At 45.5% G+C, this 72,089-nt stretch overlaps 1 long non-coding RNA gene and 1 pseudogene across 1 annotated transcript; one reads left to right on the top strand and one right to left on the bottom strand.

The window, feature by feature from the left end:
- Positions 1-17,863: 17,863 nt before the first annotated feature.
- Positions 17,864-35,408, top strand: LOC118596502. The gene is made up of 4 exons (XR_004946698.1): positions 17,864-18,135; positions 21,149-21,213; positions 32,641-32,749; positions 34,960-35,408. It is a non-coding gene; the product is annotated as an uncharacterized LOC118596502 (long non-coding RNA).
- Positions 35,409-35,485: 77 nt separating this feature from the next.
- Positions 35,486-64,589, bottom strand: LOC118596571 (annotated as a pseudogene).
- Between the last annotated feature and the right edge of the window lie 7,500 nt (positions 64,590-72,089).

Raw genomic sequence — 72,089 nt, 5'->3', positions numbered from 1 at the left:
AACAAGCCGGAAGAAAAGCCTCCAGTATGGAAGTCAGTTCAGAATATCTGACTTTTTTTTTTTTTTTTTTAATACTTTTCCAGTGAGTCAAGAACTCAGATGTGGAGTTTGGACTGGAAACTGGAACTCAGTGGGAGGTCTGGGAGGGGGAGGATGGGGGAGCTTCAGCCTTCTACAACACGAAACAGGTGGTTCTCAGCAGTGGGGGCCGGAGGGAAGAGGGGAGAATAGAGTGACAAGGGTGTAGCTACGCCGGACAGCAGGGGACTGCCCAGATGCCCAGGAAAGAACCCAAAAGGCCAAACGGCAAAGCCTCTCTGCACTGGAGAGCCACTGTATTGCCCAGAGGCCAGGGAAAGAGAGACACACAGAAATGAAGTCTCGCTAAGCGGGAACCTCCTCAATGAAGACTAGAGAGTCCATTGGTAAATCCTCTCCTCCTTCCAGGCTGTGATGTGGAGCAGGCATCCAAGTCACAAGGCCAGCCAGAGGCAGGACTAACCCAACCTGTTTCAGGCTTTAATTATTTTAGGGTAAGAAATGTGCGCTTTGTAAACACACCAGATGTCTTTCTTTTGTTTATTTTAATTTTTTGTTTGTTTTACTTTCTGTTTTTGTGGACGTTGTTGTTTTAGTAAAACTTTAAATAAGGAAAGGGTAACAGAGTCCTTATCCTTGTTTGGGAAGGCCCAGCTGGAAAGCCAAAGAATCTTTTTACAGCTCAAGACCCTGGGGAGGTAAATTGTGAAACTGTAATAAATCAGGATCCCAGAAGTGACTGCTGGGGGCTCCCTGGGGGGATCTTAATAACTTCTTCAACACATTGTGTGGATGGGGGAAATGACCATTTTAGGGGACAGAAAGGGAAACACCCTCCTGCTAGGCATCCAAATGGACAATGGATCCAAGTGCCACCTTCTCTCACAGGCCCAATGATAATCCTATTTAGCTTGCTGGGTAACATGAAGTCCCTCCTGGCTCTCCTTGGCTGACCATTTCTGCTTTATAGGAGGAGCACAGCACACACACAAGCTTGCAGTCACCACTGCAGAACTAACTGCCTGACATCAATTAGTGCCAACCTCCGGCGAGGGTCAAGATGTCTCAGCGTAAGTATTTAACTTGAACACCAGTGACTGCCGGACAGTACAACCAGACTCGGGATGCAAACAGTGGCCCTGTGACCCTGGGATAAACCTGGGACCAGAATCAAGTCTAAGGGTCCAACTCCCCTTAGCTCACTCAAGTTTTTCAGCCAACCGCATAGAAAATAGATATCCCAGGACTGGCAAGTGACAGATAAATCCAGCTACTCTCGTTCTAAGATGTCCTCAAAACAAACAAACAAACAAACAAACAAAAAACCCTGACTTCTCCTGTTCACAATGGGGGCAGAAGGTGAGGGAGCAGCAGAGGGGCGGGGAGGGATTTATTCAGGAACTGGAAACTGAGAAACACATTTGAAGACTAATACTCCACAGCCCTCTGGAGAGCTTCCATAAAACAGACCCTGCTGGACCCTGCTCGTCAACCAGCGAATGATTTCTAGCGAGGAGAGTTAAGTTTATTATGCCTGCTTTGAGCACCACCAATAATTTTTCACCTGACACGGGATCCTGAGCCAGCAGAAACCTGGATGGCCGTCGGGAAATGGGTCCTCCATCTGATCTTTGTTCCCCAAGCATTATTTTTCAGGGGGGGAGCAGAGACAGGAAGCCGGCCCTCTTCAAACACACTGAGTTTGTCTTTGTATGACGAACGGAGGGTACTCAACATAGTTTTTGGCAGCTGCAACCCAGAAGGTTGACGTGGCCACAGGAAAGGCCACGCACTCACATACACCCGGAAGTGGGAGCAAGCAGTAACCTGAAACACCCTCCTGCGCCTGGCTCTGCCAATGGGTGGCCAGGCTGGTTCACTGGGTCGAAGCTATGAACCCTGGAGGACACTTCCATCTCCTACCTCTACTGTCCTCTGCTCTGTCCATGTGACTGTCCACGAAGCAGAGCCAGGTCCTTGGTCAACAACCTTAGATGATGGCCAGTTTTAGAGGAGGACCATCCTCCTGTCAGAGCCTCGGGGTCTCGGTCCCTCAGGATCAGCGACGCTCCCCTCGACAGCTTTTTTTCCTGCGCGGTGCCCATCCCCGCGGCCGCCGCACTGACCTAGGTGGCCACAGTTGGATGGGCAGCAGCGGTCCTGGGTGACTGGCGAGAGCCACGCGGCTTTCCCTGGATGGCCACGCGGGGGCAGGAGAGAGGCTCCGAGGCTGCTGGTCAACCCGGTTGTGTTGGCGCGCCCGGAGCGCAGCAGAGACAGAGCTGGCCGGGAGGCGGAGGGGGTCCCCGGGAGTTCCGGAGGATATCGAGGGTCCGCACTCGCCAGCGGACCCGCGATTGGTCTGGGCACCCCAGCTGTGCTGGCGCGGCGACTCTGCACCGGGGTCCTGTAAGTGGCTGCCAGGGAGCTTGTGGCTCTGAGCCGGGAGGAAGGTCCCTCCAACTCTCAGACCGACATTTCATCTTGGGGAGAAAGGCGCCCAGCTCCTGCCCGCCTTGCCTTCTGCCTCTGTCTTGGGGGTCGCTGGTACCCTCCCCACCACCCACACTACAACTTTGCACATACAGAGGTGCAGAGTCGCTGAAATTAGCCGCCGATCGTGACTTCTGTGGCTCAGAAGCCAAGCTCAGCAGGCAGCTTTGGATAAAGCATTTGATGGATCCCTTCCTTCGCCTCTCCCCACTCCCGCCCCTGGCTCCTTCAGCTCTTGGTACCAGTTTCCACGCATTTCTGTCACCCCAGCTCAAGAAGATACCGTTCATCCGGTTCTCCTCTCTTTGCCAAGCTGTGTCATTTTTCTTCCATCGGATTCGAATGCGTTCTGAAGCTTTGGAACCTGAGCTAACCAAAGATTCTGGGCCGGCAGGCTCAACTTAAATAAAACAAACAAACAAGCAAGCAAACAAAAACATACAATAAAAAAATTCAGCGGGAATCTTTGTGTATCGTATGCTTTTGAGTGGATATTTAATTCTTTAATAAAAATATTTCCAGGATTTTTTTCTTTTAAGGGAAAAAATGTCTCAGATATTTGCAAAGCTTTGTTTCTCTCATGGAAATTATTTTGAAATTTCTAATAAGATTACTGATAATATGAAAATGTTAATGTCTCTTCGAAATAGACCTGGCTCAAAGGGATTCGTGAAACTGGTCTGATGCTAATAAACAATCAAGTAAGAAAAATGTTTGAAAAGCGTTAAGAGGAGACACAAAAGCAAGAGCTGCGGGGTAGCTGAGCAAAACCCAAGCCTCTGTTTCCGTCCTCTGGGCCCAGCTATTTATTAGATGTCGTGTCTCAGTGAGAGCGAGCAGGTGAGCTCCTCCCAGGGCTGGGCTGGGCTAGAGCTAGGAACCTGGAGTGGAGGCTCCAGGTTCCACTCTCTCCCGCCCCTGCCAGGAGGAAGCTAGCCCGAGTGGAGAGTAATGATCTCAGTGTACTAACATCCAAACCAGGGCCACTGTCGCCCCGGGCTCCTAAGGTCTGTATATGTGTTTTGTTCCTTTTATGCCAGGACTCTGGCCTTCTTGTGACTCAGTGTCTTCTTCTGCAGCAGGACAGGGGCCCAGGCAGGCTTTCAGATTTTCCACTCTTTCTTAATTAATGCTGGCTTTCTCCCACCACCCTTCACCCCTTGGGAATCCTGTGATTCGATTCCTTTGCATCTCTAGCAGAGGGTAGGCAAGAGAAAGAAAAGCTGAGAACCAAGTCAGCCTTGCGGTTCTTAGTTGATTTTTCTGGGGTTGGGGTTGGTGGGAAAAGAGCTGCACTGTTGGCTAAAATGAGATTTGGGGATTATCTGTGGCTTTAATCTGGTCTCACATCTACCATCTCCGCAAATAATTAGAGATTACTAGTCACATTCAGAAGTTGCATTAACCTCAAAGAATTCACAGAAAATCTAAATAGGCTTAAACTCCATCCTGGGATCCAGAATGTTAAGCACTGTGCTCCAGATAATTAACGTTTTAGGATATCATCCTCCCCACCCCCAATACCCTAGGAGGCGGAGCTACAAAAACACCTAGGTGAATGAAGAGACTTGAAATACAATGTCTTGCAGGAGAGAATGACCCAAGTAGGAAGACGGTTGGCTGTGCAACACTGAAGATCTGTGGCTTCTCTGGTCTCCAAGGGAATATTCTAATTCTGGAGATACCGAGAAGAGCCTTGCTCATGGCATATGTTGGAAGCCAACAGGCAGAAGTTGATTATTAGCACAACACCTACATTGTCTTGTGGAGAACATTCTGGACACAGAGGTTCCTGTGAGGACAGACAGGGGAAAATAGAGAGCTTGAGTACAGAGCCCGGGTGGGAGTCCTACATTGACGGCCCAGTGGAAATGGTGTTGGTCCTTCACAGTGCTTAAGAGCTGGTGGTGGTGACGCACACCTTTAATCCCAGCACTCCAGAGGCAGAGGCAGGCAGATCTCTGTGAGTTCGAGGCCAGCCTGGTCTACAGAGCAAGATCCAGGACAGGCACCAAAACTACACAGAGAAACCCTGTCTGGAAGAAAACACAAACACAAACAAACAAACAAACAAAAAGAATGCTGGTCACTGGCTTCGGTGATGCTATGATGGGTAACAGTTTCCAGAACCATTTTCTACTGTTCTTTGCTTGATGTTCACAGTGACTATGAGGTAGGAGGGAGGTTCTGATGGAGAGCTCTGAAAGCCAAGCAGAGAGCAGAACTGGAATGCAGGCCTAATGTCCCGTTCCTTCATGTACCATCGGATTTTATAGCACACTGTAGCTTCTTTTTTTGGCTACATTTTCACCCTTGCTCTGTGTTCCCTAAGTGGCCCACCACACTAAAATGAGCTCATGTTGCCTGGTGCACGTCTTTAATCCCAGCACTCAGGAGGCAGAGGCAGGCGGATCTCTGTGATTTTGAGGACAGCCTGGGCTACCAAGTGAGTTCCAGGAAAGGTGCAAAGCTACACAGAGAAAGTCTGTGTCGAAAAAACAACAACAACAAAAAAGCTCATGTATACTTCTTTAATTATTATGCAAATTCTACTCATGAAAAAAAGAATGAGTGCCCCATAAACATTGTCTTTCCTGTGGAATCCAATTCCAATCCTGCCTTCCTACCCATTTCCCCTCCTTAGTCAGCAAGGCTTAGTCTGAGCATGGAGGGCCGTGTCCCCAAGTTATTTATGAAATACCATCTAGAATCCACTTTAGTCCACGGGGCTTCCTCTCTATGCCTGGAATCTGGGTGGGCATTAGGATTCTCCAAAGAAATGAGTAAGCTCACCAAAGAATCCTCAAGCACAAATAAAATGTTTAGTGTGTAATAACTTCAATATTGTTATTGATATTTTTTAGAAAGATGGATTTAAAAAATACCCTGCATACCCCATATGCTGATAAATACATTCTCAAAAAAAAGTCAGAACCAATTAGCACCATTCATGTTTTGGAACACAGTTATGGGTAGAGACCTCCCCACAGCGTTTCCTTCAACCTCTGCCAGCCTGGAGGTGGGGGTGAGCAATGGCAATATTATATAAATATCTGCATCGAGTTCTTGGATAGAATTGCACGATGGCCATATATGGAGAAAGGTACACACCTCCCACCCCCCAAGACTGTTGTTGGAATATGTTAAAATGTACATGTGTCTATTCTGCTCCCAAGAAGCTGGTGTGCAGATGTGAAGGGCCGGGGTGGTGGAAACACCGCTGTCTACAGTTTACGTGATGTCTAATAGGCCTCCAGAATGTGTTTAAAAGGCGCTGTGCAGGATGAGGCCCCCGAACCTTCTTTGACGCAATTGTCTTTCTTTGGAGACACATCTTGAAGGAAAAGATGAAGATTTGAGAAGAGAATTAATTTTCTCACACAGGTTTTATAACTTCCCCTGCCCTTCATAGGGATTCTTTAAACACAACAATAACCGTGGCAAATTCAGTGCACTGCGGATCCCCACCTGAGCAAAGTCACTGCTTACAGGGCTGTACCTCCCCTCTCTGGTTTTTGACTCTGTTGGCTGATTCTTCCTAATTCGCTCACATGGGGCTGCTTTTTAGATGGTGAACGGAGAAAATAAGAAACCCAAATTGAGAAGTTGTTTTGTAGTTTTTATTATAAAAGCAGAGCGTGGGTAGCCTGTCATAATTCAACTCTGATTTCTTCGCTGCTTTCTGTGCCCAATGGACTGTAATTAGTGCAATGCAGTTTTGAAATGTGGTACAACGAGGTGAGGTGCGGTGGGGTGGGGTGGAAAAGACGATGGGGGGGGTTTGAAAGATCCAGTTTCCTGATAAGTAGAACAGACAGTGGACGGATGTCACTGTGGTTAATAAGTTTGTTCCTATTTTCTAAATGCAATAATCTCTAACCACCACTTGCTCGGCAGAGATTTACAGTCACTATAATTTATGTTAACTTATATCTGGGACCTCTTTCCCCTCCAACTGCTTGCAGACTGGCATGTTTCACATTAGTCAGCAGTCCTCTTAAATTATTCCTGTGAAATTATTTATGGTAGGTTACAAATTCTTATATGGCATTTAAAGTTAATGATTAGGCAGAGAGATATATAAAAAAATATGATTACTCACATATGTACATGGCTTGTGCTATTCAAACTCTATGTGTGCCTTATAAAAATTGCCTTAAAGAGATATTCTAGGGCTTAATGTATTTTTTCAATGAAAGACAAAATATTTTTAAAGGAAAGGGGGAAGAAAGACATACACACTCATCCGAGCTGTCTCATCTAGCAAACACTCACAAAATTGTTTTCTATTTCATGATAGCCGTTTCCGTAATGGTTGAGCTGCGTCACATCTCAAGTGATGATGACAACGATCTATTGTTTCCTGTTTAAAGGTCGATGTATAAAGAGACTCTTCACAACATGAGATTTTTATTGAAGATGTTAGTGTCTCTCACAGAAAAGGAATTAGTCATGAGATGACAGAGTCTGAACCCAAGGAGAAACAAAATGGAATGCCAGCTCCCTCATCCACATCTCCTGTCCCTGTCTCTGTGTGGTGGTCTGAGGTCTCTCTCGCAGCCGACTTCGTTTATTACCCAGGAAAGACAGACATGGAAGGGCGGCCCTGAGGGCTCCCTCACTGCTTTATTTACGTGAAAGCCACACCAGGAGGACCTCTTTGCATCTGAAACAGACGCTTCTTTTGCTCTTCCCTTTTTCTTTCTCTGGCCGGGGCCGTGTAACTGTGGCTTTAACACAACTATTTATGATTCATTTCATGAAAGGCTGTTTTCTTTGGGGGTACTAAAAACTCTTAGAGTTGTTTTAGAGACTGGCAGCAGCAAGGGCATCTTCCTCCATGCCGTAAACAAAGTCATTGTCAATAGTCTACAACCTGCAATAAACTATTAAGAAAGGAATTTATGACGGCTTGTCATTGTCCTCCTGAAGCAATGTTGTTCCAAGTCCCCCTTGTCAGTCATCCACAGGAGACCTGTAGAACAGTAAACAAAGAGAGGGGGTCAGCACCCACACTGGGACTCAGGCAAACTGCCCAAGGGAGGCCTTGTCTGATAGTCCCTTATGGCCTTCATCACCAGCTCAAAGCCACAAAACCACAGGCACAGGCATACTTTGCGCAGGCTTGAAAAGACACCGTTTTGTGAGGAAGGAATTGGGTTGAGAACTGAAAAATGATTTGCACAGCTGGAGTTAGTGGACATGTCTGGAGTGAGGGGTGGCAGATTTTGATTCTGATGTAAGTCCCGAGAATATCTCCCCTTCCCTCCCCTTGCTCACAAGCACCTTTCTTTGCTGAGGCTGTACACACTTGGCAAGCTATTGGGGAGGCCCTAGGGTCAGCAGGGAACTGAGCAGGAAAGGGTGGGGCTCACGGCAGAGGACAGAATCCTGTGGCTTTCAGGTGGAGCAATCAGAAGTGTCTGCTGATCTTAGAGACTCTTGAAGCTGGAGGGGTCACCTACAAGCAAGAGCTGTGGACAGTGACTTCCGGGGAAGAAAAATTAAAGTGTGTAGGGTGGGGTCAATACTAACTGGACACCCAATGAGAAGGGCAGGTAGAAATCCGTGGGATGTTTGGAGGAGGCGAAGATCTGGTTTGCTTGGAGTCCAACCGCTGAAGATGTGAAGTCCCTTCAAAAATCACATCTTCAGTCCCCAAGGGTTTGCTAAGTGTCCTGTCTACGGAAAACCCCAAGTCCACTGAGAGAGTAGCAACAGTTTGAAGTGAAAAGCAGCACAAAGTATAACGAGGGGCTGGAGAGATGGCTCAGAGGTTAACTCAGAGCACTGGCTGTTCTTCCAGAGGTCCTGAGTTCAATTCCCAGCACCCACATGGTGGCTCACAACCATCTGTAATGAGATCTGGTGCCCTCTTCTGTATACATAATAAATAAATAAATCCTTAAAAAAAAAAAAGAAAGAAAGAAAGAAGTATATCGAAACAACAAACACCCAGACAATGCTAATTTCCATGACTGTGCTCAGCTTTCTGTGACATTTCAGAGCAGTTCCTCTGCATTAACCTTTAGAAAGCAAATCCTCATTTTCCAAAGAACGTTAGCAGAATTTCATTGGCAAACTGATGGCTTTGTTTATTAAAAGAAAAATACACGATGTGTTTGCCAATGTGTGGTACAGCGGAAGGGAGAGGCTCCCCAAGATTAAAGCAACTATTGCTTAACATTGAATTGTGAAAGCCATGAAACCTGGTTTTAAAATGAGACTGAAAATTGGAAGTTCTACTTTTTTTACTCCTTAGGTATTAATTTAAACAAGCATGTTCTACACCGAGCCGTGTGGCATCAGTGGGGTGTGGCTTTGAAAGCCAGATTGTAATGTGTGGTGGTGGCATCCACGTGAAACAGAAGAAAGTGCCCACTCCTTTAACCCCATTGTTTTAGAGTCGTAGAAAAGACTTGATGTCACCTGGAATATTTGTTTGAGGGTTTGAAACTAAAGACAATAGGAATATGCCCGGTGTGGTGGTGCACACCTTTGATCCCGGCACCTGGAAGGCAGAGGCAGGGGGATCTCTATGAGTTCCAGGCCAGCCTGGTTTACAAAGCAAGTTCTGGGGCAGCCAGGACTGTTACACAGAGAAACCCTGTCTTGGAAAAAAAAATACATGTAATAAAATAATAAATATGGCCTTCCAAAATAATTGATTATTAATTAATAACAGATGAGCTGTTTTATTGTTGTTGTTGAGACAAGCTCTCACTGTGCAGCTCGGGCTGGCCTGGAATTCATGAAGTAGATGAAGCTAGGACTCACAGAGACCAGAGGCCTACCTACCTTTGCCTCCCAAGCACTGGGATTAAAGGTCTGCATCAAGGACCAGCTAGTTAGCTGTTTGATACAAAATGTCAGAGCATCTTCTATGCACTAGCACTTAGGGAGGGAGAGTTAGCCAGTGTTCCCATCCCTGTCCCCGGCTAAATCACATTCCTTGTCCATGCTGGCATGCTTTCCACAGCTTTATCAAGAGTCATTTTCAGCAGAAGATTGAAGCTATCAATGGGAGCCTTTTAGTGAACGATCTACTCTTGACCAAATGTTGCCACAGAAGTCACCCCACTTTGAAGTGGATTAGATCTGCAATTACGTTGTCAAATGAAATGCATTTAAGATATGCAAAGAAGAGAACTTTTGAATTAAATTTCAGGGGGGAAAATGCAAGACAGTGTTTGATTTCGTGAAACAGCCTGTTCATGGTACTCTGTAAATAACCAGAGCAAAGGAGGCCTGGGCCAACAATTCTCTTGTCAAATGATGGCGATCTGATCTGTTTCACCATTGAACACTCACCAGAACTTGTCACTGCACTAGAAAAATAAAAATCCAATAGAATATGGTTTTCTAAAATATTTTTCTAATTATCACCTTGGTTCTCCGTGGTTCTGCAAATACAAATAAATAGAAAGCAAAGTCCTTCATTTCTTCCCAGCTTCAAATGAAGCCCAAACACCACTAAATGAAAACACAGCTCTCTGGAGTTCTGAGATGTCAGCCTGTGGAAGAACAGCCACACCAGTGCTTCCAGGGAGCACCGTGAGGGCAGCAGGGCAGGCAGGGAAGGATTTGGGGTATACTGGAGAATGCCTGTGTTTCAGGTTGTACCCTGTTCACTCAGATGCACGTGTCCCTGTTTGAAAGGGGTCGGGTTTTTTTGTGATGGGGCTTAACATCTTATCGAAAGAAACACCATAAGCCTCTGATGGTGATCCAGTACTGAATCAATCAGAAAATGCTGGAGGACTGGGAGAAACGTTGAAAGTGGCCTCTGGGACCAAGGGTTAGTTTTGTGGTGTGGTGTCTGTCTAGCTTGTGCAAGGTCCTGCACTCCATTTCCAGCACTGGAAAAAAGAAAAGAGAGAAAGAGATCTTTCCATGCACAATTTCCACCTAACTGGGGGTTACTTGTGAAATACAGTATCTCCTGACTATCAATCCATAGCTGTATACTATGTCACCCATAGATGACACATTTTAACATACCTTGTTAGATTTCTAGCTAAATATTTTATTTATTTATTTATGGATCCTAAAACTGAGACCAGCTCCACAGAATCCCAAATTAAGCCTGGGTTACTTTGTTCCCATCTAAACCATGGACACTAGTGCTGTCCAATGGAAATACACCCTGTGGGCCAGCCATGGACTTTAAAAGTTCCTTATAGTCACATTTTTAAAAACTAAAAAGAAATAGGCACCCCCGGTTTTACAATCGACCTTTGCCAAAAGGCTGAGATGTGATTCAAAGTCAACTTTAGAAACAGAGCATCCCTGACTTATTGCTTTAACAATTTATTTCAAAACTTCCCCATCAAACCTTCATCGTCTCCCTGTGGATTAGCAGCAAACACATGGCTCCAGGTTCTCCTGAGTCGGCAGTCACACTGTGGGCTTGGTGACGGCCTTTTGCAGTGGCGACAGGGGCAAGACAGCCCCTTTTCGAAAACCCCCCTCACTCCTATGAAGTCTCACTCCCGTGACATCCCGCTAGGCTGCTCGTTCTTTTCATTGCTGGGGGTTTGAAGCCAGCCTGAGCTACACAGTGAGTCTGAGACTCCATCTCAAAACTGTAAAAATGAGTAATAGGCAAACTGAAAAATAAATAAGCAAATTCTGGGAGAGAGGTTTCCATGTGGTACAAATGCCAAGAGATTGCAATCAGTGGGACATCTTAGATAAGATATACCACAGATATATTTGATCTAACCCAGTACATGAAGAAATTAATAGAAAATCATTGACATATTTTATAATTTTTCATACTGTCTTTGTTTGGGACCATGTTTGCCTTCATGCACTAAAGTTCACACGCTGAAGCTCTAATCCCAAATACAATGGTATTTGGAAGTGAGTGATTTGGAGGCAGTTAATTTTAGACAAAGGCGGAGTGGCGGTGCTCCCCCGAGACTAGTGTCCTTGTATTACAGCATGCGAATCTTGGACTTGTGAACTTCAGGTCTGTGAGAACAAATATTTGTGGCTAAGCCCTCCAGCCTGCGGCAATACATTAGAGAGTCCACTGACGAAAACAGAGTACAAGTTCCATCTTACACCTACGACACAGAGGAACTTAGGCTGGCCAGGCGTCCAGTGCCGTGGATGGCATGCGGTTAATGTAGAACAGCACAGCTCTAGCTGGCTCTCACAGCCATCTGAAGACCCCGAGGAAATCTCCACTGTGAGTTTAAGCCTGTTGCACAGGGGGAGTGCTGGTCACACATAGACACAGTACCGAAGGTGGATAGCTCAAAATCGGTAAAGCGGGATGTAGTGAAGATGCCTTCAGTGTGGCCCTGTTCCCAGATGGAGGATCCAGTCCCTGTCCTGACCCACTGTAGTCTGTCCCTCTGGCCTGTTCTCTCAGTAGGTCCTTCCTGGCTTCCCTTAAATTCCAGGAAGAGTGAGCCCTGCAGGCTTACCCACTCTGATAGGAGCCGGTTTCTTTGGCACCGGTGAGGCCCACAGAACCAGACCTGAGTTGATGACCAACCAGATTACACTTGACCAAAATCTCTTGACTCTAGATCTGTATCCATTCCCTCAGCTTTTGTGTTTTCTTTGTATAACCCCAAAGATCTTAGTAGCTCCTTGAAGACGGGCCTCAGGACACAGGCACCCCATTTCTTTCCAGTATAGCCATACTGAATAACTTTCTAGGTTCACCCCCCTCAACTCATCTTTCTGATTGGATGGACTCTTGGCAAGTGAACATGTGTGGTCTGTTGAGACCTGGAGAGTCGGGCCTTTGACCTGAGACCCAGTAATAGTATTTGTCAGCTTCATGTTCAAAAGGAACTCAGACCAAAAAGTTATCTTCTGATTCTATCTTGGCAATCCAGGGCCACTCCCGAGAGCTCTAATCTGGAATGCATACTAGAATAAAACAAAGCTCAGCCCCCCCCACTCTCCTTGACCCCAAAATCTGCTTGGCCCATCTGGAGCCATTGACTGTGACTGTGCACATCATTCACTCCCAGACCTGACCTGAGCCATGTGCTCTAGCCCTGAACTGGAGCCCATATGTTGCCCTGGAAGCTGATTTGCCTTGGATGAGGAACAAGTTAAATATTTGTTTAACTGAGTACATTGTATGCTACACTCTTTTTCCACCAGCAAGGCAGTTATCAGGGTTCCCTCCACTCTTGCAGGCTTTTCCAATGCTTTGGAGGCAAGTGCAGAAGTACTGGGACATGTCAAGTTGCACCAAGCTTCAAACACATGATGAAATTAATGGGGGGAAATGTCATTAATTATTTTACTAGCTGTGAATGGTTTCAGCCAGAAACCTGATTGTCGAATTGATGGCCATGGCTTTGACAGAATGTGACTATGTATTTGACTTGCATCTTTTCTCACAGCCTGTGTTCTGAGTTGCATTTAGGTGGAAGTATAATCACTATGGAAGTCTAGCTGTGTAGCCAGCCTGCCCAGGACCCAGAGGAGAAAATGCTTCCTCTCCAAAAGCATTTAGATGCCACTCATACTCCGAGCAGTTCTGTTAAAGCGTTCTCAAGTTTCATTTGAGGAAAACACAGTCTACTTTATACATGAAACAGAGTAGAGACTCTTTCCGACTGATCTTCCTACCACCAGTGAAAGTGGCGGTCATTTACTTAAAGTTAGAGAAAGCATCATGCCTGACAATTGGGAAGACATTTGTTTCATTCTTATGGTGTCTGGAAAAATGATCTCAGAACCTTCTTTATGAACTTTTGTCCCTATGAAAACATTGTTTATAAAAAGGTAAAACAAATGTGAAGACAGATTCAAGTAGAGGACCACAAAGAAAACAATCTGTCTTCCTGACATGTAGAACCCATTTCAGGATTTTTATTTTATCACGCAGACACACACTGTTTCATCAATGTCATAGCAGCTACATCTTTAAGAGACAATGCCTGTGCCCCCACGATGTGGACACAGCTTAAAAAAACACTCGATGACATAGATCTCTTTTCTATGCTGTATAAGTTAGTCTGCTCTGTCCTGGGCTTAGCCACACAACCTGGAAAAACACTCAGGAGGGGCTGGAGCACAGGAAAGTCCCCAAAGCTGCTTGGCTGGAATGCAGAGGATGAAAGGAACACTTCTGTTCCATGTAAATCTGTCTAGATTTAGTGTTTTACAGAACCAGGAGATGCTATTGGTGGCAAGCCCAGTCCCCGCCTAGAGGCCCCTCCAAGAGACAGAAACTCCTGTGCCCCAAAGTCAGGTTCCCTAAAGGCAGAAATGAATTTCCAACATTCCACTGCAGGTACAATTTATGCCTGTCATCTTCACACACGTAGAGCAGCTTCACTCTGCAGTGAAGTTTGCCCTTGCTGTAGAGGTCCTAAAAGTGTGAAAAGCAAGTAGCATTTTTAGTTAGCATTTTAAGGATACCAGACATGGTCAATTTAGGCATGTGCAGTCATAATACCAAACTTTTTGCAGTGTTTGAGAATGTAAATTTAAAACTACAGTACATATTTCACATATACACCTGCATCTATCTCTATATGCATAGATATTTGTTTCATTTATAAATACATATGACCACCTCTCTATATATACATCTATCATCTATCTATCTATCTATCTATCTATCTATCTATCTATCTATCTATCTATCTATCTACCTATCTGTTTGTCTGTCTGTCTATCTATCTATCTATCTATCTATCTATCTATCTATCTATCCACCTACTTATCTATCTATGTATCTATCTACTTATCTATCTATCTATCTACTTATCTATCTATCTATCTATCCATCTACTTATCTATCTATGTATCTATCTACTTATCTATCTATCTGCATTCACACACATACAGACCCTAGCAAAACCTATGTCTCTCTCTCTTTTTTTTTTTTTTTTTTGTTTTGGAGCTGAGGATCAAACCCAGGGCCTTGCGCTTGCTAGGCAAGCTCTCTACCACTGAGCTAAATCCCCAACCTGTGTCTCTCTTTTGTAATACAATTTTTCGTCATTTGTTATCCCATGCCAGACATCCCACTGCCTTAATAGTGAAGGTGGCCTCTAGGTGGTATGTGGGAGAGTGTGTGCAAATCTTTGCAAGAAGAAAGAGACCCCAGAGCTGAAGCAGGTGTGTTTTGCATTGCTTCTTAAAAGGCCAAGGTGCTTGAAGTGATTGCACTTTTACTGGCTGAAGCTAGAGAAAGTTGATGATTAGTTCAAGGCCAACTTGGCCTAAAGTATGGACTCTGTCTCAGAACACAAAAACAACAACTTCCCCATCCCCAAAGGTGAAAGCTGAGCTCCTCTGGAAACAACTGAGCTGGTAATTAGCTCTAGAATTTAGTGCCATCCATTTGTAGGGGCAGGTGGCTGCCAGCAACCACTCAAGGCTTCTAGCTCCTAGGGGATGTTAACCAGTTCAGATGACCTGGTTCTAAGCCATGAGGTTTACCCAGTCCCAAGATCTTGTTTAGACCTTCTGTCTAAATCTAGTGCCCTGTTTACCTTTTGAAGTGGGAGATGCATGCTGGGCAGCGGGCAGCAGGCCTGTGCTGTTTGCTCTCAGGAGGGTGATCTTGGAGTTGTTGGCACTCAAGGGAGAGGGAGGGCAGACTCTTGCTAAGCAGGCTGCACAGTCCACTCCCCCCCACCCCCCGTCCCCAGGCCACGTTGTCTACAATTCCGGACCTGCAAAACAGCAGGTCTTGGTTGGGGTGTTGAGGTGGAGGAAGTGGGGGGCAGGCCTCTGTCTTTCCCTCAGGCCTAGAAAGGGGAGAGTCTTTAAAATTCCTTAACTCCCTAGGAGAGTTGTAATTAAGCTTAGGGTATTTGATTCTAATGCTAAGAGGTCTCCACCCCCAGAACCAGCAGGCTTCCATTGCCAGAAGGGGCAGTTTAGTGAGGTCCTAGTGTTACTTGCCACCAAACTGACACTTTCTAAGCAGAGAGAGGTGGCCCAGTACTGTAATCAGCACTTGGGAGGCAGAGGCAGAAGATTCACAAGTTCCAGGACAACCTAGGAGCTACCTCCACCCTAGCTATAAAAACAAACAAACAAAAACAAAAAACAAAACAAAACAAAAAAACCAGAAACAGACAAACCAACAGTTTAAAATTCCAGATGAAATTCACGAAGCTTAACTTCACCATCCCTCACTGACCATTAACCCGAGCAATTTTGGAATGATTGCTGTTTTGGAATGACTGCATTTAGAAGGTACCCACCTCCTCTGACACATTCTAAGATCTAGCCTGGAAACTGCTCTCCTACCCAGAATTCCTTGGCTACAGGTCTGTTTGGGGTGCAGCCTAAAGGCGTATCTATGGAATAACCCTGGCACACCAAGCTAGGTTTTTGCAGGGCATGGATTCAGACATCTTACATCATTTTCACACCTCCCTGTTCGGATGGGCTCACAGGAACTGGACCACACAGCAGTTTAAGCAAAAAGATGTTATAATTCTGATTTGGTATAAATTCTATGGGCATTCTCACTGTTAATTAATTCACTGTTAATGTGCTCTCTCTCTCTCTCTCTCTCTCTCTCTCTCTCTCTCTCTCTCTCTCACACACACACACACACACACACACACACACACCACCACCACCACCACCACCACCACCACCACCACCACCACCGTGGCACAATACATAAATCCAACTCTTAGCCCAAGTTCTGGAAATGAATATTACATTTTCATCAGCTGGCCAACACTCTGAAATTGAATGGTAAATTCCATGACTTTTAAAAGTTGTTGAAGCCAGTGTGGCGTGATGAAATATATGTAGTATTAAACCTCAGAAACAAAACAAACCCCAAACCAAAGCCCTCTCTTTAGGGCAGCCTGATTAAAGCAGTTGGAGAAGGGGAGGGGGTGGAGTCAGGAGAAGAGAGAGAGAAGGTCATCAGAATATTCTTCTGCCTACCCCTGCCTCCCAGAACAAATAAATAGAGCATTGATTGTCTCTAAACATGAGCTAACCCGAGAAGTGTGTCCCTGGGAGCAGCTTCAGATAGTGCCACCCATTTCTCTCCAAGGAAACGGCTCATGACTTTGAAAATAAGCAATGTATAATTTCCTGAATTTCATTCTGCCTCGAGGGAGGCGGCTCACACCCCCTTATGCGGTAGACACGCTACATGTTTTCTCATTTAGAAACAGGCCTTTTCTTCTCTCAGGTCTTCCCAAATAGTCTAAAGGAAGCAGGAACCTACAATTTAAAAAGTAGGACCCATGCACAAAAAGGAGAAAACTTAAAAATCCATCTACTATGGACTGTGTTTTAATTTCCAACAGGCTGTGTATTTTAATAAATGCAGGCAATTAGGACCATGAAAAGAGATATTCAGAAAATACTATTTTCTTTCTATTTTTGGTGACCACATTGCCTTCATTGGTTTTTTTCCCCCCCTTAAACCACGTGGGTGGGACTAAAGAAAAAAAACCAAAGTAAGACAAGAAAGCATTTGCCTGGGTTTTTAAACCTTTCAATCTCGCATCTTTGTCTTGACCACGGGGGTCTCATCTGGGGGAATGCAAGCTACCTTTTCTGGCTGCGTTGAGCTGGCCCCCAATACTGCCAGTGTCAGTGGAACAGTATACGGGGATCTGGTATTCGGAGGTAGCCAGTGGCAGGCTCAGGGATCACCCCAGTCACCTCTCTGCCCAGTCCCAGGCCTTACTGGAAAAATTGGGAACCTTGAGTTTATTGCAAGCCAGAAAGCTTGCAGGGCAGGAGGCCCGAGGGTGAGCCCTGAGTGGAGCGGGCCCGGCGTCAGCTGGCTGATCTGTCTGGGCCACAGCTGCAGCTGCGGGGAGCGGAGCCCTTCTCGGACTCAGCTCCTTTCAGAAAACTTTTTTTTTTTCCTTTTCGGATGTGGTTTTCTTGTAATTAATCACTCATGGCCGCGCGTTCGCGGAACTGCTTCCCTATTCATCTTCCAGCCTCACTACGATCCACCGGAGTTTGGAAGGGGAAACTGGCTCATTTCTTAGGGGTGTCGTGGCTGTGGACCCTGCCGACGAGCCTCCCGGCTACTGCCCCCATCTTGCCCAAGGACCTTCTGGAAGGTCCGCTCCCGGTTCCAGATCTTCGGACCTGTGTGCCACGCTGGCCTTGAGCCATTTCAGGTCCAGGCTGCGGCCTGGGTGGTCCAGGTGCTCAGGGTGGTCTTTGCACACCACTGTTCCTTCGGGTTCCTTCTGCATCCCTCTGGTGCGAGCCTCTTTTCGCCCCACCCTTGGTCCTCTTTTGAGGACCTCCCAGGGCCTGTCTTGGCCTGGGGCACTAGAACATTCTGAAGTAGGAAAGGCAAACTAGCCAGGCTGCTGGACTGTTGGGTACTCCGAGGCTGGCTTCCCCTGGCTTTGGCTGTGCAGTGCCCTCTCGGGAAAGCCTGATCCCAGGCCCAAGCACCCTGCGGGCGGTGTTGGAGAGTCCCCACGTAGTGAGTGAACGCTAACTCAGTTCCCTATCTGTGTTTAATGCTCTCGCCGCTTCCGAGCCACGAACAGAAGCCTCCTACGCCGGCCTCAGCGTTAAGAACGCATCCAGATGTGGCCGGGACCACCCTGTGCCTCGGGTGTCTCCAACAGCGGCGCCGGCCGCCCCATGCCGAGCGAGGTGGGATCGGATATTCCCGTGTGTGGGTGTTGGTGGAGATTCCATGCTGCTGGGCGTGTGAACTTGAGTAGTGTCATAGCCCGATCTGCGGGACCCGGGAAACTTCTCAAGTCCGGGGGTCCCTGCGTCACCATGGGCTGCGATGCACAGGGCACTGGCCGGGTCGCGCTGTTGCTAGCTGGGGGTCCCCCGCGCTGCAGCGGGTTTCCCAGGCCGCAGCCCCTGGGCGACAAGGACACCCGCGCGTTCGCGGTCGCAGGGCGGGCGGAGCGCACACGCGGATGCTGTGCGTGGACTCGTCCCCGCGCCCATCCCGGAGGAGGGTCCTCTGCCCACCCGCGGCCCGGCTCGGCGCGGTTCCCACCAACTAGCGCTTCCTCCCTCGGTCAGCGATCCAGGCCTCTGGTCCAGCTGTCAAAACAGGGGGTGTCTCTTTCATTCTGGCTTCACAAAGTCCCAAAGGGGAACAGGGGGCCTTAATGCTTGTGTTTGGACACAAGCAATTATCCCTAATTATTCTTTTTCTTTTGAGCCTGCCCGTCCTGCGGGCGAGCCCGCCGCGGAACAGGCCCCGTAATCCTCCCCGGCCGGCGGATCTCAGTGGGTTCTGTGCGGCCGGAGGCCCGGGCGCTTTCATGTCACTGCGGGTTTAGAGCTGATTCAAACTCATTGCGATGGGGGAATTAACCCCGAGGCCCTGGCTTTCAGGGGCCTCTGATAAGAGATTATACGTGTTGATGGCAAGCTTTTCCTGGCAAAATGTTTTCAAAGAGCTTGGAGTTGTTAAATCAAAGCGCCATTGAATTGCTCGGGGCCGCCCCTTCCCCCTCCTCCCGCCCTTCCCCCAACTCCATCCTTTTTTCCCCTCTTCATCAGTCCGCCCCGCATCAGGACCCAGGACTGCCCACCGTGAGCGGCCCAGCCTCCCCAGAGCGGCACACCACCTTCTTGAGACAGTTTTCCTCCGTGCCTCACCCGGGGAGGACTGTTTTTGTAGGTGCCCGAGGCTCCCCTCTCCATGCAGGTCCCCCACACAGGCGCAAGCTCTGGCTAAGGAAAGCACGCCTCAAAGGAAGAACGTTTCTCTCCAAACATGTGTTTTGTAGAAAACGGAGGTGACAGAGTGGGATGACAGGAGAGAGGAAGGGGGGGGGATCTACCCCCAAGCCCTACCAGAGGTCAGAGGAGTCAGAGGGGAACCGCAGGGTTAAAATGTGCTGTGAGCCGAGTTCACACGTCCCAGTGAATCTCCTGGTCTTTTTAGGAGCGTCTGGCAACTGATGATGGAGGGTTGGAGGACTGTGTGGATGTGGATTCTGCACTGGTGAAGGTCTTCATCCAGAGAACCTCTTCCGATTGTAATTTACAAAGGGTTAATTTGTACTTTTCAGCTCCAAGCTCGAGTGCAGTGTTCCGAGAAGCAAAATTTGAACAAGAGATTAAAAAAAAAATTCCTCCAGGGGCTCAAGACGTTCTACATAGACTAGACAAATAATCTACCCTTGAGAAAAAGGAAGTACTTTTAAATGTGTGTGTGTGTGTGTGTGTGTGTGTGTGTGTGTATGTATGTGTGTGTGTGTGTGTGTGTGTGTGTGTGTGTGTGTGCATGCCAGGTGCACACAGAGCTCAGAAGGATGCTTTGGATACCCCTGGAATTAGAGTTACAGATGGTTTTGAGCCACCATGTGGGGTGTCAGGAATCAAATCTGGGTCCTCTGCAAAGGCGACAAGTATTCTTAACTGCAGAGCCCCAACACAGTATTTGTTTGTTTGTTTGTTTTTGCTTTTCGAGACAGCGTTTCTCTGTGTAGCTTTGCGCCTTTCCTGGTATTCACTTGGTAGACCAGGCTGGCCTGGAACCCACAGAGATCCACCTGGCTCTGCCTCCTGAGTGCTGGGATTAAAGGTGTGGCCCACCATCGACCGGCCCAACACAGTATTTTTAATGTGGAATCTATAAAACTGAAGACATTGTCTCTGTCACTTTATGCTCCCCCTTGCACACTTACCATACTGTGTTGTTTGTTTTCTGTAGCTAGACATCTTGATACCTAACACTCATCATTGGAACCCAGCCTTTTGCTGGTGTGCCTGCTCTGACACCTGGCTTGTTTTCCCTTGGATGCTTCCCTTGGGAGAGGGACAGCGGTGGAATGGTGTGTCCTGCTGGAAATGGCGTGGCTTGGGGAAGAGCTGACCTCCTGACTCTACAGTCCCATCTCTCAGGACTTGGCCTTGGCCACCATCTGCTGCCTATGTTCACTAGAGTATTACGGGGCCTTGGGTCTTTAGGTCGTTGGTGCTCCACCCATTCCTTCCTGTTTATTTTCTCTTGGGACTCTATCCACTCGAGTTCAATATGCCTGCCATGAGATGGTCCAAGTTATAACCAAACTTGGTGTTGAAAAGGCACCCATTTTGCCTGGCAGCTCCCAGAAGGATAAACTGGTTCCTTGATAGAGGTTTGTTTGCTTTGAGTTGATAACCTTTGATGTAGGAAGCAAAATTCAGTTATGGCTTTTTGTTTTATATTGCTATAGAGTTTTGGGCCCTGTGTCTCCTAGCCATTGGCTAACATGCACCTCCTCCTCCCCTGGTGCCTCCCAATCATCCTTCTTCTCCCTCCCACTTGTGTTATCTCTAAGAAACAAATATTCTGTTGGTGAAATTATTAAGGCCACTCCATGTAGTTAAAAGGAAAGTTTATTTTGTGGGGTAACTTACAAGTGAATGGATAGTTTACAGAGTCTGGGAAAGGTGTGGCACAGTCCGGCAGTGTTCTCTGGAGAACTCTGCTTTGTCTACCTCCAGTGTCCAGGGTCCAGGAAGCCTCTCCTCTTGATCCTGGGTCTTCAGCGTCCTCTCTCAGCCCCGCCTTGTAGACGTGACCGTTACCGAAGCCTCAATGGGGGTTGGAGCTTCCAGGTCAAAGCTGGAATGGTTACCCACTACAATATTCTTTTGTAATTTTAATCTATTTAAGTAATAATGTTTAAAATTTTGCAACTCACAGGCAACGGACCCAAAACCAGACTGAAGAGATTCTGTATAGCAAAGAAAATCTGCAACAATGAAGAGGTAAGCCATCATGTGAGGAGAAATATTTGCAAATCATTCATCAGATAAGGAAATGATATCCAAAATGTACAAGGAATGCAAAGTACCAATAGTAAGAAAAGAAATAACACAGCCTAAAAGATGGTCAAAGGACCTGGATTTTCCAAAGAAGATACGCAAATGAATGGGCAACAGATATATGAAAAATGCTCATTCTCTGTAAGTTACTATCAGATCCAACCAACCTGTTTCTGGAGATACACCTAAAGGCATTGAAATCACTGTGTCAAAGAGATGGCTGTGTCCCATCCAGTGTTTGTAGCTGCCAAATATCGGAACAGTTGAACTGTGTGCTCAGGGCTGGGGGGAACAGAACCAAAAAGAAACGGGAGTGACTGGTTACAATGGGGTTTCTTTTAGAAACAACAAAACGTTCTAAAATTGATAGTGGTCATGGGTGCACAACCCAGTGAAAGCACTACAACCTGTGGAATTCTGTCCTTTCCCTGGATGAACTGTCCGGCGTGGGAACGTTTTGTGTTATTGTTGTACCTGAGATCTCTAAAACTGTACAGAGGTTTCTTTGGTCACAGTCTAGAGGCTGAGCGGTCACAGGTCTTGGTGTTGCCCATTGTCTTGTGTAGGACTTCTCACTGTGTCATAACACGGCAAAGGAATCACGTAGCAAGACAGATCAAGCATGTTAGTGTGGGTTTCACTTCCTCTTTTTATAAAGCCACTAATGACATTTTGGGGCTTCATCTAGAGGCCTCTTCTAATCTTAATTCCTCCCCCACAGGTCTCGCCTCCAAATATCATATGAGTTTGTGGACCACATTTCAGTGAATGAATGATGGGGGTGAATACCTTCAAACCATAGTTTGAGTAGAAGTAAAACCAGGTTTGGTGATGAGCAATTGGAAGTTTTTCTAGAGAAGGCCAGCTTGAGATGACTTTTGGATAACCACCCACACAGGTAGAGGAAACAGTCACAGCTCTGGGTACCCAATGCATTGCTTGGCTGGTGTGAATGGAGTGATGGGGAAGGAAAGAATGAGAGTTGAAACCAGAGTTGAATGGGAAAGTGAGGTATGGGGGCTGAAGAGGGGGTGCTGTGAGCCTTCTGCCCCGTGAGGTATGGAGGGTCAAGCAGAGCAATCGCATGCCTTGACTCACTTTAAAGGCTCTCTAGTAATGGTATATATGTATGGAAATGTCATAATGAAATACATTGTTTTGTATGCTCACTTACATAATAAGGGATCTCAATGGCAGATAGGAAAGTGAGACAGGGAGATCAGTCATGAGGCTACTGCTGGGGTCCAGTCCAGAAACAGAAACTTAGAGGAAGGGATAGCAAATGAAACTAGTGGTCAACTGTCTGGTTTGGACCATAGTTTTAAACTTCCTGATGGGCGGGACATAGAGAAAGAGCGATGATGTTTCAGGGGATTGAAGGATGCTGTTGGGATGGGGAAATCCAGAGTGGACTCTGTGGGGAGAGAGTGGGAGCCCAGCTTGGGACATGTCCAGTTGCAGGTCTCTATTGACGAACGAAGTAGAGATGCCTATTAAGCAGCTGGATCCACGAATCTGGAGCGCAGGGTAGAGGTGTGGGCTGGAGAGGGAAATTTGGCAATTGTTGCATATTAACTACCAACCGTGTGAAGTCATGCATGTCTAAGAAAGAATAGAAAGTGCTCCTGCAATGGAGGAAGGCTGAAGAGCAGAGAACTGGTGGCATTCTAATGCTGAGAACTCAGAAAGATGTTCCAGCCGAGGGGACTGGGCACCAAGAGGCTCTAGTATCCTGGAAGTCAAGAAAGAAGGGTGTCCAGGAGCAGAGGGTGATCACCTATGCTTCTGTACGACCGAGATGGCTCCAAGTCAATTGAAAGGAGCCATTTGAAGGAACTGAAAAGGGGTAAGAGACAGGGGACCTTCATCACAAGCAGAAGGTGTGGAAAGGGGTGCTGATGAGTGTAGACAGTTCTTTCAAGGAATTTTGACATGAAGATTAGCAAAGAAATCAAATGGGCCAGCCAAATAAATGCCTTAGAGAGTGAAGGTGTTTGCTGCCAAGCCTGATGACCCAAGTTCAATCCCCAGGACCTGCATAACGGAGAGACCCGACACCAGCAGGTCACCCTCTGACTTACAAGAGTGTGCCTTGGCATATGCAATCGTGCACTCTCACCCACAGTAAATAAAATAAACAATCAATGTAAATAGAATAAATGTAATCTTAAAAAAAGACATTGGGTGGACCTGGTAAGAGAAGCGCATTGAACAAGAGGAATAAACCAGGCACAGGCAAATACTTCATGTGGTCCTTGATGTATAGAAGCTAACTGTTGGCCTGACAGAGGACAACAGTGAGTATCAGAGCTGAGCAGAGTGTGGGGAAGCAAGGGTGGGGCTGGAGGACACCAGTGTGCAGCACACAGTAACACAAGCAGGGAGACAGCAACTTACAGCGTCCGACCCTGAACGTAAAGTCAGCCAGTCGGATTGGCTGAGCGATTCTCTTCTGCAGGCTCAAAAGAGATGGACATTTGGATTTAAATGCAATCATGGTCTGGTCAGAAGCCTGTGATTAAGGAAAAAGGGACAGAGATACTGAGGAAATGAAGAGGAGTTTCAAGTGGGCAGAGGAGAGCCCCAGGCTTGAGGGGTGGTGGGGCGGTAGTGGAGTGGATGAAACGAGGGTTCTGATAGGCTAGAGTGTTTACAGAATTCAGAGAACTGGAAAGAAAGAGATGGGAAGGTAAGAGGTGATGTTCAATGAATGGATGGATCAAGTGGCAATTGTGGAGGACTCCCATCAGAAGGGGTGTCTATTGTCTTGGGTGCACTGGGAGAGAACAGTGGAGAGAAGCCTAGTGAGGCAGCCGCTAGAAACAGCCAAGAAATGGTGTGAGAATCCAGGAATCAAGAGAGAAAATAGCTTCTTGGGACTTTTCTTCTTTTCTTTGGAGCAGTTTGTGTAGTACTTAGATAACCATTTTTTTTTTTTTTTCAGTGATTGGGGGATTCTAGAGGAACATTCAGTTCTTTAATTTTTGTTTGGTTGGTTGGGTTTTAAGACAGAGTTTCTCTGTGTAGCCCTGGCTGCCCTCAAACTCACAGAGATCCTCCTGCCTCTGCCTCCCAAGTACTGGGATTAAAGGCGTGTGACGCTGCCGCCACCACCACCCCCTGGCCCAATTCTTTAATGTTTAATAAGTTATTTGGATGTTTAATGTCATCTGTAGTTTTGGATATCGTTTTTTTTTTCCCCTGGGGTTAATTATCATTTTGTACTCTTCAAATTTAGTGACATAACTTATTAAAATTATTGTACAATTTCAAAAATCTTTTCTTTATATCTGCATCTGCTCAATTTTTTTCTCAGTTTCTGTAATTGTCTACTTTCTAGCTTTAGAAAGTATCTTTATTTTATGTGTCCGATGTTTTGTCTCCCTGTATCTATGTGTGCCACATGCATGCCATGCTCAGGGAGTCCAGTGAGGGGGTCAGAACCCTTGAAACTGGAGTTACAGACTGTTGTTAGCCACCACATGGGTGCTCAGAACCCAGCCCGGTTCTCAGCAAGTACCCTTATCTTCTAAGCCATCTCTGTGGCCTTTTTTCTACTTTTTTAGGGGGAGATCATGTTCAAAGAAGTTTGTCTGTTTTATTAGCCTTTTCCAGTTTTGTCTTTGATGACTTTAAGTTTCAGTTATTTCTGCTGTTATTATTCCCTTCATTCTAATTCTTTGTAGGTATTCAGTGGAGAGCTAATAATGACATTGAGAAGTCTTTGTGTGTGTGTGTGTGTGTGTGTGTGTGTGTGTGTGTGTGTGTGTGTGTGCTGACTTTTGACCCAGTAGTTTATCTGGGTGTAGGGTTGGTTTTAGTTGTCTATTACAGATACTGTTCTGTGTTTTCTAGCTTCTATTACACTGGAGAAGTTTGCTAACACATCATCATTTTCTTTTTTTTAACAGTTGATCAATCTTTCTTCTTAGTAGCTTTTAAGAATTGGTTACTCATATTCATTATGACATATCTGAAGATGTCTTCATTTTGAAATACACTTTAATTTTTGAAACCATTACCACCTTGTATTATTTTTAAAAGGTTCTTAATCTATTATTTTGTTTGTACAAAAACACGTTTGTGTGTGTGTGTGTGTGTGTCTCTGTGTGTGTGTGTCTATGTGTGTGAGTGTGTGTGTCTGTGTGTGTGTGTCTGTGTCTGTGTGTGTCTATGTGTGTGTGTGTGTGTGTCTATGTGTGTGTGTGTCTGTGTGTGTGTGTGTCTCTGTGTGTATGTGTCTGTGTGTCGGTGTGGAGGCCAGAGATAGATCTCAGGTGTCATTCCTCAGGTATTGTCTACCTTGATTTTTAAGGCAGCGTTTCTCACTTCACTGGGACTTGCTGATCAAGTTAAGATGGTTGGTCACTATCCCACCCTGCCTCCTCTCTACCCTTTTTATTGAGACATATGTCACATTCTATAAATTTCAAGCATATACTATTCAGACCAATGGTTTTAGGATGATCATAGTCATATGACCATTGCCTCCCATTTTCTTTGAATATTGTTTCCCCACCATTTATTTTTAAAGGTTTTATTAGATTTTTTAATTTTTTAAACTACATTTTAAAGTTAGTTATTTTGCATGTGTATGCTTGTGCACATGCATGTGTATGTGTGTGTGTGTATTGTGAGTGTGTGTGTGTGTGTGTGTGTGTGTGTAAATCAATAGGTAACTTTTAGAAATTGGTTCTTTCCTTCTACTGAGTGGGTCCCTGGGATCAAATTTGGTCATCAGGATTGATGGCAGGTGTCTGTACCTACTAAGCCATCTCACTGGCCCTCCATGATTTTTATTCTGACTGTGGTGTCCATTTGAGGCATATGTTACACTACAGGGGTTTGAAGGAGCCTAACTAACATATAACACCCTTTTCCTGTACTGAAAGTCAAAATTAACTGAGTTTGTTAGGCAAGGAAATTAGACAGATGTAAATAAAAAGAGCAGTTTTATAGCTAATAAATGCAGGGTTTGAGGATGTGGGTTGGATGTGTGGAAACCATGGGTTTCTCAAAACTAAAGCTTGGTTAGACTACCCACGCTCCCTGCCACAGACAGCACGGAATTGCCACATGCTCCCCATATGGAGGTGCCCCATGAAATGTATTGCTGAGTTCTAAGTTGGAAAGCATGTGCTCTGTGGGCAGGCTGGCTTCCGGAAAGGAGGCTAAGAACCATGGGCCTGCTTTACCCCAACTCACCAACAAGTTCAGTCATTGTGACAATCAAGAGTTCACAATGGCATTGTCCCTCTGAATGCATCGGAGGTGGCCGGGATATTCCATGAAGCACAGTTCTGGCACCAAACCCAACAAATGCAAACAACAAAACTGTATGTATTATTTCATGTTTAACTAAAATTACCCATCATACGTATGAGCGTATATGTATACATATGTGTATGGTTTAAATGAAGTTATGCTATTTGGCAAGATAATGCTCCCCTCAAGAGCACTAGACTCTCTAACAAACATCCCAGCAACAGGCTTGAGAAACCTTCTCTCAAGTTGTTGGTTAGGGGACTCCCCATTGCTGAAGACACCATGCACTTCAAGGCCTAAGACTTCTAGGTAGGAATCCAACTGGATCTGACCTACAAAAGCCCCCCCCCCCCCAGCAGTAGTTTTCACAGTACCAGGAAGTGCTTTGCAAACTGCCAAGAGAGGAAAGCATTTGAGAGTGCTACCCAGGTGTAACCCTATGAACCACAGCAACAGCCAGCCCGGTAAGACACCTAAAGGTGCGATAGCGGTATGTCTTGGAGGTGACTAGCAGCTGTCCCATTGATTTTAAGGCCCCTTGACAGAAAGGAAATCATGGCGGCTACTACAAACCTCGCCTATCGTTCATGGCTAGTAAGGCCATATAGGTCTCCGTGGAAAACCTACTTCCGCCGCTTCCCTAAACCAGTATAATTCCACCTAGGTGCACTCTAGGTGCTTATCCTCACGCTCACAAGTGAGTGCGGCTCTCACCACTCATCAAAATTGATCTTTTCCTCAGCAGACAGAGGACACTACAGAAAGCCACAGCTAGTCAAAAACGCAGAGAACTCTGCACTGAGCAACATCCCTACCTCCCCCAACTGTACATTAGGGTCACTAAGAGAGACTGTGATAATTTTAACATGCAATCAAATTCAAACCTACAGAGAAAAGAGAAGAGAAGGCTATTTCCTTGAGCCAATATCTAAAATTATCTGGAGATGCATTCAACACGTTAACTTGAAAATCTGCAACAACAATTGACCTCAATTACGTTAAGATTCTTGAGACATTTTAGATAATACAAGAGAAGAAATTAAAATGGCATAAATAAATATTGCATATAGACAGTCAAAATGTCATTTTTGGTAGATGATTATGCACCAAGAAAAGACCAAGGAAACAACAAGAGACCGCTCTGAAGAAGAGTCAACAGAATAAATGTCCATTATCCCAAGATTAATGTACAGTTTTAGCGCAATCCTAGTTAGAAACTCAACACGAATTTTCCTGATGCTCTGTGAAATGTTTCTTTTTCATTTTCTTTCTTTCTTTCTTCCTTCCTTCCTTCCTTTCTTTCTTTCTTTCTTTCTTTCTTTCTTTCTTTCTTTCTTTCTTTCAGTTTTGGTTTTCCCAGACAATTTCTTTGTGTAGGTTTGGGTGGCCTAGGATTAAAGACATGTGCCACCACTGCCCAGCCAATGAAATTTCAATAAAATTGATAAAAAAAACATAAATTCATAAGAAATGCAAATCACTTTTATTTGTTTGCTTATTTATTTAGAGACAGAATCCTGCTGTGTAGCCCTGGCTAGTCTAGAACTCACACTGTAGCCCAGGCTGGCCTCAAACTCACAGAGAGCTGCTTGCCTCTGCTTCCTGAGTGCTAGGATTAAAGGTGTGCACCACTACAACCTGCTCAAATCATATTTTAAAAAAGAGGAGCTTTGGGCATATGTTGTTGAAACAATAATAAAATTAAGATCCAAATATTGAAGCAACACTACACAGCTCTTTGTTGTGGGATATTTGTATACTGTGTGAAGGTGCATTGCTGTGCCTGGTATAACAAAAAGTTGCATGGCCAATAGCTAGGCAGGATTTCTGGGGAGAGAAAGGAAGAGGAGGAAGAGTCTAGGTTAGGGAGACTCCAGGAGACACCAAGAGGAAACAGGAAATAGAAGAGAGGTAATGCCACATGATAGAACGTAGATTAATACAAATGGGTTAATTTAAGTTATAGGAGCTAGTTAGGAACAAGTCTAAGCTCTAGGCTGAGCTTTCATAATTAATAAGAAGTCTCTATGTCATTATTTGGGAGCTGGCTGTCAGGACAGAGACAGACTCGTTACAGCTGTCGATTAAACAGAACAGAATACTCCCAAATAAATCTTTGCATGCCTCATAATGTAAAAAAAGGGGTTAAACATCATAGAACGGTGTAACAGCACAGACCCTTTTGAAAACTGGTTACAAATTATAGGGGAATAATATAGGAATGTTCCCACCATTCTCCTTACAGTGTTAAGTGAAAAAAAAACTAAGGCAAAAAGAACACAAGAATTATGGGAACAAACACAGAAGCAGAAATGAATACTTAGCTCCTTGGAAACTGAATATGTTATCTGCTTTGAAGCAACTGAAAGAATCACAGAGAGAGGATGAATGGATTTAGTTCTACTAAAATGTCTGCAGTTCTGTTAAAAAAAGAAGAAGATAGAAATGAAAAGGCATGGTGACACCCACTTGCAGCCTGAGCATGCTTACTTGACTCTGACCAGAAATAGAGTTAGTATGTGTAACCCTACAGAGGGCTCCCTCGGAGTGGAAAAATAACTTGTGCTGTGTGTGTACAGTAGAATTCAACTTGGCCATTATAGTGAGCAAACTGCATCTCTTAGTTTGTCAAAATATGTAGTACTGAGTCTAAAAAGAGCTAAGAAAGCTCTTTAGAAAATTATGAGTCATATAAAATTGGGGGAATCACACATGAGTACTGTAGTGTGTGTGTGTGTGTGTGTGCGCGCGCGTGCACGCACATATGTGTGATAACTAAAGTGTAGAAGGGAGAGGCAGAGCTACCCTTGGCACAATGAGTAGAAACAAGGTCTTGGAGGGCGTCAAAGGAGCTTTATATGTGTTATGCTTCCATACATTTGAAATACATTAGAAAGTACTCAGGGGAACTGGAGGATGTGGCTTGGCTGGAAGAGTGTGTTTGCCTACCCTGAATAAACCACATGTGGTGGCACATGCCTATAATCCTAGCATTCTGGAGTTGGGACAAGGAAGTTTGGAAGTTCAAGCCTGGGGCTGGAGAGCTGGCTCAGTGGGTAAGGACACTGGCTGCTCTTCCAGAGGAGCTGGGTTCAGTTCCCAGCACCCACATGGCTGCTCACAACTACCCATAATTTCAGTTCCAGGGGATCCAAAGCCTTCTTTTGGCCTTCTTGGGCACTTCATGAATGTGGTGCATATACACACTCAGACACAAAATTTAAATAAGTAATCTTTAAAAAAATGAGAAGTTAAAGGTCACCCTCTTCTATACGGTGAGTTTGAGGCCAGCCTCAGATGCCTGAGGTCCTCACTCAAATAAATAAATATATATATATTTCTAAGACAAACCAACCAACCTCACAAGATATGTATGCGAAAACCACACAAACAACCCATGAAAAGGAAATACACACACAGGTAAGATTTATAACCTCCTTAGCAACCAAAGAAATTTAAGTTAAGTGGAATACCAACCACTTTTAGTAAGTTAAAAAAGAAGTGTGTTTCTCACATGGTCTACAAATCAGTATGGTGCTTTAAAAGAGCCATATGGCGTGTGAAATCTTGAAACTTCAGAGAGCCCTGTGTGGCTGGCCAGAGCAGGACATCAAGCAGGGCACAGGTTGGGGCGGAGTCTTTTTCTTTTCCATCTTCAAGTCCTTACTCACTGTAGAATCACAGTCTCAAATCTCAGGAGCAAACTTCTCTTTGAAAGAGTTTCAGACTTCAAAACAAAGGAGCTTCGTGAAAGCGGCGGAGAATGGAGTCTGGGCCTTAATGTTTCCCAAATAACCAGCTCCTAATCCGTAAATGCCCCTCAAATAAAACTTCTAATTCTCAAATAGCTTCCAAATCCTTAAACTTTCCTCAAAACAGTCAAGACAATTCACAGCCCTACAAATCAAATCCAGACTTTTGTTGAGCTCCGCCTCCGGTTCACTCATTAGCATATGGGGCATGCGCACAAGTGTGCACGGACACTCTCCACACACACACACACACACACACACACACACACACACACACGAGTTTACTTGTGCTTTTTGTTTGAAAGGGCTTGTCAGTCAAGACAGAATTCCTCTTTTGTGAACAAGCACGTCTCTTCTACACCAGGGACATACCCTACGCCGCCGCCAGCGACTGTCATCGACAGTCGGCTTTCCCCATTTGTTTTCAAAGAGAATGGCATCCGCAGGAAAGGAGATGTTGGAGCAGCAGGAGGCATTCTTATTTTGTTTTTCTGTTTTCACAAGGGAGCCCTAAACGTACTGAATTTCTGGCTCGCCTCAGCTCCTACAGCTGCTTCTTGGGGACCCCAGTCTTCTGTGGGGCTCTTTATCTCCTACCCTTCCAAGGCGGCTAAAAAGAGGAACAGCAAAGAGAAAGTTGCACGTCCTTTCAAAGTCTAAATATTTGAGTTCCTGAGTCAACAGAGGCGGGTTTGTGTGACAGTTCTCACCAATTCATGCAAAATGGGGCTTTCAAAGGAAACTAAAAGGAAGGCTGGCAGATTGCAGGTTCAAAGACAGAGAACGGCCAGGATCTATACACTGACTTTGAGGGAAGACTGGAGGATGCCAGAGGGTAATAAGGCTTTAGCTGGAGCTAAGGTGGGCTGAAGTTCATTACCCGCTCAAAGCAGGTGCTGCAGGAGGGTGAACCACTTTCGCTAAGCCTTAGCTGATGAGTTGATGGCACGAAAGGACTAGAAAGAACGACTTGTCCCCACAAGATGCACTGTGTGACCAGTGCTGTTCATAGCACTGACCTGGACTAAATCCGGTCACCTTCCCCAGAGCCAGAAACCTATATGAAGGCAACTTAGCACTCCCACTTTACAGCCCAAGAGGCTAAGGCATGGGGAGATTGCTCAAGGCCACATAGCTAGGACGCTGCAGAGAGGCTGCCTCCAGGTGTCCCAGCACACTAGAAACCTCACTCCAAATACTTGGTAAGAAACCAGATGGGGAGAGGGGAGAAGAGAATTAGGTTGGATGATGCACTGAGTGAATTGCTTGCAGGTGTCTTGAGGGAAGCAGGCTCAGCTGCTTCCAGTTGCAGGCTGCGTAGTTGAGTAAAGCACATGCTCCGTCCCCACAGGGCCTCTAGTTTCTGTGGACATAAACTCAGGACAGGTTGGAGCTGGATCCTACTGCCCTGGCCCTAAGGGGGTCCACTGTTAAATATTCAGAAAAAAAATTTAACATCGACCTTTTATTTTGGAATAGTTTTAGATTCATAGAAAAATTGAAAAGACGGTAAACCAATTTCCATGTGTTCCACAGTTTCCTATTATTAACACTTTACATTAATGTGGTATATGTTACATTTAATAAACCCTTATCCATACATTATTCTTTTAAAAAAGAACCTTTTTGAGTTAGGATGTGCAGTAATGAGTTTCATCACAGCAGATGCATATCTGTATCATCATAAATTTTAAACACTGTTATTTTTCAGTCTCTCCCCCAACTATTGTCTCTGGGTCTCCCTCCCACACAGCTTTTTGTTGGAGTTATTTGGTTGGATTTTTTTTTTCCGTTGCTGTTTTGTTTTGAGACATCATCTTGCTATGTAGCCCTGATGGTTCTGGAACTCTCTATGTAAGATCAGGCTGGCCTTGAACTCATAGAGATCCACGTCTCTGCCTCACGAGTACTGCAATTAAAGGTGTGTGCCATGGCCACCCATTCCCTTAGTTTTTACCTAGTTCTTTCTCCTTTCTATTCCAGAATTGCATCTAGGGTACCTCATTGTATATTATTATTTTTCTTAGACTGCCGCAGTTTCTCAGACTTTACTTGTTTGGGAGGGCCTTGACAATTTTTTATTTTAGGTCTATGAGTGTTTTGCTTGCACATATGTGTGGTGCTTTGCCTGTGGAGGCCAGAAGAGGGGGTCAAATCCCCTGGAACTGGTGTTACAGAAAGTTGTGAACCACTATGTAGGTGCTGGGAATGAAACTTAGGTCCTCTGGAAGAGTAGCCAGTGTACTCAACCACTGAATCATCTCTCCAACCTCCATCTTGATAATTTTCACAAGTATGGGTCAGTGTTTTAAACAAAGTCCTTTAACTGTGATTTTTTGGCTTTTTTTTATAGGTTGGCTTGAGGAATATATGTTTTGGGGAAGAAGATCCCATCCATGAATTGGCGTTGTCATCATGGTCTGTCAAAGCTACAGGTGCCAACGTGACTCATGACTGTTGAGGTAAACCTTAAAGACCCACTGAGGGAGTCAGCTTTCCTCACTGTAAAGTTCCCATCTTCCCCACCTCTACTGTTTGGAAGAAAGCCATTAGATACAGGCCGCACTTACAGAAAATAATCAAGTGGCTTGAATTCCACATGGTGGGAGGGTTTGCACCACAGCAGGCAGCAGACTTTATGAACCAGGGACTTAGGGGAGAGCTAGTCTCCCAGCCCACCACTTGTACAACTTGGGGTCACTCCTCAGAGATGATTGGTGAGACAGGCAGAAAAGGGGCAACAAGGTCAAGGGGCTCAGAGGGCAAAAGTAAAGGTCCAAGGCTTGGCATAGACGTGCAGCCCCAGGAACCCAACTGAGACCATTCCCAAAGGATTTTAATGGGCAGGAACCTTGATTGATCTATTCTCCTCCCCCCTTTCCATCTATTGAGTGACAGCTACCATCTATTGAGTGACAGCTACCATCTATTGAATGACAGCTATCATCTATTGAGTGACAGCTACCTATTGAGTGGCAGCTACCATCTATTGAGTGACAGCTACCATCTATTGAGTGATGATAACTACCATCTATTGAGTGACAGCTACCATCTATTGAGTGACAGCTACCTATTGAGTGACAGCTACCATCTATTGAGTGCTTCTTCATTATAGGTATTCTCATATATATCAGTCCATCTAAGCTTCCCAGATCCCCATTTTACATATAAGGAAAAAGACCCAGTGATTTACCCAAGAGCAAGACCAGCAAACAGCCAACCAAGGTCTAAACTCTGTGGGCCTCCAGCCATGCTATTCTCTATTTCATTTATTCCTCTTGTCTGGAACATTAGTTACTCCTCAGATCCCTTTCAAGATGGCAGAACTGTGACTGTTGGGAAGCTGCAGAACTTGATTAGTGTTGGGAGTGTACTGCCATTTCCTCTTTAGTGTTTCAACATGGATCACGCTCATGGACATGCATAAGAACTGGAACTGTAGGTTCCAGAAGTTTCTCTCTGGGCCAGGCAACCTGGGCTGCAATTTTACTAACCAGTCCTTCCAACCCAAATTTCTCTCTTAATACTATTTTCTTATTCTTTTTAAAAATATGAGTATACCATAGGGAACATTATGAATCCCCAAGCTTTGTAGATCGATTGAACTCTATAGTGTCATTATGATTTAATTTGATGCATGATTTCATTCTTTTCTGAAGCATTCTTTAAGGAACTGACTTATAAGAACTCAGCACTATAATTAACCAGTAGGGATTGGGGAAATTCTATAAGATTGTACAGTCTGTATAGATACTGAACAAATGCATATAAAAATGTAATATATTTCATTTGAAAAGCCCAAGCATGAAGATCACTTGGACTTCTTATCCAAGGCAAATGAAGTGCTAATCATCTGTCTTCATGTCAGTCATTCATGGAGTTTCAAGTGATTTCAGGATAAATAACCTGAAAGGAGGGTTAGAAGTTTAAGATGGGACCTGTCCAAATAGTAAAGAACATTAGAGGCTTTAGTAAACGTAGATTACTATTTTCAACTGAGATTTCATTGGTCAAGATGATATTCAGAATTGTTATTAAGTTGTGCTAACGTTTTTTCTGACTTTCCTCCTCTCAGATCACAAAGACCCTTCAGATAGAGCTGAAGAGGTGGGCTAGTACAGGAGTTACATCCCTTTTCTTTTGGTTTTTCATTCCGTTCTCTTTCCTTTCCCGCTTCCTAGCAACCCCCATCCCCACTATCTCCTTCATAGAGATTGGTCCAAGATGATTGACACACAGACAGGCACCTGGCCAATGGGGAATCAATTTCTGTAGCTGAGTGTATCAACCTCCTTAGACTAAATTACCTCTGGACAAAGAGACTGAGCCATCTTGTGAATGGATGGTGATGGGCTGAAGGTCAGGTGGAGCCAAGGTTCAACATACTTAGTTCATATTGCTTCCATAAATCCTATAAATTCCACAGATTACCCGATGGCCTGTTTTTGTCTGTCTCCATACACCCACAGCGTGGAACTGCATCTTATTCACTGTGCTCCAGATGTCAACATGGGGGCACACTCAAAAATAATAATGAAAGTGAAATCTGTTGAACGTTTGTAATGTGACAAGTAGCTTACAAAATTAGCTTGTTAATTCTCAAAATAATCCTAAAATGCAAATCATAGTGTGATGCTCAGGGGCATTGATTACATTGCCTTGGTTTGCACAGATAACTAGTGATGTGAGAGCTTAAGTGTGAACCCAAGTATCCTGACCCCAAAGAAGAATAGAGAGCCCCACTGCATGCTGGATAACTTCCTGTCACCTCTGAGAGAAGCTCGGAAATTTCGCCTACATCTGTGCTCCAGTCCACAATTTGAACCACTGAAGTACTGAAGGGGCCACAGGTGTCGTACCAAAGCCCCCTGGGATTGCAAACCCCAAAGACAAACACCACTGAGGTATTTGTTAAACACCTAAATCAGCATGTCTCTTCTTGGACATGAACACGGAGCTCCAGGAGTTTCGGGCTCGAGCCAGAAGGTTTCTGTTTTAACTGCTGTTGGTTCTTGTCTTTTGGTATGAGTCTTAAAAAGACCATCTCCACTTTACTACAAGTCAATTTTGCTTAAATCAGGACTGTCCAACAAAAACATTGTTAGATATTCATGATTTGAATTCCGGTGTGAGAATTAAATTATGATACACATTAAAAGCCATGTGATGTTTGTTTTGTAATAAATAAGGCCCTGACATTACTCGTTAGTAGCCTTATGAAGATAAACTATTAGTTCTGCCCTTTCCCCCTTCCTCTGAATTCCAGTGAAGATGGTTGTTGTTCCAGGGATGTACTTCCTGGGATTCCCCGATTACTCCAGGCATCCTCTCCCTGGGTGATGTCTTTGCTCTTGTTTGCATCTGTGTGAGGGAATCCAGTGGCCTGACCTGTCTGCCACCCAAACAGACCATGGAGATTTAGTCCAGGCTTGTGTTTGCCTCCTTTTCACAGAGCAACACTGGGCACACCTCTGCACAAGCATCTTCTTAACATCACCCTTTTTATTCACTCCCCGCTGGCTGTCACCACACAGGCTACAACTGGAAGCCTGATGATGTCCCTCCCAGTTCTTGTCTTAAGGAAGGCTGGGAACTTCAAAGTAGGTCTCAGCTGGGCACACCTTTAATATCAGCTCTTGGGAGGCAGTGGCAGGCAGAGCTTTGTGAGTTCAAGGCCAGCTTGGGCTACAGAGTGAGTTCCAGGCCAGGCAGGGCTACTTAGAGAGACCCTGTCTCAAAACAAAACAACAAAAAATCTAAAGTAGGTCTTGATTTTCAAAAATTCAATGCATAATTATTTCATTAAATCCATTACATCTACACATATTCTGTTTTTAAATGAGTATAATCTATGAAATGTTCAAAATGATAGCCTTAATTATACCCTTGTCAAGTCTGTCATGTACTTCGACTCTTATCAGCTCCCTCTCCTCCTTCCCCCTCCTGCTCCTTCCCTTCTTCTTCACGTCATACGTGTGTAACATGCACCACACACACACATACACACACATATATACACACATGTATATATACATACACATATATACATACACATGTATATATATACACACAAAATATACACACACATACACACATAAACACACACATATATACACACATATACATACACACATACACACATATACAAACATGTATATATACACACACAAATATACACACATGTACACACATATGCATACACACACATATATACATACATATACACACACTATATATACACACATATACATACATGCATATATTCACACACATATACCCACACATAAATACACACATATACACACACTATATATATACACACACATACACACATGTACACACATATGCATACACACACATATATACATACATATACACACACTATATATACACACATATACATACATGCATATATTCACACACATATACCCACACATAAATACACACATATACACACACTATATATATACACACACATACACACACATATACACATATACATATATTCACACACACATATATATACACATATACACACACACTATATAATCACACATACACATACACACACACTGTCTAGATATCACCTGTGAGAGAAGACATAGATTTGTCTTTCTGGATCTGGCTTCTTCACCTACTCTGCTAACCCTTAGTTCATTATCCTAAAAAATGACAGTTTGTTTCGTGGCTGAAGAAAACTCGGTTGTGTAAATACCACGAGGCTGAAGTGGCTGACAGCACCTCACCAGCTCTGACAGTGACAGTCACAAAACCCTGATATCATAACGGTATTTGTGGCCTTAAGTATTCTATGAACTGCCAAAATCTGACTGAGCAGACTGGAGACCCCTGAAGAAGTGCAGAGGGGGATGCTGCAGGCACTGGGGAGGGAGCCCTGGGTGAGGCCTTCTCAGCCTTCTCCTGGGGCTCTCCAGATTGCCATCTGCCAACTCTTCTCCATGTGAATGCATTTGTGTTCGTGTGTTCATGTGTGTGTGTGTGTGTGTGTGTGTGTGTGTGTGCGCGCGCGCGCATGCACGCATACATACAGAGGGATAGCTAATTAGATTTCCATCACTACCCTTTTGAGACAGGGCATCCATCCCTGCAGTCCAGGGTGTCCGAGTGCTCGGATTACAGGTGTGGGATTCCTATGTGCCTGAAAGAAAGCGTTGTATTGCCTGCCCCTGCCTTCCAAAGGGCTGACCCTGTGCTCTTTTCATAATCTCCTGTCTTGCCATTGGCTCTCTGGACTCTGGTTGGCTCATCTCAGAATCCTCATTTGGTCAATGCCCGCTACTTTCTAACGGTGTGCTTGCAGACCTTTGCCAAGCTGCAGACCGAAATCCCCCCTCTCACGTCCAGCCTCACTCCCACACGCAAGGAAAACTTTCCTTCTTTACTGTGTTCTTCTCTTCCCTCCTTTTTCACCCCCAAGAGAAGCCCCTGCATCTACTTATGGACAATGTTCTAGAACTTACCCTGCCAGAATAATTTTCCTAATGGGAAATCTAATGGGGCCTCCCACTGACAGAGAAGACCACCCCATCTGCAGCTAGGGACGAGAGACACTCCCAGCCCAGATGTAAAGAAATATAGCAGATCATGGCTTGGTGTATACGCATTGCTTATTGAATATTTGAGCATCTTTTCTGAAGATATTTCTATTGAGCTCACTGGTGGAGTCAACCATCTGGAAAACATCAAGCCTCACCCCACTGAGGTAAACCCCTATTGCGTATTTTCCCTTTAATGTGAGCCCAGTGGGCATGCAGCGTGTATCTCTATGTTTAGCACAGTTCCTTGCCAAGGCAGTTCTCGAACATATGACACTCTCTAAATAAATCAGTGTTGTACAGATCCATTGACCACCCCTCCTAATTGATGCTAACAGTTCATTTAAATGGGGCTCTGAAGAACCTCATGACTTCTTGATGTGAGGTCTCTTTTACATTCTGAAGCAGTGAACTCCAGCTTAAGGGAATAAGCAATGTGAAGCTTCACTTGTTGGCCTGAGGTACAGCCCAGTGGCAGTGTGTATGCTAAGTATACAGTAAGGAGTTAGGTTTGCACCAGCATACTGTCCAAAGAAACCCCCCCAGATCTACTCTTTAATTTTCATTAAATACTGGTTTTTTAAAATTTGACCCAATCTTGCCCAAGATACAGAAATAAACATTGGTCTAAATCCATTCTCAGTCCATTCTCAAGGACACAGGGCAGGCAGTGTACCAATTGAACTAATATAAATTGAAAAGACCATCTAAGTTATTCAAGATAAATGAACTAAGATGAAAATTTATATTTAAATAAGGGAAATGCTCATGTTCCTTTACCATCCTTGTGTTCTGAGGTGTTAATAAAGTGAATTTCTGTTCTCTGAGTGCTTAGGATGTGCGCTAGTTAGCCAATGGTAAAGAAATTGTCTGAAGATAGAGAAAAAAACCCACATTTTTATTAAATATTATTGTGGTTAGTCTACTGACCGGAGAGCACTGGACCCTCTCACTTCTTCCTGAGAACACACAGCAGCACATGGAGCTAGCTCTGGGGAGAGGGGACACTGGGTACTGTGTTATGCCAGTGTCCTACAATAACATGTTTCAGGCTACTGCATTGAAAAATTACCCCACAATTTGGTGACAAACTAATTTTTTCCTATTCTCAGTCAGTATTGCAAAGAACTGTTGACAAATGACTCTAGGTAAAAGGGTTAGAAGTGAGATTAAGCAATGAGGGAGAGCCAGGTTGTGGTGACATTTTATCTGTGCACCCCAATAAAGCTCATCTGAGGATCAGAGGAAAAAGCCACCCACTATATTAAACATAGAGGTCAGACAGTGGTAGCATATGCCTTTATCCTATTTCTTGGGAGGCAGAGATCCTTCTGGATCTCTGTGAGTTCAAGGCCACAGTGGGAATAGAGCCAGGCGTGCTGGTATATACCTTTAATCCCAGCACTAACCATAAAAATCTAGAGGCCTGTACAGACAGATAGGAAGTTACAGAGCTGGGCAGGAAGAGGAAGTGATGTAGCTGGGCAGAGAGAGGAAATGAGATGGCAGAACAGAAAGGCATATAGGCATGGGCATGCAAGAAGTAACTCTCCAAGTGGTGAGAACGTGGCTGGCTTCTTTCTGCTTTTCTGATCTCTCGCTTTTAACCCCAATATCTGGCTCTGGATTTTTTATTAATAAACCCATTTAGCACTTCATCTTACACCAGGTGGTGGTGCACATTTTTAATCCCAGCATTCAGGAGGCAGAGACAGGTAGATCTCTGAGTTCGAGCCCAGCCTGGTCTACATAGTGAGTTCCAGAACAGTCAGGGCTGCATAAAGAGGACAGAATTATTCTACTTTTTAGAGGAAGATTTCTTTTTATTTTATGTGTATGGGTATCTTGCCAGCATGCACGTGTGTGCCTGGTGCTCACAGAGGCAAGAAGAGGACACCAGATGCCTTGGAATTAGAGCTACAGATGGTTGTAAAGCACTATATGGGTGCTGGGAACCGAACCTGGGTCCTTTGGAAGAGCAGCCAGTGCTCTTAGCTGCAGAGCCATCTCTCCAGCTCTTAACTCTATTTTGGATCAAAATCATCAACAGAAGAAATCATGATGCTGTTACAAAGTGGTTTGATCTCAAAAGCATGGCCACTCTCTCTGCAGGCATTTTCTTTCTTCTCCCATAGTGTGGTCTTCCTATTCCAAGACAAAGCCTTCTATGAGGGCAGCAGACAGGTTTGCCTATGGAGGAAAGGGATCAGTGAACAAAGCTTTCGCATAATGCCTTACACATCCATTCTCATTGTTCATTTCCTTCTTGTCCTCTAGCATCATTTTCTATCTTCCTGCTCTCCTTGAGAGGCCCCACCCATGTTGCTACATGGTTATAATTTTTTTTCATTTGCAAGAGTGTCGTTCCTTGTCAGGCCAGGCGGCAGTTTCTCTGGTATGGAGCTGAGCTGTCATTTATCATGAGCGTGAGATTATACACAATTGTCTTGTTAACACAAGGACTGAGGCAATACTGGGATCTATGTGTGCTATTATGCTGGGTTTGTCATCTAAATCCGGGACCGACTTCTGCTGCTTTTCCTGCTGTTCCCTAAGATAACTGGATGAAAACAAATGAGCAGACATTAGCTGATCAAAGATTTTGGATATTTCTAAATACAGAGGTAAAGTAACGAGTCTCAAAAGAGAAGTGACCCAAGAGAGAAAATAAATTTCTCCTTTTCTTTATCAGGAGGAGCTTTGGTTGGGAAACAGCTGGTGACATGAGATTTCCCTAGATGGTTTTTTGGAGGAGAAACCCACTCACTTCATGAGTATACAAACTTTGGAGTTTGTGGTGGGGAAGGTGTTGAGTACGTAAACTAAGAGAGGCTGAGCCATACTACTTCCTGCTCTCAGAGACCTGGAAGGCCAGTGTGGTGACTGACAAACCAAGTTATGACCTTACCATGTAAGAAGCTGTGAGAGAGTGCCAGTGTGAGGCAACGTTGAGATAGAAGTGTGTGCACCCATGGAAAATGAGGCCTTTGACCTTGAGCCTTTCAGCCCCTTAGTCTGGCTTACTAGTTCCAGGTTTTTAAGTGACCCCTTAGGATTTCCTGAACACACAATCATACCGTCTACAATGACCATCTTATTCTTTTCTGATTTCTATGTCTTTTGTTTATTTTTCTTGTCTTATTTGTTTAGCTAGGACTTCTAGTATGGAACTCACTCTTCAGAGTCTGGAACTCAGAGATCCACCTGCCTCTGCCTCCCAAATGCTTGAATTAAAGGCATTTGCCATCGCTGCATGGCTAAATTTCCATTTTTAACTACTATATGCAGCTATAGTCTTTTGGTAAATGTCCTTTAATAATTTAAGGAAGTTTCCCTCCATTGAGGAGTTTTTATTTTCAATGGGTTTTGAATTTTGTTAAGTGCTTTTTTATACTGCAACTGAAATGATCATGTGGGTGTTTTCTTCTTTAGCCTGCTGCTGTGGTTAGATTTTGTAATGATCTTGATTATTGACTTGATTAGGTTGAGAGACACCCAGATAGATTAGCAAAGGGCATTCCTGGGATGTCCCTGAGGACATTTCCAGAAATCAGGAGGACTCTGACTTATAAATGGCTTATCATGGGTTCAAAATGTGATTAGCCTGTGGGGAGGTGTTGGTATTCTAGGGAATGTGGACAAGCTGGAGAAAGTAGATCATGGGAGTGGGGGTGTGTGTACCTTTGAAGAGTGTATCTTAGTTCTGACCATCACTGTTACTTCTCTCTGCTCCATGCCCATCATAAAGTAAGTGGGTCTGCTTAACCGCATGGTTGACCCTCACCATGGGCCTAGGAGAAATGGGATCAAGTCACTGTGGTTGAAAAAAAACCTCTGAAACCAAGAAGATAAAACATTCCTTCCTTTAAATTGCTTCTCTCGAGTTATTGTCACAATGATTAAAAACAAACAAACAAACAAACAAACAAACAAAACTAACACAAATACTTTGATTTATTTTTATATATTGAGTAAGCCTGGGCTAAAGCTTACCTTAAAAATGTTGGCAGAACTTTCTAAATGTTGTTGGGTTGGGTTTTTTTTTTTTTTTTTTTTCCATAAATGCTAAGGATCAAACTCAGTTCCTCATTCACGGTGGGAAGCAATCTGGAGCTGAGCTACAGCCACAGCACTGGTCTGTTAATATACATACATACATACAAACTGGCTTTAGAACCCGTGTTTCAAGATGCACTGATAATGCTGGCTTCCTAAGTTCTTATAAAGCACAAGCTCAGTCAAGTCTCTAAATATTTCTGGCATCTTTTGAGTCCATTCGTATTTTTACACTCTTGGTTATGTGAAATAACATGAGGTTATTTCAGCCCCTCATTGAACCATTGCAACAGCCTCCAAACTATTGGAGCTACAGCTGTCTGAGAACCATGGATCTGAGAACCGTAAGGGAACCGGAAGTTCCACCCTACTCGAAAACCAACACATGAACCTGAATGCTAGGAGCTTCCTGGATGTAGACAGAGTATGCAAGACTCCCAGCTTGTGCCAGGAAACTTTCACATTCTCTCTGTTTCCCGAGTCCCACAGAGGCACTGTGGGGTGACCCAGGTAGATGCCACACATTTATTAATGCTCTGCTTCTGCAGAGAAACCCAAGCCTAAGGAACCCAGATCTTTCCATGGGGCTTAAATAGGGTGGCTTTCCCCTTGCTCCAGAGACAAGAGCTCAGGCCTCTAAGGATGTTTACTATGCAAATGTCGTTACAAAAATAAACTAGAAGAAAAGGGCACTTACTAGCTTACCCCTCCCTATAACAGCCTAAATCCAAATCAGGTCAACCAGGGCTCTCTATACCGGAAGAACGAAGTCAGGTTCCTTGAGTTGGCACTGCCTTCTCCACTGGCCTCATTGATCACTCCTCCCACCTCCCAGCATGGACCTGAAGCGCCCTGAAGCCTCTCCAGCAGCCTGTGTTCATTCTGGCCTCCTGGTCTCGGCTTGGATGATCTTTGTTACCTCACTCCTTCCCTAGTCGTCTACTTAATGCCAGATACAGCTGCCTTGCCGTAGACTTTCCAGTCTCCCAGAACCACGAGCCAAAACAAACCCGTTTTCTTTATAAATTACTCAGTCTCAGGCACTCTCTTATAGACACAGAAGATAGACTAAGACACTATCTAATTTCGCTTCTCTTTCCAAGCAGACCCGAATGGAATGAGTCACAGGACAGCATAGCTCTGCATGATACAGCTTTCCGAAACGCTGTGAACGACTACTAATTCATTCCAGAAACACCCTGGTCATTTGATCCCTTGTGTGACTCATCAGCTTTGAAAGAGCCCCAGGAGTCGCTGCCTGCTCCTCTTACATGGGCCCTGGTTTTTGGTTTTGTTTTCTGTGAAATGAAGTTAATGGCATTAGCCACTGATCTGGCCCTGAGAAAAGAATATGAAGAGAAATACCAGCAGGCTTACCACACATTGGTGAAAAACCCGAGACACACATTGGAGGTGAACCCCAGAGGCAGGATAATCCCGCTTGGCATCTCTTTTTCCGGGTGTGTCCTCTCTTGAACTACGTACTTTGTGGCAATGGCTCTTCCTGGTAGGATCTGTAGGTTGACGTTTTGATCTCATATTTACAGGGCATAACTCTGGCCCCATCTTCTACCTGTCAGCGGCTCCCCATTTCCCTACATAGCCTGAGCACCCGCTGCACAGCCTGGGTGTTCTGAGTGCCCGTTGGCTGCTCGTTGAACTGAGTATTTGAGGAGAGTGTCCTCCTAGGCTTGGGGTTGGACCTGTAACGTGGACTTCAGAGTCATGGGCAGCCTTGTCTCATGGAGACAGTGGAGTAGGTGTGGTAGCTTTCTCTTAGATACTCAGATAGTCTTCCCAGAAAGAGAGAAGGTTGTTTGTATTCAAATTTGGCGTTTCCCATCCCTGGTCAGTTAGGCCTTCTGCTTTCGCCTCAGGCGGAGCAGCTCATGGCAGAGCGAACGTTTTACCTCACAATTAGGGAAGCAGGTGGTGTCAGAGACACACCCTGAATGACCTAGCATATCCCAGTAGGTGTCGTCTTTAAAAGTCCCACCATCTCCCAACACAACTCATTGGAGACCAAACCCTCATCATATGGGCTTTGGGGGGGCATTCAGCACCTAGCAACAGCAGCTGGAAATAGAGGAAACATCTGGAACTTGGGCTGGCTCTCACTGATTCTCTTTTTCCCAACTGGGTTAGAAACCTTTTCTTTGAAAGAATTTCATCCCTTGTTCACACACACTCTAGCATGCTAGATCATGGTAGATGGAAAACCTGGAAATTGATGTGGTAAAATATCCAGGCGTGATTAAGTGAAAAGTGGGTTGCTCACCACGGAACTCAGTGCACTATGAGCTGTAGGAGATGCACAGTGAGCTAGTCAACAGTTAACCCCCTTCTCTCCCGCCCATCTGGATTCACAGGCATGTTCTGACAGTGATGTATGATCACTGGAGGAGCACCATGGGGGACACGGCATGGGTAAGCAATAAAATCCCATTTTCCACAGAGATACTTGATAATGTAATACAGGAAATGTCATGGAGGCTGCATTGGAGCCTAAAAAGTGTGGTCTCGATGGATTTTATTGTTATTATTCTGCTACCACAAAGTAGAAGCAAATAAACACTATTTTATACCACCACTGACCCACGGAGGCACATAAAACAGATTACAGCGTGGTTAGAGCAGGGACATAGGGAGACTACGGGAGTGAGCGTTCAGTCGTGGCCCTGCAGCCCAGCCATGGTGGTGAAGTACTCTGGAGAGGATAACGCGCTGTGTTCCATGTTGTTAAGGATTAACGTACTGAGATCTAGCTGATGACGTTTTGGTATTTCAACCCTCAACTTTGAGCATTTGCAAGACGACTCACACTTTAATATAAGCATGCCACCCAAAGAATTCAAGGCGTGGTGTGGAATACAGGGAATTCAGATGACAGGGGGAAATCCCAAACAGAACCCGGACAGGGACATTTCCTTGAAGCCACACCCGGCACTGGGTTTTGCCAGTATTAAAGAGAAAGCTGTAAGAGTTGGCGGCCTTGACTAAATCACTCCTCTCTGCAGGTATAGATCGTGGAAGAACCAAAGCGTATTTCTCGCCCCTGGCTGCTGTGGATTCTGATGTAGCTGTGCCCCCCTCCCCTAGGCCACCACTAATGGTTCCCACTCAGGTCCAGACTAAAGGAGTAAGAAATGAGTCCAGTGTTTTCCCTTCAGGAGTGTTTCAGAAAGCAGAATGTGTGTCCCCCGAGTTGTAGAATGAACTGGAATAGAAGTGCCATGTTCATGTTTCTGAACTGAGGCTTCAAGCTTAGGGGCAAGATCTCCACTTGACTAGTATTCCAGACTCACCCCCAGCCCATCTTCCTCCCCAACCCCTTAGGGCTTTACTACATAGTCCAGTCTGTTCTCTAACTCAGAATCCTCCTGCTTCTGCCTTCCAAATGCTAAGATGACAAGAGCCCACTACCATGACGAGCTCTATGTGATTCTGATGCAGACCAGGTATGGAGATTTGTCCCTCAGGAAGCTCTAGGCTTCAGCAGGGTCCACTCCTGCCAGCCTGTGCCCTGCTGAGCGTTCATATCTTCATCTCTGCTTATGCTCTGGTCGGCTCAGGTGCCAAAAGTAGAGTCAGCACCCATGCACAGGCAAAGCCCATGCTCTCTGCCCTATGTGCCAGCATGCATACTCAGGCAGCATGCATGCACAGGCAGCACCCATGTACATCCAGCACCCATGCACAGCCAGCACCCATGCACAGCCAGCACCCATGCACAGCCAGCACCCATGCACAGCCAGCACCTATGCACAGCCAGCACCCATGCCCAGCCAACACCCATGCTCTCTGCCCTGTGTCACCAATCCCGCTGGGCCTTGGGGTTTCCTGGCAGGAATAGGAGCTGGGGAGCTTTCTACAGAAGAGTTTCTAATGAGGGGCTCTGCCCTCCTTCAAGAACATTGTAGTTTATATACTTTACTATTTTTCTCATAAATAGACATCTGTGAATCATTTTATGTGTCTATTTTTAGAAAGAAAATGTGACTACATTGAACAATGTTCTCATTTTTAAAAAAATCTCTTATAATAGTAACAATTGTTTAAAAACTTATATTGTTAACTGTTTTTCCTCAACAAGGGGCAGTTGGAACCAATCCTACAGTGAACACTTGACAGTGAGTTTTCAAGCCTGATTTTGTGAGGTTTGCATTTGGGGAGCTGTTGTAGTTTTTGGCTCTAAAGATGGAAATGAAACCCCAAAGTTCCTGTCCTCCAGGGCTCTGCCTGGAACTTTCCAGTGTGGCTTTGTGGGACAGGACAGCAGTGCTTTCCCGGGGGGGACTTTGGTGTCCTCATGCAATGACCACAGGGCCACCTGATTTCTTCAATCCAACATACTTCGGCTTTCAAAAGAAATCTTCCCATTCTTGTGGGGCCATAACTGGGCCTGGCTAGGTGACAGGGGCTGCCCTGAGGTTGTAAGCTTGCTTTTAGGACAGTCCCGGCCTCTTCAGTGTGTGTCCTGATAGGAAGAAGGAACACATACGCTCTGTGGGGGATATTGGCCTGGCCCTGAGCCCTTGGAAGCCTCAGCAGGTCCCCGCTAACCTGCTCTGCTCAGCTGGCATCATACACTTCTGGGGCAGGGAGTTTGGTAATGAAGACTCTGGCATCTTTCCCACTGCCCAGCTCACACCTCACATATCAGGTCTCAATTGCCAATGTCAACATCTCCAACTGTTGTTTTGAAGGTGTTTCCGTCTTTATAAAGCCACACCTATGGTTCAAGAGAGGAGCACACAAGTTCACTACAACATTTAGCTGAGAGAAAGGAAAGATTGGAGAGAAGGAGGGAGAGAAAGGAGGAGAAGGGAGAATTGAGAATAGGCGGGGAGGAAGAAGCTTGAGATGGAAAGGGAGAGAAGGAAGGAAAGAAGGAGGTAGGGAGGGAAGGAGGAAGGACAGAAGAAAGCGGGGGGAGGGGAGACATGTTTCTGCCCCTCTTTTCCGCCCTGCAGTGCTGGGATCTGTAGTACTCCCCAGCTCAATCCAAACACTCCAGGTCTATGTCTCTCTGACACCTGGTCCTTTTTGTCCTGGCTCCTGTATCCTGTGAGTTGAGCACAGCAAGAAGTTTGTCCCAAGAGGAAAGTTAACATGCCCAAGGAACTTCTGGATCTCTAGGAGGCTGACTCAGAGGGGACAGAGGACAATGTGAAGTCTCACCTGTCCCCAACCCCCCCGCAGCCCCATCATGCCATGCTTAGTGAGGTTCACTCCCTGGAAAGGACAGGCTGCTTTTGTTCTGACCACAGAACAGACCCTCGTTAGCATGGCATCCAGCAAATCATGCAAGTGGCAGCGACCCTGTGCCAACCACGGCTCTGGTTTATATCCAGTTAATGGAGGCTTCCTTTAGTTTCTCGGGATTAAAATGTTTCAGTATTGCCTTATAAAAATATTCCATTCTGGCTCGTGGGCAGAGCCTCAGTGCAGGAAAGCTGCGAGGTGGGGCTGCCAGCTTCCCACATTCCTGTTACTGTCTGTAATTTCTAAAGACCAGTGAGTAGACATGGCACTCCGCAAATCCACAAAGACAAGGGCCTGGCCTTCCATCAGAAAAACACACCCTAATGAAAATAATCCAAGCAGAAGCCTAACAGACAGTTTGAGGGGGCCGGGAAGGAGGAGGAGGTGAGGTTTAAAGCATTTCTGATTTTGTTTTTGTTTTGAGCTGGGAGTGAGTGGAAGAGGGGGGAGCCAGCTACATCCTGAGTTTGCTCTGTGTTTAATCTTTCCAGGCTCCTGGTCTCAGGAGGTCACTGGACTCAAAAGCCAAGTTGTTCAAACTGACACCCCGCCCCCCACCCTCCATCCCCTGCAAAGAAATTGCTTTCTGTGGCAGCCAGCTCCTTTTTTCCAATGGCTTTGTGGCTGACCTCAGCTCCCCTGACAAGTGTTAGGCTTAAATAAGATAATGACTTTCTAAAGCACATGCTTCCCTATAGGCAAGCTCCTAGAGCAGAGAGCACACACCTCTCCAGGGAGGGGACCACACCTGAAGTCCCATCCCTGATCTTTTTCTCATTATTTGCCTTTCTGAGAAAGCTGTCCTCACCACATAGGCCGAACATCAGGCCTGGAACTTGCAGAGACACGCCAGCTACTTGGCACTGTGGCAGACAGAATTGGTTCATCAAGCTGCATTTTTATGGAAACCTCAAGTTATAACCCACATGTGGTGGCAGATCATTATCCTAAGACTCTAAATTGAAGCCGTGATGCACTTGGAGGCGGATCTATCATAATCTGGACATTTTTTCTTTGACTGGTCTGTTTTAACAAGTGTAGGGAGGAAATCAAACTCGAAAAGCATAAACTGTTTTACATTTTGAATTGAACTTGTATAAAAATGGAAACACTCCAAGATAAAGGAATACTGGCAGAGGAGGAAGGAAAGATGGGGGTGGTGGTGGAAATAAAAGGCTTCTGTTACAGCTTTTACATTTCCTGATTTAGCTCAATGAAAAAGGGGCAGGGTGAGTAAGTGGATGGACACAATCCCTAACGAGAAAACGATGGACAGAGAGGAGACGGGGACAGGGATAGGAAGGAGGGATGAAGATGGGGCGAGTGTACGTGGGGGGTGGGCAGCGAACCCTAAAATGAAACACTAAATAGTTCCCAGTAATTATCTTTGTGAAATAGCCAATTAGAATTCCTGATCACTTTTATTTTGTCATGAGGCCTTTTTGAGTTTTCCAAACCTTTACGATGGCAGTGTTTTTCTAAACCCACCAAACACATTATTATTTGTTGTTGTAGTGTAGTAGTTTTTAAAATGTGTTTTCTGATAATGTCATGCCTGTATATAATACATTCTGGTTTCTCTCATTTCACCCCCTTTAGCTTCCCACCCCATCAACCCCCTACCCCCTATTCCTCCAGATGGGTCCTTTTCCACATTACGTCTTTTTATTCTATTTGGTGAACCACCAAGTTTAATCAGGCTTATTTGTGTAGCCGTGGGTTTGGAACTGCCCAATGGAGACAGTGGCTGTCCCTCTCCCACAATCCATCAGTAGCTAGTAGTTCTTCGAGGAGGGGGGAATACATTATATTTTTTTAAAAGAGTTTCTGACTCCAACCTTGACATCTGAGGCTGAGTCCACACAGCAGGTGGAGGTCAGGGTCACTAAACAGGGTTGTGTGTGTGTGTGTGTGTGTGTGTTAGTGCACTCCCGGGCCCAGGGACCTGCAGCATGCCCACACTTTTACTTACAGCTCACAGAACTATTTTCTGCAACCCAAGCATGCTTCAGTAGTTCCAGTGGCCAAGGCTTCGGTGACATGAGAAAAAGTAGCGCCGACCTACCGCCGAGTGTTATTACCATGGGAAGCCACCATTCACGAGGTCAAATCCAGCTGAATGTGAGGTATTGCTTTACATCTGAGTGTCCTACTGTGTGAACTCCACATAGTGGGAGCTGCTACACTGGGGGAAAGGCCCAGTTTACCCTGGTTGTGAGTGTGTGTGTGTGTGTGTGTGTGTGTATGTGTGTGTGTGTGTGTGAAATGCAGTGGTCATTTTAGGAGATATGATATCTAGATTATGAGCCCTGTCAGGGCCTGGATTGGAAGGAGAGAACATCCTGAAATTTCCATAGCCACTGTACAGCTGGCTGCATGGTGGTTTCTCAGCATTCAAAGGCCCGCAGAGCATCTTACCTTCTTGACGATGGTCCTTGGATTAGTTTGTGGGTGAAAGATGCCCTTGGAGGTGAACTCCAGATTTCTGGTCTGGCTCACTGTCCTTAAGCTAGTCACTCTATTCTTCAGTCTGAAACTTTTGGAATTAGGGCTGCTTAGCCAACAGAAATGGCTCAAATGGGGTTGTGAGACATAGGTCAGGGTAACCGTAGCACAAACCCATTTCGTCGGCTTGCTTTCTTTTAAAAATCTGGTCAGCTAGACAGAAATCCAGAGATATTGAACATCTAGGAAATGGAGCTCGGTGGTGAGCAGGGCGGGAAGAGTACTGCTTGGAGATAGAGGCAACAGGGATCAATGGAGAGCGGGAAGAGTCCAAAGAAAGGGTGAATCAGAATGTTTGGCCATGGCGTCTAGCTTTCCATCCCCTCCTCACTCTCAGAGGATCACTCTGCCTTCCTCCATGTGAAGGGAGCCCATAAATGGACCAAATCTCTAAGTCCACTGGGCCACCTCCACGCCACCACCTTTCTTCCTTCTGGGGCCTGGTCTTGCCCCTGCATTCAGGGCACTCATCACTGTCTCCTTGGTAACCTCCCATCGGAGTTGGGAGTTCTATTGCTGTGAAGAGACACCATGACCATGGCAGCTTTTGTAAAGGAAAGCATTGGATTGGTCCTGGCTTACAGTTTCAGTGGTTTTGTCCATTATCATCATGGTGAGAAGCGTGGCAGCGTGCAGGCAGACACGGTGCTGGAGCAGGAGCTGAGGGTCCTACATCTGGATTGGCAGGCAGCAGAAAAGACTGTGTGCCACAGTGGGCATGGCTTAAACATAGGAGACCTTAGAGCCCGCCTCCACAGTGACGCACTTCCTCCAACAAGGCTGAAGCTCCTAACAGTGCCATTCCCTATGGACCAAGCGTTCAAACACATGAGTGTGTGGGGGCCAGACATGTTCAAACCACTGCACCTCACTATAGTTCCTTTCCCCCTTTCTCTTACACTTCCTTCCTGTCTCTCCACTGCCTCCTTTTATCTGCCACCTAAACAAACAAGGCACAGAGCATCTCTCTAAAGTCACCTCTCACCCAGCCTTGCTTGGCTGGCTCAGCTATTCTGGAAGAGCTGTTCCCTGTACATGTGAGGGGCGTCATTCCTTCCCTCTACCTGCTCCGTCTGGCTTCTCAGCCCTGCTGGGAAACTAGCTTTGTCCAAATCACGAGTGATGTTTTGACAGAGTGGACCGGAAGCTGCAGGCTTTGGCCTATCCCATTTGCTCAGAATCCTTGATCATCGTGACTCCTTCCTGCTTGTGACATCCTTGGCTTCCTGGATGCCCTTGGGAAGACACACACAGTGTCCAAGCCTGCCCCTGGTGTCTGTGTTTAGCACGGGCTTCCCTACTAAGCTGAACACCATGTACATAGCAGGCAACGTTTTTCAGAATGGAAACCACCTTGTCTCTTCTAAGAGGGAATCCTCCCATTTCTTCCTGCCCCACAGGTTGATGCGAGTGTCCTGGGGATTTTGTGTGTGCAAATCCCTGTTTTGGAGAGCACTTCTCTTTGAACCCTCTGAGTCTTCATCTGTGAGTCCACTGTTTACGTCTCTCAGGTGTTAGATTGCTCATTTTCTTCTGAGAAGCGTTCCTTGATACCTCAGGTTTGAGCCAGGTGCACCTATAGCCTTACATGCTTTCATCTGTCATTCTTTCTGAGGAGTTGATCCTCTCCACTAAGATCCAGTGCCGAAGGACAGCGTCTTTCAGTCTTGTTCATTACATCCCCCGTCTCAGCGGGACAGCAGGACTTGCGGTATTGAGGATTCACATTAGAAATGTGGTCATACTGGGACTGTGGAGACTAGTCAGTGGGTAACAGCAAGCCTAACGGCCTGAATCCCAGGACCAGGTCAAAGTCAAACACAGCTACACAAGTGTCTGTAACCCCACTGCAGCTTTACAGAGAGATGGAAGGCAGAGGCAGAAAAGATTCCAGCTACATCAGGACCGGCCAGCCTGGCTCACACGGTGAGGAGACCATTCTCACACAAGATGAGCCAAAGACTAACCCTGAAGGTTGTCCATTGTCCTCCATGTGTGCACCATGACATGACTGTGACTGTGCCCCCACACATGAACACACACACACACACACACACACACACACACACACACACACACACACAATTATTGAAAAAAAAAAAAACAACCTACTTTTAACCAATACCCCAGGGCTCGGGAAAAAGCAGAGCTTATGTAGGGGTCAGTTGCTCCCAACAGACCTTTGTTCTAGGATCCCTGCCTGCTTTCTCAGGTGAGCAGTCTTGCCTATATTTAGCTCATTTGCCTGCAGAGCAGCCATATGCATAACCACACTGGCCCTTTCTCCATCACATGTACCCACTTATTTCTGTGAGAAGATGCATTTTCCCTTCTTAACACCAACTCAGAATAAGCTTTTGTAATATTTTTTATGGTTGAGGACTATCTCTCACACGCCAATACCCGTCACTCATCCAGAGCAGTCTAGGCTGCCACTTCTGTGGAAATCAAACCACCTTCCGTAGGAAATTCCTAAAAGCAATTTGGTTCTCGCCTGAGCTTCTGTTTCCCTTTTTGGAGTTTGACTTTGCTGAAGGAAAATGTCTAACTCCAATACCGTTACTTGAAAATGCATTTTCCAAGACGCAGAGCCTCAACAGTGGTTCCTTTTGCTTTGGCTCATTATGAAGATTTTATAGTTCCAAATACATATTCTTTGATGCTTTAATTAATGCTTGTGGCTAAATTATGAAAGAAAGAAAATATTTTAATCAGTTTATGGGAATGAGTCACACAATTTCCCAATTGAAGCCACGACACTCTGCCCTGTAAGACATCTGTCTGTCTCTTTTCACGGGGCTAACACAGGCTATGAACAGCAGATTGAAAAATGACGGGGTTGCTCTCATCAGGTTGCCCAACAATTGTTTGGACCATTTCTTCCTAGCCACTACAACAGAGGATGGTGGCTACCCAGGAGGCTCTGTTCCAGTACAGCTTTTTAAACCAGTCACAGACAGGGAGGAAATCTTGGTGTCTTTGCTACAGAAAGGGTTTCATCCTGGGCAGAACAGGAGCTGTGTTTTTTTTTAAAAAAAGAGTAAGTAGTGTGACTGCATGTGTGAGCCTGGCTCTGTTTGCAATCACTGACCGAGTTTGCTCTTGGCCTCACAGGGGTATCCTTCCTCACAACAAAGCTTTCTAGAAAGCACCACAGGGGGTTGGGGATTTAGCTCAGTGGTAGAGGGCTTGCCTAGCAAGAGCAAGGCCCTGGGTTCATCCTCAGCTCAAAAGAAAAAAAAAAAGAAAAAGCACCACAGGGTACTGCTTGGATAGCCACAGTGTGACCGCCCCAATCTTTAGATTATTTTTGGTTTTTTCAAGACAGGGTTTCTCTGTGTAGCTTTGTGCCTTTCCTGGATCTCACTCAGTAGTAGAGCAGGCTGGCCTCGAACTCACAGAGATCCGCCTGGCTCTGCCTCCCGAGTGCTGGGATTAAAGGCGTGCGCCACCACCGCCGGGCCCACTTTTCATTCTTTACATCTGAACCCCTTTTCATTGCCGTGCTCATTTGAAAAGGTCCGGTGCTCTTGCCGTAATCTCACCGTTCCCTGCGTTTTATTCTCTGTTTGGAAGCCAAGACAGAGACTGGAACCGTGGCCTCTGTGGATCCCGGTCCCAGGCTTCCCTTACCTCCCACAGCTGATGACGAAGGAGACACCAAGAGACTGTCTTCTGCAGTCCCTCTCCTGCAGAGATGCCACGTGTCCTGTCGATGTTTATGTCGGTGCTACTCAACGCCGTTTGTACACCAGTAGTCTCACTCAGGACCTTCTTAAATGAACAGTCTTTGTCCTCCTGCTGATCCTGTGGAATCGGGATTGCTGAGACCTGGTTGTAGCCCCCTGTTTAACAGCTTCTCCAGGTTATTCCAACGCAGGATGAGACGATCCACCTCCACTGTACGTGACAGGCAGGGAAGGGTGAAGGTCACAGTCCTTGCGCATCCAGGGAACTGGTGCCTTCACTGTAGGTGATGAGGCAGGGATGAGGGAATATCAAAATCCTTATTTTCACCTTGACCTTATGCATTTTAAGCTGAAAAGGTGTATTCCCTTCAAGCAGTGTTACTGAAATCATTGTATCCCCAAGCACATGTTATTCATGGTAAGCGAGCGCCCTAGCAGCAGGGTCCAAGGCTCTGTCCCTGGGCCTAAACACAGCAAGTGTTGAAGCTCGGATTAAGGACTGCATTTTACCAGCTGAGATTTTTTTCTCTTGCAACTGGCTAAGGATCTGTTCATCTCTTGCACAGTATCTGACTTTCCTGTAAACACTTTGCTGCAACTGGCCTCCTCTACTCACTGGCTGCTGCTGTGATGGCTCCTTTGCTCTTGTTCCCTTATGGGCCTCTGGCTTTACAGCAATCTAGAACACAGCTGTACACCTTCCAGTGCCTGGTTTTTCCAGTTAGTGGATACTGACCAGCCACTAGGTGGGTGTGAGGTAACTTTGACCAGCTCCCCTCAAACCTCCTGTGCCCACTGCGGCCTTGCAGTGCGCCTGTGGGAATTCCTGTCTTGATGATTCCTGACTCACAGTAAGTGCTCAACCAGGAACCCGAATCACAGCTGAGGCCCCTTTGTAACCTCTGCCCTGATGCCTTTCAAACATTTGAGTAATAGAAACTGCATTTGGGGACACACACTCCATTAGATAAGGAGCAGTTTATTGAAGTTATGAAGTTCAATTGTAGGTTAATCAATCACTCTGATAAGGCATTTTTAATGACCTTCCGAAGTGGAAAAAAAAAATGGATGTGAGCAGCCAGGTTTGCCCCTGTGTCCAGTGTATTTCTGGAATCGTTGGTTGTGCAATGTTGAGGAAGAAATCTTCATTTGGATAATGAGTTGCACGTGGTAAGATGTGTTTTGTTGTTAAGATAGCTTTCCTTGCAATCTAAGGGTTCTTCTCTTAAGCAGGCTGCAAGACAGCTTTACCCTGAGGTATGCATGCCGCGTTTCCACGGCATGATAATGAACACACTGGCAGTCTTTGGTGGGTCAACATGTGATATATTTCATTTCCTGATGCATTGTTGTTGTTGTTTTTTTAAGACAAAGAAATTTGCATCAAATGTTTGTGGCAATGCTACAATATCTTTGTAGCTTCTCAGAGCTGTCCAAAGTCACTTTATGGATGAAAGCCCAAGATGAGAGAATAGCACAGCTCACTCTTTTCCAGTGGCCTTGAGGATCAGAGTCTGCTGTGCCATACATCTCCCAATCCCAGTGTTGACGAGTTATGTGAACATCAGGACCCCCAAGAAGATCTCAAGAGCCTCTTGTTCAGGACAAACTCCTCTGGAGCGGGAGCACTGTTTATGCTGCTTAAATGAATTACAGACTGGAATTTCCCCAGAGCCATCTTCCATGCTCAGCGGAAGGGTGCCTGGCAGAGAGTATGGGGCAACAGTGAAGAGCCCGAAGCTACTTAGCCTCATCTTGGTGTGTGTCCATCACTGGTCCCTGGAAAGAATCCGGCTTTTCTTCCTGCAGCCAAGGCTTGGTACACTCCTTGTCTTTCATCAGGCCAATTCCCAGAAAGCAGTTGCTCATTTAGATGAACTATTCCTGGCATGTGCTCATGTGGACCTGACAAAGGGATGATTATGGGGATGTGGAGGGTAGGGCAGCAGGGCAGAGACACGACGCGGCTGGAGGAGACACCATCAATTCTGGTATCTGCAGATGGTTGTATATGGTGCAGGCTGCATTGAGTGGCACATACCTGTAAACCCAGTCCTGGAGAAGCCGAGACAGGGGACTCAATAGTTCTAGGTCAGCCTGGGCTACATCATAAGATCCTGTCTCAAGCAAAAAATAAAGCTCAGGTTACACTTAGAAGATTAAGCCACTGATCTGAATAGCACACTATTTGAAGAGCGGCAACCTGGAGGACAGCCTGCCAAGAACAGAGGCTTCTGGGAGTAGATAGCACTACAGTAACCAAACGACTTTTCCGTACCTCAGAATCTCTTTTTACCTCAGAACTAGCAGCTGCCTTACCCTGCAGCATGGCCAGCCTGCAGACCCATAATGCACTGGTGATGAGGCTTCTCTTTCTCTCTCTGTCACTCAGAGCTAAAGTTGCTAGTGCTGTTCAAGTGTGGCAATTAAACAGATTCAAGCATGTCTGTCATCAGCAGAGAGAAATTCAGTCCCCTGGGCTCACCTGATATGGCCTAGACTCTCCGCAATTTGCTGAGCTTGGATTTTTCCAATTATTTTTGCAAGGTGGAATTTAATAACAATGATAATGTGAAAAGCATGAAAGGATTGTCTTGGTAAGGAAAGGGCTGGAACTCAGAGGCTCAGCTGACAGGGATACCTGGAATTGACCTACTTTATGAGGAAAACTGGCCCAGGAATGGTTACTGTAGTGGATAGCCATCCCAGCCTTGGCCTGGAAGTTCCAACCCCCATTGAGGCTTCGGTAATGGTCACGCCCACAAGGCGGGGCTGAGGGAGGAAGTGGAAGACCCAGGATCGAGAGTGGTTACGATTTATTGTTTACTTCCTGCTTGTGTTAGAATCAAATGGATTGCTTTAATATCTTTGTTCCTTACCAGGAGATATCATCAATCTAACAATGGTACGTGCCGTTAATGGTCAAGGCAAACTTTTCTCACATGGTCAGCATATACGAGGATATTGCTTGTTGCTTCCCTAGTGTCTAGCCCCAGTATCCTCCTTGCCAGAATAAGTGATCTATGCCTGTTCCCAGGCTCTTCTACCCTTAGGAGCAACCATGCCATTGAGTTCTGAGCAACGACACGCAGAATTTGTAGAGTGGGACTCCATGCAAATAGACAGACTCAGGTAACATGGGAGATCTGTACATCCTTCTTCCCATCTTTTTCTTGGAGTGTTGGCATCATGCTTAGAGGAAGAATAACTAACTACCTTCAATGTCTGAGGAGGCCAGGCATGGTGGTGTGCGCCTTTAATCCCAGCATTCAAGAGGCAGAGGTAGATGGGTAGCTGTGAGTTAGAGACCAGTGTGTTAGCAAGTTCTAGGACACCCAAAGATACATAATAGAGAGGCCCAGTCTCAAAAACAAAATGTAACCCAGGGTGGACATTCTTCCACTGATCACAGTAGAACAAGCACCCAGAGGGATGTGTGCCTTTGCTGTCCTTGACCAGTTACAGTCACTGCCACCTACCTCGAAATTGCTTCTCAACTGAGCAACATAAAATCCTGAGCTGAGCAGGGTGGTGTCTGCAGGAAGCCTCAGCCTTCAGTAAGTGGAGGCAGGAGGGTCAGGGCTAGCTTGGACCACAAGAGACGAAAATAATAAATAAAATCTTTTTGGTTGTGACTGAATGTTTGGGCTTCCTCAAATGCAGCCAAATGCAGCCCTAACTAATAGTCTTTCATAACGCAAACTTGAATTCATCAATCACCTGGTCAAATCTCTTCATTTCAGAGTAGGAGGAAATGGAGACAGTGGGAAAGAACACAGTCAGCTCCCTCCTGCTGAGTCACATTCTGCCTATGAGCCTTTCTCATGAGCCAGTGACTACTTCCTACTTCCTCTATGAGCCAGTGACTACTTCCTCCTGCTGAGTCATGGTCTACCCATAAGCCCCACCCATAAGCCAGCAACTTCTTCCTCCTGCTGCAGCCTCCCCCCACCCCACCCCACCCCAGCCCTGCTTCTGTGCCATTCTTGCTTCATGCTTGTCTCTCATCTTTCTGGCCATCTTCTAGTCTCTCATGGATCCCCTTCCTTCTGTCCCTTAAGTGAAGTTGTCCCCAGGGTCTCTCACACCCAACTGGTGGTAATTTGGGGTCAGCCTACTCATGGCATTTGCTGTCACCTAGGCTTTAACACATACGGTATCTATTGACCCTGGAGACAGAAATATGGAATGTTCTGAAGAGAAAACATCAGCTCACACAGCTGGATGTGCTGTCTGGTCCTATTACGGGAGGGGACAGAGAACAGATGTATAAGAGGATATGTAAAAAGAATCTGTAAGTGAGATGGTAACAACTCATGGGTAGTGTAGTTAAGGACTCTATTCTTCATAAAGAGGGCTGGAGAAGGAAATGGCGCAGTGTCATGAGTTTGGTGACACTGGCACCTACTTCAGGAGCTTGAAGCCGCCTGTGACTTCAGCTTCGAGGGCTACAACACCCTCTTCTAAACTCCCAGGCCACCCTCACAAACACACACACACACACTCATAAACAAAAATTAATCCTATTTTAAAAAGAAAAATCCCGATTCACGTGATAAACTCACCCTTACATCCCTAAGGAGTAAGAGGTAGCAGAAACTGTTCCCATGCATTTTCATCATTTCCAAATTGTTTTCCATCTTTACAGTTGCCTCTTGTCCTACCTCACTTCATTCACTCATTCAGCAAGCTTCGGTCAGTGTGGGGCTGCTCTGTGTCAGGTGTGGTGTGAAAGGTGATAGATGAAGTATCAGAAAAGCGAAGAACCTTCATTTGAAATGACAGGACACGATTTCACTTTTCTATGGATAGATAGACCACCTGCTGCTGTGGAAGGACATTCAAGAGAGAGAACACAGATAACCGCTCCCCTCTGTTGGCATTTTCCCCAGCTAAGCCCCAGGCACTGTGTCCAGGCTGAAATGACCCCATTTATGTCTGCAGAGACTTTCGTAACTAGGAACAACTCATGTCCGAAGTCTCCAGTGTAAGAATGGTAAGCGGCGCTGGTTACTGGCACTGGTTACCACTTGGAAAGGTCACGGCCACGACAAACCCCAGTATCAGTATCAGAGCTTTATTAGGAGGAAGAGGGGTGAGGGTGGGGGACAAGAGAACCAGGCCTGGGGAAGGAGCATGTGCAGAGAGAGAGAGAAAGATGGTGAGGGGAAGAGAGAAAAGAACAGAGAGAGAGAGGGTGGGGTCTGAGTCACGGCTCTTTAAGGCGAAGGTGGGCTTACAGAGCTACACCACGCATGTGCAGATTGCATGACCAGGCTGCGCAGTATGTAATCACCAGCACACACTGATGATGTAAGACGCAAGACCCCTTGCCTAGCTCTTGAACTGCTCATGTGTGGTCATCCAGCTGGAGCGTGGCAGAATCCCAACACTCAGAATCTGAGGTACCTGTCTTCTCTCAGCACTTGAAGAAGTCACCCCCCAAGGATGTTCTCTTGCTTCTCAGATAAAAAACTCCAAAGAAAAAGTTTAGGGAAAAATGGGACAAAAAAAGAACCTCACAGCCTGCTCCACTCAGAATCCTGACCTCACATTGTTGCTGACTGCCCTTGCCAACCTCTAATCCTGCACAACACTCAGGTAATGTGGATAGCGCTTGTCTGCACATGAAACTGGAGCGTGATGGTAGCAGCGCTGACTCCTTGGCTGTCAACACCAAACCTCTAGCCCAGTGACAGGGAGCGGTCACCTCTCCCAGGTGTAACCAACCCATCTGCCCTGCTCTTTCACAGATCCATCTCCCTTACTCTCCAAGATCATCAGCCTCTCAGTATGGATATACCAGTTTGTTCTCTCCCATATTTAATCACTCAGGTCCTCTTCTGGTTGGGAAATCACTCTCCATGGATTGATCATGCTGTAAACGTCCATGGGAGGAAGCTACATATTGTAGTGGGTAGCTGCTCCAGCTTTGACCTGGAAGTACTACCCCCCAGTGAGGCTTCCAGTAACTGTCACACCTACCTATGACCTTCCCTGAGGCGGGGCCAAGATGGGAGCCCTTAAGACCTGAGATCCATATATGCTGGCTCTCTTGGTTCCTGGTGATCCTGGATGCTGGATGGTAGGTCGAGCGGAGTTCTCCAGAGAACCCAGCTGGACTGCACCTCACCTCTCCCAGATCCTGTAACCTCTAATCCTGCACAACATAAAACTTACCTTTACTAGCTGTAAGTTACCCCCCAAAATGAACCTCCTTTTTAGCTACATGGAGTTGTCTTAATAAATCTTCCAATCGCATGTTGCTTAGCTCATGTCCTGTGTGGCTAACGAAGCACCATGTCTTCTGGGTTACAGACCCATTGGTGGACATTCTGCAAGAGTTTTCCATCCTGAGGGTCTGTTGAGTTCCTGGACACTAGCCCGCTCCCTTGGGAGCCAATCAGCATTTATCTGGAGAGGCCTCTGTCCATCATGTGGAGAAAGTTGTTCGTGTTTTGAGACTGAGCAGTTAGTAAGTGTATAATGCTACCGGCAGCCACTATGTATATAGAATGCCATTATATTCTCCTCCTGTGTGTCCTCAAACATGAGTCTAAGACATGTTGGCTCAGCATGCCATCAGTCTGCATGGGCGTTCTAGGAATCTCAAGGCCCTTAACTAAGGGCTGTTACATTTGGGGCCGTCTGAAGAGCTAGACGACACCCTTGACATATAAGTAGGAAAGATTTGGAAAACTGACTGAAGTCTTAGAAAAGTGATGTCCACCTTTTGAAGAGAAGTGTTCATTCGTGTTTTTAACTCATCCTTCACAAGCACCACGCTGGGATGGTTTTATGTCACCTTGACACGTGCTGGAGTCATCGGAGAGGAGGGAGCTCCATTGAGAACGGTCTCCAGAAGATCCAGCGGCAAGCAGACAAGCCTGTAGGCATGGCTGCTGCATCAGCTCCTGCCTGCAGGTTCCTGCCCTGTTTGAGTTCCTGGCCTGACTTCCTTCGATGATGAACAGCGATGTGGAAGGGTAAACCGAATAATGCCTTTCGTCTCCAAGTTTCTTTTGGGTATGTTGTTTCATCACGGTCATAGTAACCCTGAGGAAGATAAGTACCAAACCAATTCCTTCCCTGGAGTCATAGAGGGGAATGTGACACGGTTTTGTACTTTTCATTTGTCTGGGAAACAGGTGTGGTCGCTTGACATCCGTCAGCTGTTACGTAGTCCAGAGTCCTGCATCTAACATATGCTCTGCTGTGGTGACCTGGACTTCCAAGCCACAGGGTTTTTGAAGAGTCTAGCATGACTTTGATTTTGTAGTCTGTTTGCTTCCCTCCTTCTCTCCCTCCTTCCCTTCCCCCTCTCTCCCATATCTCTGTGTGTAGTAGCTTTAGATGACTTGGAACTCAATGTATATGTAACCTAGTCTAGCCTCATATTCACATTCTTTTCCCCTCAGCCTCCTGAATGATATGATTACTGTGTGTGTGTGTGTGTGTGTGTGTGTGTGTGTGTGTGTGTGTGTGTTGGAGCTAGCTTGTCCACAAACTGGACAAGCACTCTACCATAAAGCTATATGCCCCCCCACCCCACCAAAGCTGCCCTTGAACTCACTCTGTAGCAGATAGATCTTGAACTAGTACACCTCCTGCCTCAGCCAACAGAGGAGCTGAGATTACAGCTTGCAGGACCTCCCCCATGATCACCCCAGGGTGTTCTGCAGACAGCATGCTTAGCTTGAGGCAAGGGTGACCACATCCAAAACTGCCAGCTGCGTGGAGGTGGCCGGGGGATTTGACTCCTGAGGCCTTGAACACTTTGAAGTACAGATGTTCATCACAGCTTCAGTGCTTATGCCCAGGACCCCTAACCCTGATGGCTCACCCCTGTCTTCTCACCCACCCTGCTTAGGTCCTCGTGGGTACCACTTGCTCTCCTCCCTTTAGAATATGTCAACTCCAATCACCCCAATAATCGTGGTCAGCCTGGCCTGCTAATGTGTTTAATCACACTGAAAGTAAAAACAGGTCTGAGGAGCAATTGCATTGAAAGACTGCCTCCAGGACAGGGTCATGGCCTGCTGATGTGTTACAGCATTGGACAACATGCTTGCTTACCCACACCTCAGGTGAGCATGTAAATGTGTATGTTCTTTTTTTCTGTTTCCATTTGCCTTGGCCTAATATACACCCAGGCTTTGTAGCTATCAAGTGGCTTTGACTTTGAGGGGTATTTGTGTGCATGACTTCCGACGTATGTGTGTCCACGTTAAACAGGCACACATCCGTGTCTGTTCACACATGTTGTCGCCTGGACCCTTTCCCATCCAGATCAGTTTTCTAGGAAGGGCCAAAAGCTCCTTGAACATTCAATGCCTTCCCTTTGTGTTTTTATCTCTCCCTTGCTCACTGGATGCGAGACCATCCTGCCCCCATGGGGAATTCTCCCTTCTAGATCAACTGCTCATGTTCACTTTTGTTTGCACGGAAGGTATGGGCCTGCCTTGCATTTGGTTTTGATTATAAAACAAAACAACAAAAACCTGTTGGTTCTAGCACTCTCTAGTGCCTGTTTTCCAGATGAAACTTTCTTGGGGCAGAAGGAAAAACAAAACAAACCACAAAAGCAACACCCAGGCTCCCTTTGCTACATAGATGTAGCATTCAAATACATACAGAGTTAAATAGACTTCCTCGAACAGTAGTGGTCTTGACCTACAAGTCAGAGGCACTGAAGTTTTCTGATGAATTACTTGCATTGTAATAACTTTATTGATTTAAGTAAAAGAAGGAGGAAAGAGGGAGGAAGAGAAGGAGCGGGGAGGAAGGAGAAAAGGGAACATATTTCGGTACTGACCCACACTTAGATTTACAAAGGTGTTGGGGAGACTGGAGACCCTCTGAGGAGCTTGGGGCCTTTTCTTTACCGGAACTGCTGGTGACTAAGGGTTCTGATGGCGTGGCTGAGTCGTAGCTTTCCTTAGAAGGTCATGCAGCCCCATCCGTGTTGAGACCCAGGGGTGGCACTGATAAAAACTGAAAATGTGCCAACAGGGTTCCCTCAAACAGCAGAGAAAGACATCGCAGCCAGTGTTTAAAGGTGACAGTTACTCTTCAAGTGCTAGGTGGTGAGTGGAGGCTCTGAGCTCAAGTGGGTGGACTGGCTGAGGGTGTGGGGTATTCCGGAAGAAGGCTGGGGAAGGAAGGAGTTTTGGTAGAACCATAGGACCTAACCCAGACCCGCTGGTTTGGATGTGAAGTGGGTTTTCTGTGTACGCTAACCATCCTGGACTGAGAACCAATGTGAACAGAAATAGCAGCCCATGCCAGTTTCTGACCTAGACAGACTTGGGCCCAGGAGGAGTCACAGAGCCCGGGTGGGGGTTGTGAAATAAGACCTTTCCTGGTGGTCACAGCCCTAGTGGAACCTAAGAGGCCACCTATCCCATAAGATTGGTCCTCTTCCTGCCTGCCACACAGAGGGGATTCTCTTCCTGTGTAACATCATAAATTCCCCTGTAATCTCTAGGTGCAGGTAACGGCTTGGCTCTGGTGAGAAATGGCTGGCTTCAAGTTTCCCCCCAGTATGATTTCCTGTTCATACAGTGAGGGGCCTGCCCCCCACCCTCCCTCCCCGCCCCCCACTGCATACCCAGAAGCAAAGAACAAGGCTGATTCATGTTTGTGATTAATGCCTCACCTAATTCTGTAACCCCATACACAGAACCCACCCAGCTCTAGGGGCCTGGCTGGGAGCTTGTTAGTAAGAAAAAGCACTCAAGGGCAGCTGAAGATTCTTCATCAATACGGGCTCCTTCCCAATACCATTCTCTGAGAACTGTTTCTCAAACACCACTCACTCGGGGTTTTTCCTCTGGCTTTGTCCATGCTGTCACCTGACAGCTGCCTGTTTGCCTCTTTCTTGGTACCTGCCTCTCCTTCCCCCATGGGTAAGTCCAACCTATTGATGTGGCAAGATGACACCACCAACCACAGTGCTATTTACAGTGTTCACACCTGCAATCAAACACTAATAAATAAAACAAAACAACAACAACAAAAAAAAATTGAGAATACTTTAGGTAGGTTTTAAAAGTTTGTGATGGGCCTCATTCATAGTTAACCTAAATTGTAGGTTGACCGTTGTGTTTACTGTTGGTGGCATGGCAACCGTATTCTCCTCTTTAACCCTCCTCAGAAGCTAAGTCTAATGCCAGGCAAGGTTTAGTGCTCAGCCAATCACAGCGGAATGATCTCACGACAGGCGCCATCACTGGAGAGCCAGGAAGCCCAGAGTGAATTCCAGTCCTGGCTGGTGGTGCACTTGTAGCACCCCCACGCCCCCTCCTGCTTTTCTCAACAATAATCTCAGCCCTGTGTTATGATAAACTGCCTGCTCCTTGCTCGGCAGTACATTCAGGAACTGGACCGCCGCCAGGGAAAACACAGGCGCAGTGGTAGGACTGTTGAAATAAATTAATGGCCTATGATTAATACAAGAAAACAGTGCGGGTTAATAAGCTTAAACCCCCACAAACCCACAGGTTATTTAAGAGGGGAAGGAATCTTTAACATAAATGTGTATGGTTTTCCAGTAGAAAGACTGTTTTAAAAAAATTCTGAGCCTTCGAAATTGTTATAAAAACGTTGGGAAGTGTGTCACTCAACTGAATTCTCTCTCTCTCTCTCTCTCTCTCTCTCTCTCTCTCTCTCCCTCTCTCTCTCCCTCTTTTTCTCTAGAGCTCCCCAGAACTAGCACAGGAAAAAAAATAGATACATTACCTAATAATTGTGCTTTTTGGTTTCAGTTCCCAAATGGTACCGGCAGACTTGGTTCTGGAGGGGGATCACTAGATTTGGTTATGAATTCTTTGTGATAAAATTCCCCAAATCAAATCCACCTTCAGCAATACAAACCCTCGCTCCTCTTCAGGCTGGCAAGAGGGTCCAGCCAGTGCTGGATTTCCAAAGGGAAATTTCCAAGCAAGAAAAAAATGTCTTGGCTAACCCTGCCGATGACCACAGCGACTAGGCCAACTCTGGTCGCTTTGTTTGAAGATCTGTCATGTCTCTTTAGTGTTCCTTCTTAGCCATTTCCCCACAGACTGTCATCAGGTCTGCTGTGCACAAAATAGTTGACCCGAATCAAGGAATTTCAACTTTAAATACCAGAGCAGCCATGACATTCAGATCAGTGGGAACCTTCTCAAATCCACATGAAAACCTCAGCCCACACCGGTGTCTCACCGGCTGGCCCCCGACAGGAGGCCCATGCCGTGAACTAACTGGAAGCAGCCGGCTTTCCTTCCAGCCTGCTTAAATCGCTGGCTTCTATTTCAGTGGGGGTGGGGGTGGGCAGGGCTGTGCCCGGCCCCCGCAGCCAGCGGCTTGGTGAGAACATTTGTGTCTTCAACATGCTGTTGAGGGTCAGTTTGCCGTCGTGACAGAAGAACATGAGAACCCGCTTGCAGATGACAGCCAAGGCACCCCCAACAGGAGCATACTGGGTAATACAAAGCAATCCCTAAGGCTCCGCTGTGTTGCGCCCTGGGAAAGGGCTGCTCAGAATTTCCTGCTACCCAAGACTTAATTCATGTGTCCCAGGAGGTCCAGTTCTTGCTCCCTGCTTCCTCTGTCCTAGGAACTGTTGGGGAGCGAAAGAGCAGCGATTATCTGTGTAAATCTTGCTTGATTTGTGAGGCCATGGATCCTTCCCCCACCCTACCTAAGGCAGGAGGACAGTACAGTCCCCAGTGCTCGGCCCCTCCAAGGTCACTTCTAACTGAAGTCCCTCAGCCCCATCCTGCACCTCTGCTGGCATCCACAGTTTAGACTGAGGGCAACCCTGGAAAGGCTCAGCTGAAAGTCTTTTAGGCTGGCCCAACTCCAGCCCCCACAGCCTCTGCCGCGTCTCCACTGGTGAACACATGCACACATGCATGCATGAATTCACATACATGCTCACAAGTGGGGAGAAGTGTAGCTGCTTGCTTCTTTTGTTATGAAGCAGATGGTAGATGTTATGAAGAAGGGGCAGACAGTGAAGAAGGCTCTAAGATGTGGTCTGCAGCCTTGGCCACCGCAGCTGAATACGCATGACAGGAAGAGCTAGTAGGCCTTTGAAGCCACAAGCCACGTGGCTCCTAACCTAAATTATGACATTGCCAGGGGTGTGATAAGTCTAGACTAGATGCTGTTCTTTAAGGGATTTCTGAGATTCTTGACACCTGTGCTGGGTTCCATGGGTTGAATCTGTGGGAGTAGCTGAGAAAGTGACCCTTGAGGGATTTTTCCCTTGTAATGGTCAAAGGCATGGATTCTGAAACTAGGCTTTGTGGGTTTGAAGCTGGGCTCTACAGCTTGTCTGTACGACTTTGGACAATATACTAAACCTTAGTGTGCCTCCATCCCATCTGCGGCAGAGGCGGTATCATAACAGAGATGTGTGGTCGCTGAGACTGTCCGGATGCATATCCAGATTTGTAAGTGTTGACCACACAGAATGTGCTGTCTGGGGCTAGCTGCTATGATTAAGACATACCTTAAGGGTCATATCCAGCAAAAACAAGGCCACAGACGAGGTGGGGAAGGCATGCACTGTGGGTCTGCAGAAGAGACTGAAGTCAGCAAGGTACCTAGGAGATTGTTCAGTGGCAAGAGTGCTTTCTCTGCAAGTTTGAAGACCTGAGTTCGAATCCCTGGCATCCTTGTGAAAAGCCAGGCAAGACTTGTCCCCCTAGAACTTCATTGCTGTGGGGAGTGGAGTCTGGAGGATTGCTGGGGTTTGCTGGTACCAGCCTAGCTCCACGGTCAATGAGAAATCCTGTCTCGAGGGAATAAAGTGAAGAATGAATGATGTAGCAGTATATTCAATACCCTCCTCTCACCTCGATACCCTCATAGATATGTGAGCATGCACTCACAACACACACACACACACACACACACACACACACACACACACACACACGATAGGGGTGGGGGGACAACACATTAACATTAACACATTAAGTCAGGGGAATGGGCTTTGTGGGAGAGGTGGGGAAGACCTCGAGGCTGGGCAATCTGCTCTCGCCCAGTCTGTCAAGTCTCCATGGGGGGCATCTAAAAAGGGCCCCAGGCATTGCTCCTAAGCCTTCAGCAAAAGCACCTCGCACCCCAATTCCAAGCCCTTGTCTTTTGTCCTATTGTTATATTAGGAGAAATATTTGGGTTCAGGTCAAACTTCAGAAACAGCCTGTTTGCACGGAGGAGCTGGGCTACAGAGGTTGAGTGTCAAACAAAAGCAATATTGCCCTCAAGAATAATCTCAGTGACAGACAAGGAACCCCGGGTGTAATTCTGTGTGTTGAGAATGGTTGCTATGGGGATAGAGAGGAGGGCTTGGCCCCAGGGCATCCAGAGGTCATAGAATCTTCAAGGGTGTGTGGGGGCGTGCGACACAGGATGAGGGGGACAGGGAATGGCTGTCCAGACAGGAAGAAGTGTTTGAAGTTTAGTTTCAAGTTCCACCCTGCCCCCAACCCCCAGGACACTGAGGGGTGGTGTCATTTACCTCCCTTATGCAAGGACTGTAACTGGAAGTCCATGGAGCTGTAGGCACAGACCCCTACATCAGATGACCTTGACATCTGGAACAAGCAGTTTTTGTTTCTCTACACTCTTAACCACGGAACAAGCTCACTATACTTGGTAGAGTGGTTGTGGTATTGAGTGAAGAACTTGAAGAATATCCCATAAGCCTCAGCTATGCACACAACTGAGAAGTTTGGTGATATATTGTGTACCCCAATAAAGCTTGCCTCGAGGATCAAAGGACAGAGCCAGCCACTAGATTAGACATAGAGGCCAGACAGTGGTGGCATACACCCTTCCTTAATCCTATCACTTGGGAGGCAGAGATCCATGTGGATCTCTATGAGTTCAAGGCCACACTGAGAACAGAGCCAGACAGTGGTGGCACACACGGTTAATCCCAGTACTGGGAAGCACACACACGACTTTAATCCCAGGAAGTAAAATGGCAGGACACAGAAAGCTATATATGGCATGAAGAAACAGGAACTCTCTCTCTTTAGGCTGAGGATTTGGTAGAGGTAAGACTAGTGGCTGACTTGCTCTGCTTCTCTGATTTTATCAGCTTTTACATCAATATCTGGCTCTGCGTTTTTTATTATAAGGCCTTTTAAGATTCTTGTTACAGAGAGGGGCTGTCAGAATCACAAGCCTACTCTCAAAGCATGCTGTCTCACTTGTGGAAAATGATAACAGATAATGCTAAACTGGAACAGCAGAATGATTTGCTTAAAAGATTATAAGCAGCATGAACGTCCATCTACAGAGGATGTAACAAGCACCCAGGCAAGGACAGAACTGTGTGTACACCGTACACAAGCATATGGGATGCTTAATTTTGAGTCCACCTGAGGGATGCCTAGATGTTTGGTAAAGCATTATGATGTGTCAGCGAGGGTGTTTCTGGAAGAGATTAGTACTGGAATCTGAGTAATGAAGCTCAGGGCTCACCAGTGAGGGCAGGCGCCTCCCAGCTGTTGTGAGCTTGAACAGAACAAAAACAGGGAACAAGCAAATGAACTCTCTGCTTGACCTGGGAGGTCCATCTCCTCCTAGCCTTGGATTTCAGACCTCCTGGTTTGGAGGCCTTCCTAAACTTTTGGACTTGGACCCTTGGCTACACTACCCGTTTTTCTGCACCTCCAGTTTACAGATGGCAGGTGACAGGATCTCTAAGCTCCAGAATCACGTGACTTAATGCCTTGTTATGATCTGTTATACACACACACACACACACACACACACACACACACACACAAAATGAGGACTGATATAGTTGTCCTGTGACCTCCACATGTACACAGCAGTACATGCCCCCCCCCCCCCCCCCCCCCCCCCATCAAAACAATAACAAAATGGTTTGGATGATAAAATTTTCTGTGTATTTTGCCACAAATTTAGAAATTTAAAAAATTAGCTTTAGAGACTTCTGGGGAAGGTGTAGGATTAGAAGCCTTTACCACAGAAACCCTAAAGAGAATCATCAGCATTCACTCTCATAACAACAAATGAATAAAAAAATAAAAAATAAGACAAAATCAGATAGCACACAGTAAACTCTTATCTTGCAAGAGGCAAGATCTGAAAATGAACTTGTGATTGCAGGGGAGCTGAGACTCAAGCCAGGGGCAAGTCCTGTTGAACTAAGCCACCAGGGAAGAGCAGGAGAAACTTGTCCCCCCCCCCCCCCCCAGGCCCTGCAGGAGCAGAGCATGCTATGGTACAAGGGGTGCAGGGGCTAGGGAACGGCTAGGAGAGGACTCACAACCCCCCTTCCACATATTCCCAAACCACACACAACTGCAGACACCCACTCCTTTATCCACTTTGATTTTTTTTCCAAAATTAATTCAATACTTATCTCTATCCTTACCCATCTGACTTCCCTTCCAATCCTAATCTTAATAACTAAAATCCCAGTATACTCCACACTATCCTTGGTTGTTTAAATTCTAACGGCTCTTGAAGTCAAAGGATGGCAAGGATGGCATCTGCAGAGCTGTAATATCTAGTAGCTGTGGCTGTTCTTATGGTTAATATTCTGCTCTGGGATAATATAGGGACCACACAGGGCAACCTGGGACTCTGTCCTTAAACTCTACCACATTCAAGTTTCATGGAAGAGTTCCAATGTGTCGACAGAAAGAATACAGCTGATAAAATCCCAAGCAATGAAAACAACCCCAGATGCACAAATCTCAATGCAGTAACATAAGAAACATGAAAAATCAGCACAACATATCCCTCTCCCCAAACTACTAATCGTACAGTAATGGCATCTAGCAAGAGTGAGTTAGATGAAATCCCGGACAGAGATTTCATAAGAATGAATTTAAGTATATTCAAAGAGATGAACAAAGAAAGTAAGCTCCTGGTCGAGAACACAGGAAAACAACAGAATAAAAAAAGGGAGATATGTGTGTATGAAAGGGAAATTTTAAAAAGAGAAATATTGGAGAAAAAAATCTGAAATGCTAGAAATGAAAAACATTGTCAGTAGATTAAAAAAGCTTTGTGGAATAGAATAGAATGAGTCAAGGAGAAGATAAACTATCTGATCTTGAAGACAAGCTGGCTGAACTGGAGCAATCAGACACAAACATAAAATAATGAGAAGGTGCCAGTGGGAACCCAACATATACATTTTGTCTGGAAAAGACATGATCTATGAGTTGTAGTCATGGAAGAAAGAGAAGAATATTGTTCTAAAGGTATAGAAGACATTTTCAAAAGAATCGTAACAGAAAATTCCCCAGAGTCGCGAAAAGAGATGCCAATCCAAACAGAGGAGGCATTTAGGAACCCCAAAATACAAGGTTGGAAAAGAATCTCCCCCAGTCACATTACAATTAAAACACTAAGTACACAGAACAAAGGAAATATATTGAATGGGGCAAGAGTCATATATAAAGGCAGGCCTGACAGAGCAACAGCAGCTTACTCAACTAAAACTTTAAAAGCCAAGAGGGCTTAGAACAATATATTTAAGTTCTGAAAGACAGCTGACAACCCAGACTATTCCACTCAGCGAGTATCTGTCATTATTGAAGAAAAATAAAAACTTCCCATGATAAAAATAGCCTAAAATTTTCGCCGGGCGGTGGTGGTGCACGCCTTTAATCCCAGCATTCGGGAGGCAGAGCCAGGTGGATCTCTGTGAGTTCAAAGCCAGCCTGGGCTACAGAGTGAGTTCCAGGAAAGACATCAAAACTACACAGAGAAACCCTGTCTCGAAAAACAAACAAACAAACAAAAATATATGACACTAAGTTGGCTCTACAGAAGACACCTAAAGAAACATTTTAGACTAACTGGAAAAAAAGAATCCATCATGAGGCTACAAGAAAGAAATAAGCCACACTAGAATAATTCTTAAGCAAGAGAGAAAGAAGAAAAATCCAAATGCAGCAAAATGGCATAACTTTGAATAATAACCCCAAATGTTAGTGGCTTAATTCCCCCAATCAAAAGACACAGACTAGTAGGATGGACAAAATTCAGGAACTGTATATTTGTTACCTCCAATCAATGTACCTCACCACAAAAAAAGCAGACACTACCTGGAAGAAGGATGGGAAAATATATTCCAAGTAAATGGATCTATGAGACAACAAGCAGGTACCACTCACTGTTTTAATATTCAATAAAATAGATTCGAGCTAAAACTAGTGGGAAAAGCTGAAGAAGTCTACATCATATGAAGAGATCCATCAAGAGGACATTACGCTGTTAAAAATATCCCCCTCAATAAAGTGACAATCAACTCCATAAAACCAATATTACAAGATGTGAAGTCACAGATTAACCCGAGCACAATTGTCCTAAGTGATGTCAATACCCGACTCTCACCAACTGAAAGAACTTCCTGACAAAAATAAATAAATAACAAACAGAAAAATATCTGAATTAAAGGATATCTAGATTAAATGCACTTAACAATCATCTATAGGACATCTAAACATTGCAAAATACATATTCTTCTCAACAGCGCAAAAAACTTTCTCTAAAATACAGCACAAAGAAAGTTTTAACAAATACTGGGAAATAGAATTAATTAATTGTATTCTACCTGATCATAGTGAACAACAGCAACAGAGACCCTTGGACATATACAAAGTAATGGAGATTCAACAACACACTATTGAATAATAAATGGGGTCTTAAAGAAATCAAAAGGAAAGTTAAAAATCTTCTAGAATCAAGTGAAAATGAAAATACAACATGCCAAATGTATGGGATCCACTAAAACACAGTCCTCAGAAGGAAGTTACAGCTTCACGTGGCATTAGGAAGTCAAAGAAATTGGAAATAAATAACTTAATGACATACTTTAGAGCCCTGGAAAAAGAAGAATAGGCCAAACTTGGAGTCAGTAAATGGAAGGAAACTGTTAAGGTCAAGGCAGAAATTAATGAAACAGAAACAAGCAAGCAGTCAGGCAAACAAAATAACACAAAGAATAAACAAAACAAAGAGATGACAAACCAACAGGAAGAGAATTAAGATGCAAAGTAATAAAACTGGGAATGAAAAGGGAACCATTACAACAGAAACTAATGAAATTCAGAAAATCATTAGGTCTTACCTTAAGAACAAATATTCCACTAAATTAGAAAATCTAAAAAAAACAGACGAATCTCTACATGTATATGACCTACCATATTAAATTTAAAAGGACAATTTAAAACATATTTGTAACTAGCAGGGAGATTAAAGCACTAATTAAAAAATCTCCCAACTGGGCTGGAGAGATGGCTCAGAGGTTAAAAGCACTGGCTGTTCTTCCAGAGGTCCTGAGTTCAATCCCCAGCAACCACATGGTGGCTCACAACCATCTATAATGAGATCTGGTGCCCTCTTCTGGCATGTAGACAGAACACTGTATTTGTAATAAATAAGTAAATCTTTAAAAAAAAAAATCTTCCAACTAAAACAAGTCCAGGCCCAGGTGAAGTCACTGGTGAATTTTACCAGACCTTCGAAGAAGTACCATCCATGCTTCTCAAATTAATCCTTAAAATAGAAAAGGAAGAAGTCTCACCAGACTCTTTTTAGAATTACCCTGTGTCTAAAAGCATCTAAACGTGCAACAACAGTGACGAGGAAAAGGAGGGAGGGAGGGAGGGAGGGAGGGAGGGAGGGAGGGAGGGAGGGAGGGAAAACTACAGACCAGTTCACTTGATGAACATAGAAAAATT

This window comes from Onychomys torridus, chromosome 15, assembly GCF_903995425.1.
Source record: "Onychomys torridus chromosome 15, mOncTor1.1, whole genome shotgun sequence".
Lineage (NCBI taxonomy): Eukaryota > Metazoa > Chordata > Mammalia > Rodentia > Cricetidae > Onychomys > Onychomys torridus.
The sequence above is the reverse complement of the archived record's forward strand: the minus strand, read 5'-3'. Positions and strand labels throughout refer to the sequence as shown.